The sequence below is a fragment of the Cervus elaphus genome, chromosome 5 (genome assembly GCF_910594005.1).
Source record: "Cervus elaphus chromosome 5, mCerEla1.1, whole genome shotgun sequence".
NCBI lineage: Eukaryota > Metazoa > Chordata > Mammalia > Artiodactyla > Cervidae > Cervus > Cervus elaphus.
In genome coordinates this window covers 9672983-9742487 of record NC_057819.1, presented here as the reverse complement: position 1 = coordinate 9742487, position 69505 = coordinate 9672983, and the positions used below count along the sequence as shown (strand labels likewise).

General features: G+C 50.0%; 3 protein-coding genes across 6 annotated transcripts; 1 reads left to right on the top strand and 2 right to left on the bottom strand.

Moving 5' to 3' along the window:
• The first annotated feature begins 17659 nt into the window (after positions 1-17659).
• On the top strand, positions 17660-37872 carry HNF1A (HNF1 homeobox A). 2 transcript variants are annotated; one of them, XM_043901594.1, is made up of 10 exons: positions 17662-20823; positions 28495-28694; positions 30458-30644; positions 31430-31671; positions 32536-32687; positions 32800-33001; positions 33671-33862; positions 34916-35037; positions 35122-35266; positions 36607-37872. In XM_043901594.1, exons 1-10 carry the CDS (start codon positions 20492-20494, stop codon positions 36732-36734), a joined length of 1902 nt encoding a protein of 633 aa, XP_043757529.1. In that variant the 5' UTR covers positions 17662-20491; the 3' UTR covers positions 36735-37872. The 2 variants fall into 2 exon arrangements, with proteins under 2 accessions (XP_043757528.1, XP_043757529.1); XM_043901593.1 differs by having other exon boundaries at positions 17660-20823; positions 34916-35266.
• C5H12orf43 (chromosome 5 C12orf43 homolog) lies at positions 37814-48011 on the bottom strand. Of its 2 annotated transcripts, none has more exons than XM_043901595.1 (6): positions 47843-48011; positions 44201-44243; positions 43911-44009; positions 40181-40254; positions 39538-39628; positions 37814-39101 (listed from the first exon to the last, which is right to left on the bottom strand). In XM_043901595.1, exons 1-6 carry the CDS (start codon positions 47967-47969, stop codon positions 38762-38764), a joined length of 774 nt encoding a protein of 257 aa, XP_043757530.1. In that variant the 5' UTR covers positions 47970-48011; the 3' UTR covers positions 37814-38761. The 2 variants fall into 2 exon arrangements, with proteins under 2 accessions (XP_043757530.1, XP_043757532.1); XM_043901597.1 differs by having other exon boundaries at positions 37814-39098; positions 47843-48004.
• Positions 48012-49761: 1750 nt separating this feature from the next.
• OASL (2'-5'-oligoadenylate synthetase like) lies at positions 49762-68639 on the bottom strand. 2 transcript variants are annotated; one of them, XM_043900828.1, is made up of 6 exons: positions 68266-68639; positions 61500-61797; positions 60486-60661; positions 57212-57453; positions 53645-53777; positions 49762-50767 (listed from the first exon to the last, which is right to left on the bottom strand). In XM_043900828.1, the coding sequence occupies exons 1-6, from the start codon at positions 68455-68457 to the stop codon at positions 50288-50290; spliced, it is 1521 nt and encodes a 506-aa protein (XP_043756763.1). In that variant the 5' UTR covers positions 68458-68639; the 3' UTR covers positions 49762-50287. The 2 variants fall into 2 exon arrangements, with proteins under 2 accessions (XP_043756763.1, XP_043756764.1); XM_043900829.1 differs by lacking the exon at positions 49762-50767 and adding an exon at positions 52838-53086.
• Positions 68640-69505: the final 866 nt, after the last annotated feature.

The following is a 69505-nucleotide window of genomic DNA, read 5'->3' as shown; positions in this document are numbered from 1 at the left end:
GCTGGCATCTGAAATAAAGCAAACTTTCCTTTCCACCAGCCTGGCCTGTTTATTGGCTTTTGAGAGACGAGCAGCTGGACCCCTTAATATTTTCACTATTAATCATCATCGTCATCATTTTCTTGATTCATTCTTTCATTTTAAAACTGTCAACAATTAGGAAGTAGGAACGCATTTCAATTTTAAAGGTATTATTGACATTCAGTAAACTATTTCGTGCATGAACTACAATTAACACTGACTGAACGAAAGCATTCCACCTTGACATTTACCTGCTGTTTCACTATTTTAAATTTTAAACACAAATAAAAACTCCAGGTGACCATATAGATTGACAGAAATGAAGTAGGCTAGGTTCTCTTTCTTCATCTTGGCAATCACCGTACTATTTTTTTTTTTAAATCTACTGTTTAAACGAGGGAGATGTAGTACCAAAGGGGTTGGAAGTGATAAACCATGCCCTGTGATTTCGTATTATTACAAACTTTCTTTTGAAACCAAGATGGCTAAGACGAACTGTGTCAGGGATCAGCTGTATAATTGAGAAGTCTCTGAATTAGCTCCCTACATGGGGGGCTGCCCTGGTAGCTTATTGGTAGAGAACCCACCTGCCAAGGCAAGAGACAGGAGAGATGTGGGTTCACTCCCTGAGTTGGGAAGATCCCCTGGAGGGGCATATGGCAACCTACTTCAGTTTTCTTGCCTGGAGAATCCCATGGACAGAGGACCCTGGCAGGCTACAGTTCACGGGGTCACAGAGAGTCGGACACAACTGAAGTGACTTAGCACAGAGACTACAATGTTTGTTAAAAGAGGAGTTATTTAAAAGTGCTTGTTTTTAATTTATATTATTTGTGTCATAGTTTAGCTTTTATTTTGTCTATTTTTTCTTTTTTTGCCATGTCACGGGGCTTGTGGAATCTTAGTTCCCCAACCAGAGATTGAACCCAGGCCCTCAGCAGTGACAGCACAGAGTCCTAACCACTGGGCCACCAGAGAATTCCTATATCATCATTTCTATTATTAAAATTCAACAGTTAACCACAGAGATTGTTTAGAACCCAAAACCAACTCAGGGGAGAGAATCTTGCCTGTGACCTTATTTAGAATTGCTATTATATATATATTTTTTTTTACATTTTTTTTCTTTTATTATTTTTCCCCACTTTTTTCGAGAAATGATTAGAATTGCTATTGCATTTTGATCATTAAAAATTGCTGTTACACTTTCACAATGAAGGACTTTTAGCCTGCTTTATCACAGTTTTAAAGTTGTCTACACCAAATGCTCCCCTTTGTTGCCCACAACTCCCACTGCCCCCGCCACTGGTACATCACACGGACACGAACCTGGAAGAGATGCATGTGGAATAGGTGGCTGTGTGTGGCCTTGCAGCAGTGACTTCTCTGAACCTCAATATCCTCATTACTAAAAACTGAGAATTTAATAACATCCCTTCTAGAGGAAGGCTGTGAGGTCAAATGACATGGTATGTGTGTAGTGTTTTTCTTTTCTCCTGTCCATTGGATTTATCCTTTTCCTCTGGGGTGGGGGTCGGGGGCTTGGTCCTAAGAGGAGACTTTAGTCTTGCTGTCTCCTTACTGCAGATGGGGACTCCTGAGTCCACACTGTCCCTGGCATCTAGCTGTACACAGCGGGCGCTGCAATGCCCACTGAAGAGGGTATTCTTCCCCTCCCCCACCCTCAAACGGCCCCACTATCTTCCTTCAAAGTCATTCCCACGCCTAGACCTTGAGAGCAGTTCCAGAAAACCTTTACCTATGGCAGGGGTTCCTGGATCAGAATCCTCGGAGAGCTCGTGAAAATCCAGCCGGCTGGGTCCCACCCCGAGGGTTTGTGATTGGGCAGGTGTGAGATGAGGCTGAAGATCTGCATTTCTAACAAGTTTTCAGATGGTATGCATGTTGCTGGTCTTAGGACCACACTAAGAACAGCTGACCCAACTTTGTCACATAATTCCATCTCGCTTTGCTAGCGACGGATTCAGGGTCGGGCCTGAACAGGTGGACCAATGAGATGCAAGGAGGGGCGTGGTCAGAGCTAAGGGGTGTGAGCAGCTCCTCCCTCTCCACCCCTCCTCCCTCCCCGCTACCCTCTGGGAAACCAAGGTGCCTCGGTGAGTAGCGGCAGCCGCTTTGACCATCTGGGCAGTTGACCTTCAGGGAAGCTGATGCTGTGGACTGCTGAGAGGGAAGATGAAGAGAATCTGGGATCCTGATGATATCAAACCCTCTCAGCTTTGGGATGATGGTGATGATGACTGGAATCTGGAACATCACTTAAGCATTCTGAAATCAACTTAACTCCTGACCCAAGACTTCCACGTGTTAGGGCGGGCAGTATGTACGCTTAGACTGTGGCTCAGCAGTAGAGTCCGCCTGCCAATGCAGGAGCCACAGGAGACGCGGGTTCCATCCTTGCATCAGGAAAATCCCTTGGAGGAGGGCATGGCAACCCACTCCAGTATTCTTGCCTGGGGAAACCCATGGACAGAGGAGCCTGGTGGGCTACAGTCCATGGGATCGCAAAGAGTCGGACACAACCGAAGCGACCTAGCACGCACACATGCATGCTTACTGGTAACTCAGGGCTTCCTATCTCTGGTCTTGTATGGGGGTAGTGGGATTCCTATCCAGGCAAAACAGTTTGGGGGAAGCCTTCTGGCCTTAGCTCAGATCACGGCCCTCCTTGTGTCTCATTGGTCCACGTGTGCAGGCCAGACTCGCTAGCGAAGGGAAATGGAATTATGTGACAAGGTTGGGTCAGCTGCTCTCTGGTCTACACTGGTGACCCTCACGTGCCCTTTGATTCGTCCGGTGGAACCCCTGAACACTGGCAACATCTCTATCTCTGTGCCAAGTGTTGGCTCAGGGGTCTTTGTTGAGACTGGCTGCTTGTAGTTCAGATGCAGCCTCCCCGGTTGCTTGGGACCCCCAAGCCTGTCTCCATTCCCAGGACATCTTTCACTGCTTCAGCCTCTAGCCCTCCAACGGTTCTTCCAACCCCTTCCCTCTCCTCCCATTCCAATCCCCTGCATCCTAAGTCTTTAGAGCCGGTGTCATCCTCTCTTCTCTGTGGGTGGGCGTGACCCTGGGGTTGTGCGAAATGGCAGCCTGGCGAGGCTCCCTTTCTCTCTGAACCGCCTACTTCTGTCTCCGAACTTTTCACAACTCATGAAACATCACCCGTCTCTGTAAAAATGTCAAAGTCCCTGGCGAAGCCCCTTTTTTGTAAATTGCTAAGTACACAGTTCGCGGAGTCTGCTGACTGTTAAAAGTCTTTCTTCTCTGAGTTTCTGCTGACTCGCAGAGGGGGACAGAGGGACTCTGGTCCTCAGCGTTTGCTGACTCCTCTGGGGGCAGGAGCAGGGAGGAGGGGGTTGGCTGGAACAGTGGGGGTTCTCCTGTCAGGTGTGACTGCTTTTCTCTTGATGTATTTAAAATCAAACATGTCTCAAACCACAAAGATTAATTTCCCTTTGAAAATATCCCTCCCCCTCACCTTCTGCGCGGGACACTCATATTTCCTCCTGGTTACAGATTTTGATTTGATTTCAGTAATCCTGACCTTATAATTCTAAGGGGACATCGCCCCCTCCCTCTCTGCTGGATCACATTACAGAGACTTTCCACATCAATGGCTCACAGTGAAGGGGCCGAGTTTAAAAGGCTTCTCCGTGTGTGTGTGTGTGTGTGTGTGTGTGTGTGTGTGTGTTTTCCTGGCTACCAGGGGGCAATCTTGTTTGACCAGACCACACTTATTAAGCGCTTAGCACTGTGTTCGCTGCACAGAAAGTGCTCAATAAATGGAGAGGCTATGGTTATCCTTTGTAGCTAGTTAAATACCTAATATACATTCTCCTCTTTTTTTTCTTTAGTAATAGAATCCTGGTCTCATTGCCTACAATAAAGATACTTTTCAGCCTCTCTCACACCAAGGTGTGGTCGTGTGATTTTGTGTTTTGTTCAGTGAATCATAGGCAGCAGTACTGCAAGAGACTTTTTTTTTTGTTTGGCCACATCACTCATTCGGCTTGTAGAATCTTAGTTCCCCAACCAGGGATTGAACCTGGGCCACAGAAGTGAAAGCTGCTAAACACTGGACCACCAGGGAATTCCCTGCCTGAGACTTTTAGAAGCCTCAACCTTTAATGTGATTTAATTAAAGGTTATTGTTAACCTTAATTAATTCATTCAATTCTAAAACTAACCACCCAGGATCCATGCAGACCCAACAGGTTAGGGGTTTTATATCACAAGACAGCCTCCACACCAGATGCCAGTCACAAATATTGGATTCATAAGTATTGGGGCATCCATGGTTCTACTCGACTTGGCTTCAAAACCAGGGGCTTCCCTGACCGCCTCCTCAGATTGAAGGACCTGTTGCAAGAGCTCACAGAGCTCAAAGAAACACTTTGCACACTACTGCGAGTGTTTGTACACGCTCAGTCGTGTCCGGCTCTTTGTGACCCCATCACTGTAGCCCTCCAGGCTCCTCTGTCCATGGGATTTCCCGGGCAAGCATACTGGAGTGGGTTCCCATTTCCTCCTCCAGGGGATCTTCTCCACCCAGGGATCAAACCCACATCTCTTGCATCTCCTGCACCGGCAGGCGGATTCTTTACCAGGAGCACTGCCTTACCTGTTTATTATTGTTACTGTTTTGGCTGCACCACGGGGCACGGGGGATCTTAGTTCCCCGATCATGGATCAAACCTGCTCCCTCTGCAGTGGAAGCACATGGAGTCTTAACCACTGGACCACCAAGAAAGTCCCAATTACTGGCTTATTATAAAGGATATCTGGGCTTCCCAAGTGGCACTAGTGGTAAAGAATGCACCTGATAATGCAGGAGACACAAGAGACACAGGTTCGATCCCTGGGTCAGGAAGATCCTCTGAAGTAGGAAATGTCAACCCACTCCAGTATTCTTGCCTGGAAAATTCCATGGATAGAAGAGCCCAGTGGGTTACAGCCCATGGGGCTGCAAAGAATCGGACATGACTAAGCATGTACAGCTCGCATAAAGGATATTATAAAGGACACAAGTGTCCCACCCTCCAGGCTCATGAAAATATCCCCAAGCACAAACAAAGTCAACCCTTTCATTTAGGATTTTCATGGAGATTTCCTTATATAAGCATGACTGAGTCACCCATTCAGGTGATTACCTCAATCTCTAATCCCACTCCCAGAGGTCAGGGGTGGGGATGGGGCTGAAATGTTTAACCCTCTAACCAGGCCGGGGTCTTTCCAGTCCAGATGAAGACCTCCCCCCACCCGCCACCCCCGCACCGGAAGTTCCCAGTCATCAATCATCCCTTTACATACAGAAAGACACTCAGTCACTTTGGAGGTACAAAGGTCTCAGAAGCTCTACGTCAGGAATGAGGACTAAAATCAAACAGTGTAAAAAAGATGTTCTGATCACCCCATTACTCAGTTTTACAAGGGTTTACAAGCTCTGTGCCAGGAACCTGGGATGGAGGCCAAACATAGATGTCTTATGACACCACCAGATCTCCGCGAGCATGCCTACAGCACGGGGGTGGTCTCTGAATGCCTCCACCCGGCTCGGTGCCCCTCGGAGTCCCCCGGTCTCTGCCTGGTGGTTGATTTCAGCGCGTGGAGCGGCCAGCAGGAGATCGGAGGGCAGGGACTTCCCTGGTGGTCCACTGGCTGAGACTCCCAGCTCCTAATGCAGGGGGCTCGAGGTCGAGCCCTGGTCAGAGATCCGTCCTGCGGCAACTAAAAAACCTGCCCGCCACAGCTAAGAACTGGCACACCCAAATAAATAAATATTAAAAAAAAAAAAAAAAGACTGGAGGGCAGGACTGGATCAAGGCGGAGGTGGAGGTATTTATTGCCCCTCCCCGCCTCTGGGCTTTGAGTCACTGGTTCTCCCAGGACAGCCCTTCCCATGGCACTGGTAGCCATTCCCAGCCCCCTCACCCAGCCAGGCCCAGACCTGCCAACAGCTCCCCACTGTTACCTGCTCCAGCCCCACCCCCGGACACGCCATCCCTAAGTCTGCCTACATCTGCTCCCACTTTGCTAAAGATCCCGGGCAGGAAAGCCTGTTTGCATCATCTCACTGGATCCGGAAGATCCCCTGGAGGAGGAAATGGCAACCTGCTCCAGCATTCTTGCCTGGAGAACCCCATGGACAGAGGATTGTCCCTGGGGGGTTGCAAAGAGTGGGACACAATTGAAGTGACTGAGCACGCATGCACGCACTTGAAAAAGTGCCAGTGGGGCCAGGACCCTGACCACCTCGCTCCGGGTGTAAAACTGGAAGCTGCACAAAAGCGAACTCTTCGTCCCACCCTGTCCTCCGGACTCTGGGCTCCCCTTCCCAGGAATCAGTATTCCCAGGCTCCGTTGCATCTCTCCATCCAGAAATGTGACCGCGAGCTTTCTGTCGGCTTGTTCGGGATTATCAGTAACTTGTGAGTCAAGCCAGGCCCGTGAGTGGACGTGACCCCAACGCCAGGTCTGGAGGACTCTGGTTCAGTGTGATTTCCCTCTTGCCCTTCTGTGTCCTCACGAAGGCCTTGCTTCCAGCGGGCGGAGTCCAGAAACCACGGCTCTCTGGAATTAACCAGGTCCTATGTTGAGGATGCAACTAACGGACATTAGTCCAAGGCAGGTGGGCCAACAGGAATTGGCTTTAGCAAGACCTTCCTGGCAATTCAGGTGTCTAAGAGTCAATCCAGGACAACTCATTAGCATGAGGAATCCTGGCTGGCAGCCTGCATTTGGCCCCTCAACTCATTTTTGGACTCCCTCACCTGAGTGGTCTACTTTTCCCCAAAGAAACCAAGAGCAGATATTTTTTTTTTGGCTACCCCAGGTCTTACAGGATTTCAATTGTGGCAGGAGCATGTGGGATTTAGCTCCCTGACCAGGGACCGAACCTGGACCCCTGCATTGGAAGCCAGGAATCAACTACTACACCACCAGAGAAGTCCCAATTATTAGGATTTCTTAAAGATGTTGTAGTTTTGTTCCCATGGGATCAGTTCCTCCTGGGGCTTGGAGCCACATTTCTTGAATTCAAATTCCAGTTCTGCCACTTCCTAGCTGGGAAACAGTGGGCCAGTTGCTTAACCTCTTAGTTTCAGTTTTCTTATCTGTGAAATAGGGAGAGAAACAGAACTTACCTCATAGGGTTGTTTTGAGGGTTAAAGGAGCAAATAAGGGACTTGCCTGGCTGTCCAGTGGTTTGAGACTCTGTGATTCCAAGGCAGGGGGCACAGGTTCTATCTCTGGTGGTAGAACTAGACCCCACATTGTCGTTCAGTCGCTAAGACGTGTCCAACTCTTTGCGACCCCACGGACTGCAGCATGCCAGGCTCCCCTGTCCCTCACCATCCCCTGGAGTTTGCTCAAACTTATGTCCGTTGAGTCAATGATGCCATACAACCATCTCATCCTCTATCACCCCCTTCTCTTGCCCTCAATCTTGCCCAGCGTCAGGGTCTTTTCCAATGAGTCGGCTCTTTGCATTAGATGGCCAAATATCAGAGCTTCAGCTTCAGCATCAGTCCTTCCAATGAATATTCAGGCTTGATTTCCCCTGAATCAACCAGTGTTGATTAACTGGTTTGATTTCCTTGCTGTTTAAGCAACTCTCCAGATCCCACATACCGCATGGCAAAAAAAAAAAAAAAGGAGAAGATAAATGTATATCATTTGAATGTTATGTAAAGTAGGGCTTGGCTGGTAGTAGGTGCTCAAAAATTAGCTAATTTTAGAAGGATGACAACTGACATCTAACCAAATGCCTGCTTGCTGTATAAATACAATTCCCGTTTATCTCACTGAATTCTCATAGCAGTCTCTCAGGTCCACATCGTCCCTACTTGACAAATGAGGAAACAAGTTTAAAGATTATGGGAACGTTCAGATCAACAATTAGTACAAGGCAAAGCTTGTAATAGCCCTCATAGTCAACAAAAGAGTACAAAATGCAGTACTTGAATGCAATTTCAAAAACAACAGAATGATCTCTGTTTGTTTCCAAGGCAAGCCATTCAATATCACAGTAATCCAAGTCTATGCCCCAACCACTAATGCCAAAGAAGCTGAAGTTGAACGATTCTATGAAGACCTACAAGACCTTCTAGAAATAACACCAAAAAAAGATGTCCTTTTCATTATAGGGGACTGGAATGTAAAAGTAGGAAGTCAAGAGATACCTGGAATAACAGGCAAGTTTGGCCTTGGGAGTACAAAATGAAGCAGGGCAAAGGCTAACAGAGTTTTGCCAACAGAATGCACTGGTCATAACAAACACCCTCTTCTGAAAACACAAGAGATGACTTTACATAGGGACATCTTCAGAGGGTCAATACTGAAATCAGACTGATTATATTATTTGCAGCCAAGGATGGAGAAGATCTATACAGTCAGCAAAAGCAAGACAAGGAGCTGACTGTGGCTCAAATCATGAACTCCTTATTGCAGAATTCAGACCTAAATTGAAGAAAGTAGGGAAGACCACTAGACCATTCACGTATGACCTAAATCAAATCCCTTATGATTATATAGTGGAAGTGACAAATAGATTCAAGGGATTAGATCTGATAGAGTGCCTGAAGAACTATGGATAGAGGTTCATGACATTGTACAGGAGGCAGTGATTAAAACCATCCCAAGTATAAGAAATGCAAAATGGTTGTCTGAGGAGGCTTTGCAAATAGCTGAGAAAAGAAGAGAAGCCAAAGGCAAAGGAGAAAAGGAGAGATATCCATCTGAATTCAGAGTTCTGAAAAACAGCAAAGAGAGATGGGAAAGCCTTCCTCAGTGATCAATGCAAAGAAATAGAGGAAAACAAAATGGAAAGGCTAGAGATCTCTTCAAGAAAATTAGAGATACCAAGGGAACATTTCATGCAAAGATGGGCACAATTAAGGACAGAAATGATATGGACCTAACAGAAGTAGAAGATATTAAGAAGAGGTGGCAAGAATACACAAAAAACTATACAAAAAAGATCTTAATGACCCAGATAACCATGAAGGTGTGCTCACTCACCTAGAGTCAGACATCCTGGAATGCAAAGTCAAGTGGGACTTAGGAAGCATCCCTAGGAACGAAGCTAGTGGAGGTGATGGAATTCCAGTTGAGCTATTGCAAATCCTAAAAGATGATGCTGTGAAAGTGCTGCACTTAATATGCCAGCAAATTTGGAAAATTCAGCAGTGACCACAGGACTGGAAAAGGTCAGTTTTCATTCCAATCAAGGGCAATGACAAAAAATGTTCAATCTACTGCACAATTGCCCTTATCCCACATGCTAGCAAAGTGATGCTCAAAATTCTCCAAGTGAGACACCAACAGTACGTGAACTGAGAACTTCCAGATATTCAAGCTGGATTTAGAAAAGGTAGAGGAACCAGAGATCAAATTGCCAACATCAGTTGGATCATAGAAAAAGCAAGAGAATTACAGAAAAACATCTACTTCTGCTTCATTGAGTATTCTAAAGCCTTTGACTGTGTGGATCACGACAAACTGTGGAAAATTCTTAAACAGATGGGAATACCAGACCACCTGACCTGCCTCCTGAGAAATCTGTATGCAGGTTAAGAAGCAACAGTTAAAACTGGACATGGAACAACCGACTAGCTCCAGATTGGGAAAGGAGTACATCAAGGCTGTATATTGTCACCCTGCTTATTTAACTTATATGCAGAGTACATCATGCAAAATGCCAGGCTGGATGAAGCACAAGCTGGAATCAAGATTGCCAGCAGAAATATCAATAACCTCAGATATGCAGATGACACCACCCTAATGGCAGAAAGCGAAGAGGAACTAAAGAACCCTTGATGAAAGTGAAAGGGGAGCATGAAAAGGCTGGTTTAAAGCTCAACATTCAAAAAACAAAGATCATGGCATCCAGTCCCATCCATTCATGGCAAAGAGATGTGGAAACAATGGAAACAGTGACAGACTTTCTTTTCTTGGGCTCCAAAATCACTGCAGATGGTGAGTGCAACCATGAAATTGAAAGATGCTTGCTCCTTGGAAGAAAAGCCATGACACACCTAGACAGCATATTAAAAAGCAGAGACATTACTTTACCAACAAAGGTCTCTATAGTCAAAGTTAAGGTTTTTCCATGTATGGATGTGAGAGTTGGATCATAAAATTGAGCTGCAGAAGAATCGATGCTTTTGAACTGTGGTGTTGAAGAAGACGTTGAGAGTCCCTTGGACCGCAAGGAGATCAAACCAGTCCATCCTAAAGGAAATCAATCTTGAATAATCATTAGAAGAACTGGTGCTGAAGCTGAAGCTCCAATACTTTGGCCACCTAATGCTAAGAACTGACTCATTGGAAAAGACTCTGATACTGGGAAAGATTGAAGGTGGGAGGAGACCAGGATGACAGAGGATGAGATGGTTGGATGGCATCACTGACTGATGGACATGAGTTTGAGCAAGCTCTGGGAGCTGGTGATGAACAAGGAAGCCTGGCATGCTTCAGTCCACAGGGTCACAGTGAGTTGGACACGACTGAGCAACTGAACTGAACTGAAAGCTTGTAATGGCCTGCCCTCCGGGCAACGCCATCACGTAGCCCTGGAGCTGAAGTGTGACAACCTGGCTAAAGAATTTGTTTCCTCATTTTGATTCACACCACTGCAGGTCTCTCTGGGCTCTTTGCTTGTCAGAATCATGGTTAGTTACCTTGTAAACACCTGGAGGGCTATATGAAGAAAATGAAAGTGGCTCAGTCCTGTCCCACTCTTTGCAGAATTCTCCAGGCCAGAATACTGGAGTGGGTAGCCATTCCTTTCTCCAGGGTATCTTCCCAAGCCAGGGATTGAACCTGGGTCTCCCTCATTGCAGGCGGATTCTTTACCGTCTGAGCCATCAGGGAAGACCAAGAATACTGGAGTGGGTAGCCTATTCCTTCTCGGGCAGATCTTCTGGATCCAGGACTCAAACCGCGATTTCCTGCATTGCAGGCGATTCTTCACCGGCTGAGCTACCAGGGGAAGTCCAGGAGGACTGTGCGGCAGTTTTTCGGCACTTGTTTGATCCAGAGAAAATTTCCTGAGGTGTTTGTTCAAAGGAGGGGTTCCCTGGCAGTCTTGCTAGCAAGTGTGATTCAGGAACAATGTGGGCGGGACCTTGGATTTCGGGGTCTTTTTTTTTTGTCCCCATGACCCGGAGTTCCAAAGACAAGACAGGGTTGGGAACTTCTGCTGTGTGGAATTAGAGCGCCCTCTGCTGTCGATGAAGAGGATGACAGTAAAACGGACGGAGGCATTGCGAGGTTGTCGGGCCCCTTTCTCTGCCTCGATTTTTGTTCTACCCTTCAGGGTCACTATGTGCCTAGATCAGAGCTGGGCAGGGGCAAAGGCGGGTAAAAGGAAGGTCAAGGTTCTCCTTGTTCTCGCAAAATTTACAATCTAATTGAACTGATAAGACATCTTCAGGAAATCATGAGAAGCTCATTCAGAAGCAATGGACAGGGCTCCATCCGGCAAGTATCTCTTGAGCCTGCGCTGTGTTTGGAGCTTCACGAATGTAGGTATCAGTACTTGGGAGTCCTGGGCGCCCAGGAATAGACATACCATGGTTCTTATAGCTGTAGCTTATAGCTTGGTGGGGGTCCAGGGACAGACACCTAAGATGGGAGACTGAACTCTGAGCATCACGTGAACCTGGGATGGGGTTTAAGGGAGGACGTAGCACCCAAATAAAAGTGACTTTATTGTTTTTCTATTTTATATCTATGAAAATAAATATACATGCTAAACTATTCAAATAATACAGAAAAGGATAAACAAGAAAGTAAAGATCACCTGAAATCTAACCACCTAGCAATATTTGCAAATGCACCTTTGAAGTCCATCTTTCCACATGACTCACTGTGGTTTAGGGACTTCCCTGTAACTCAAATGGTAAAGAATCTGCCTGCGATGCAGGAGACCAGGGTTTGATCCCTGGGTTGGGAAGTTCTTTTGGCGAAGGGAATGGCAATCCACTCCAGTATTCTTGCCTGGAGAATTCCATGAACAGAGAAGCCTGGTGGGCTACAGTCCGTGGGTTTGCAGAGTCGGACAAGCAGACACACACACACACGCACACACACACACACAGTGGTTTATACTGATGCACGTCTGTACACTCAGTCACTCTGTTATACACGCAGCGTTTTATTCAGGCTTCTTTTCTTGTTTTATTAAGATCTTTATTGACATATAATTCATATATATAACTCATCCACTTAAAATGTCAGTTCAGGGACTTCCCTGGCCATCCAGTGGTTAAGACTCCATGCTTCCAATGCGAGGGGCATGGGTTCGACCCCTGGTCGGGGAACTGAGATCCCCCATGTCCTACAGCCAAACAAATAAAGTCAGTTTAATGGTTTTAGTATATAACCAGAATTCTGCAACTATCTTCATAATCTAATTTTTTCCCAATTTTTAAAACTGAGATTTAGTTGACTTATAACATTGTATTAGTTCAAGGTGCAATGTGACGACTTGATTTCTGTCCATATATATTGTGCAATGACTATTACAGTAAGTTTAGTTAACATCTATTACTTTATATAGTTACAAATTCTTCTTCCTTTCTTTCAACATTTAATTTTCTTTCCTCCCACTACTGTTTTTGGTTTTCTTTATGCATACCTCTGTGTCAAAGACGTTGACAGCTTAGATTATATCCTTTCTCATCTTTCCCAAACACACACATGCAACCCCATTTATTACTGATTTGCAGAGAAACACGATTCGGTTTTCTACCCTTTGATGCAAGGAGCAGGCACACTTTGGGCTTCATCCCAGATCTATTAAGTCAAACCCTTTGATTGTGGAGTCAGGAATCTGAGCTTCTAACCCCCAACCCCAGGCTTTCTGTGGCTGCTGGTTCCGCTCCCTCGAGTTACGGGAGGCTGCTAGTGAAGGCTCGTGCTGCTGTGGGCAGCAGGAGTCAGGAGGAGACTCGGGAGGATCCTGAAGACAGGGTCACAGGTGAGGGTCTCCAGGGAAACAGTGTGTGGGAAAAGCCGCGGATGGGAGGCAGTGTCAGGTTTGCTGTGGAGAGGACAAATTCTGTGATTGGATAGAGAGTGGGGTTGAGGTATTGATGGCCTTGGATGCCAGAATCAGGGCTTAAGAATCAAATAAAGTAGGGAGCAGGAACTCTGATGTGGAGGACTTTTGCAAACGAAGGAGAAGGGGGAGGCAGAGGATGAGATGGTTAGACAGCATCACCGACTCAATGGACATGAATTTGAGCAAACTCTGGGAGATGGTGATGGACAGGAGAGCCTGGCGTACCGCAATCCATGGGGGTCGCAAAGAGTCAGACGCGACTGAACGACTGAACAAGCAACAAACAATGGGAGTGGAACGGCCACTCATTACCGTGGGGAGCGCCTGTAGTGTGTCAGGCACAGAGCTTTCTGAGAAACAGTCATCAGTCCTCCTAACAGCGGGCGGGGCAGATAGCATTTTCATTCTCACTTTACAGAAGAAGGCAACTGAGGCACAGAGAAGTTAAGTAAGTTGCCCAAGGTCACACAGCTGGTAAGTGGCCGTTGTTGCTGTTCTTGAGTCGCCCAGTCATGTCCGACTGTAAGTAAGTGGCAGAGCCAGGCTCAAACCCAGGCAGTTGGACTTGAGTCTCTGCTTTTAGTTATTTAGTTATTTATTTGGCTGTGCAGAGTCTTAGCTGCAGCACAGAAGATCTTCAGTCTTCATTGCGGCATACAGGATCTTTAGTTGGGACATGGGAACTCGGAATTGCAGCATGTGGGGTCTAGTTCCCTGACCAGGCATCAACGCTGGGCCCCCTTGCATTGGGCGCGTGGGCTGTTAGTCAGTGGACTACCAGGGAGGTCCCTAACCACTGTGTCTTATTTCCCTCAGCACCTTTAGTCTCTTCATCTGTAAAAAGCAGCACAAAGAGGACAAGGCCAATGGGCAGTGACACTTACCCAGAACAACAGACAATGAAGACACCAACCAAAATAATAGTAACAAGTATTTAGCAAGTGTGAACTACCTCAAAGGCAGGGTGGCGTGGAATAGTGGTCAAGGGCTTGGGTTCTGACATCAGGGAGATCTGGGTTCAAAGTTAGCTCTGCCAAGCACTAGATGGGCAGTATATAGCCTTCTAGAGCCTCAGTTTGCTCATCTGTAAAATGGGGCTAAAAGTACCTACCTCATGAGGCTGCTGAGAGGTTAAGTGAAAAAAGCATGAAAATTGCATATAGCAGCGACTGTTCAATAAAGGTTAAAGGGCAGTGGGGCTGGGAGGAAGAACAGTCTGAGAATGAAAACAGATGCGTTCTGAGGTGGGGTTGGTGGGGGTGGTAATTAAATTCCAAGAGAGCCCTGAGATTGGATGACAGGGCACCCCTCTTGTGCTGCTTCCTAAGTTGAAGCCTATGTCTTGCCAGAATGTTGCAAACATCTGCTCACGCAGTAGGTGAGAACGGTGATAAAGTTCACAACTACATTTTACTGAACACCCTCTGTTCAAGATCATCTCTTAGGTCTGCAGTTCCCAAACTGGGCCTCCAGGTGCCCCTGGGCACCACAGAATATTTTAGAGGATTTTTGAAAGAAACACACAGCGACATCTGTCGGCCAGCGTTCAAAGTACCAGGTCAGGGTAATTTGCAATTTGAATGTTAGATGTCATAACTCTGTGAAGCTGGGTTTATGGCAGTTGTTATGATTTTTTTAAAAAAAGTTTCACGTAAAAATTATTGTGGGACAAGAAATGAAGGGGCTCATGGTCAATATAATTCCCAGGTTTGAGCAGTTGTATAGAGCCCAATAAATCCACTTATTTCATTAGTACATACTCAGGATTATTTAAGAAGAAACAGTACGTGAACCAAGAACTTCCAGGTGTTCAAGCTGGATTTAGAAAAAGCAGAAGAACCAGAGATCAAATTGCCAACATCCGTTGGATCATAGAAAAGGCAAGAGAGTTCCAGAAAAATATCTACTTCTGTTTTATTGACTATGCCAAAGCCTTTGATTGTGTGGATCACAACAAACTGTGGAAAATTCTTAAACAGATGGGAATACCAGACCACCTGACCTGCCTCCTGAGAAATCTGTATGCAGGTTAAGAAGCAACAGTTAGAACTCGACATAGAACAACTGACTAGTTCCAAATTGGGAACGGGGTACATCAAGGCTGTATATTGTCACCCTGTTTATTTAACTTATATGCAGGTAAATCATGTGAAATGCCGGGCTGGATGAAGCACAAGCTGGAATCAAGATTGCAGGGAGAAATATCAGTAACCTCAGACAGGAAGAAGTCATCCCCCTTATGGCAGAAATCGAAGAAGAACTAAAGAACCTCTTGATGACAGTGAAAGAGGAGAGTAAAAAAGTTGGTTTAAAGCTCAACATTCAATAAACAAAGACCATGGCATCTGGTCCCATCACTTCATGGCAAATAGATGGGAAAACAGTGGAAACAGTGACAGACTTTCTTTTCTTGGGCTCCAAAATCACTGCAGACGGTGAGTGCAACCATGAAATCGAAAGATGCTTGCTCCTTGGAAGAAAAGCTATGACCAACCTAGACAGCATATTATAAAGCAAAGACATTACTTTGCCAACAAAGGTCAGTCTAGTCAAAGCTATGATTTTTTCAGTAATCATGTATGGATGTGAGAGTTGGACTATAAAGAAAGCTGAGCACAGAAGAATTGATGCTTTTGAACTGTGGTGTTGGAGAAGACTCTTGAGAGTCCCTTGGACTGCAAGGAGATCCAACCAGTCCATCCTAAAGGAGATCAGTCCTGGGTGTTCATTGGAAGGACTGATGTTGAAGCTGAAACGCCAATACTTTGGTCACCTGATGCGAAGAACTGACTCATTTGAAAAGACCCTGGTGCTGGGAAAGATTGAAGGTGGGAGGAGAAGGGGACGACAGAGGATGAGATGGTTGGGTGGCATCACTGACTCAGTGGACATGACTTTGAGAAAGCTCTGGGAGTTGGTGATGGACAGCGAAGCCTGGTGTGCTGCAGTCCATGGGGGTCACAAAGAGTTGGACATGACTGAGAGCAACTGCATTGAACTGAAGAAGCTAAAATATTATTTTTCTTTTAATTTACATGCATACTCAAGGGCTTCTTCCCTGGTAAAGAATCTTCCGTGGCTTAGCTGGTAAAGAATCTGCCTGCAATGTGGGAGACCTGGGTTCAATCCCTGGTTTGGGAAGATCCCCTGGAGGAGGGAAAGGCTACCCACTCCAATATTCTGGCCTGGAGAATTCCATGGATTGTAAAGTCCATGGGGTTGCTAAGAGTCAGACACGACTGAGTGACTTTCACTTCACTCAAGTGGCAACTAAGTTGACGTAAATACTTAACTGTTTTGACCTCACTTACTTACTAAACATAACTGTTGGGTTTTTGTTTTTGTTTTTGTTTTTTTGCAGGGAAGTGGGGAGGCCATTAAAAAGGAAGTAGGGGTTGCCATTAAAAAAAAAATTACTGAGACATTGAGGGTGCCTAGAACCAAGAAAGTTTGGAATACTTGCATTAGGTATAAAAAGTTGGAGATCTATACCTCTGTTTTATACATAAGTCAATAAAGGCAAAATCGTCGCCTGAGGCCACCCATTGGGGTTAGGGTGTGTGCGGGGGGTCCGTGAAATTCACACTAGGTCCCATGTGATTTTCAAGAAGGCAAAATGCCTCTCCCACCTCTTTGTCCATTCAGATGTGTCCCCTGATTGTGAAGAAGGGCAGATTGGGGCCTGGATTCATCCCTTTCTGCTTGCCAAGCGTCGCTATCTGACACCCTTCTCATTGAAGAGCAGGAGCCCTACTCATGGGGCCCAGGACAATAGCCTTTGTGTGCAGTGGGAGCTGAAGTTGGGCCCTGGGGGGGGGGCCTCTCTCCTTAGACACCCTGGAGGATCTCCCCACTCCCCTTGGTCCCCCTCCCAACTAAATCCACCTTCCGTCCCTGAGTCACTGGCTCAGGCACCTGGCTGCTGGGGCCCCAGAAGTTAAGGAGTTTAAAAGTCATGCCATGGTACTTCCCTGGTGGTCCAGTGGCGAAGACTGTGCTTCCTCTGAAGGGGGCGCAGGTTCGATCCCTGGTGAAGGAACTAAGATCCCTGGTGGAGGAATATGCCTCTTGGTGTGGCAAAAAAAAATGTCTTGCTGGGCATCCAGGTCTCACCCAATCCGGCTCCACCTTCTAGGTGAGAGTCTCCGAGGGGCAGCTGCAGGTGGCAAGCAGCTTCCTGGAGGGGGTAACCAGGGGGAGAACCACGAGGTGACAGCCCGCGGCATCCTCCCAGAACTTCGGCTGGACTTGAGGATTCTGCCGCCAGCGGTGAGCTGCCTGACCCCAAAGCTACTTATGCTAGAGATAAAGGGAAGCGCTGGAAGAAATGTGTGGGGGGGTCCCACTTTCCCGAGGGGCAATTGCCAGCACCATCCTGTGCATCGAGACTGCCAGGCTCTAGGGGGACTCTGAGCAAGCTGTTCCACCCCTCTGAGCCTCTGTTTTCTCCTCCGCAGGATGGGAACAACAGTACCTGCTTCGTAGAGTGGTTCTGAGCATTTCATACATTACTAAAGCTTAGTGCAGAGCTAAGTATACGTGGTTGGTGTGCAATGAAATGTATTCATTCCATGAATATTTATTGATTGCCTACTAAGTGGATGGGGCAACAGTCTAAGCACTGGGAGTGAACAAGACAGACAAAAGCCCAGCCCTGGGAGGAGTGAGGCGGACATCCTAGCAGAGGCAGACAGACCGTAAAATACAAACATCATCCCGACTCAATGGACATGAATTTGAGCAAACTCTGGGAGATGGTGAAGGACAGGAAAGCCTGGCGTGCTGCGGTCCATGGGGTCGCGAAGAGTGGGATACGCCTGAATAACAACAGCAACGTAAGTAAATTACAGAGTGGTACAGTCCAATAAAGATAGGATGTGAGCCATAAATGTGATTTAAACGTTTCCAGTGGTACCATTATAACAGTAAAAAGAAATGAGTGAAATTAAGGTTTCTAATTTTTAATGTAAAATGTTCAAAAATGTAGTTTTAAGATTAAAAACTTTTGGGACTTCCCCAGCAGTCCAGTGGTTAAGGCTCCTTGCTTCCAATGCAGGGGGCATGAGTTCAATCCCTGGTTGGGGAACTAGGGGTCCCATAGGCCACTGGAGTGTGGCCAAAATTTTTTTTTTAAATACACACACACACACACAAAAATTAAAAACTTTCACCTAAAATATTGTTGTTTCGGCCAGAGGCATCAGCTACATTTCAGGTGCTCAATGGCCACATGGACTTGATGGTTGCTGGATGCGTCAAGTGAGCGCAAAAATGAAGACTTGGCCAGCACCCTTTTCCCTCTGCTGGCCTGGCCTGGTCTGCCTCGAGAGCCTCCTGGCCACATGCCACCTTCTCCCTTCCACTGTTGGCAAGCATGACCCAGGTTCCACAGACCCCTGAGAGGTGCCCCAGCCTGGGGGAGCCTCAGGACCACCCTGCCCACTCCAGGCAACGGTGTGCACCCCTCGTTCTGGGGGCTTACGGCCACCCCAGGGAACAGACAGCAGGAAGTTTTGTCCAGGCTCTTACTGGAAAAGGGAAGAGGTGGGTCAGGGGGTGTGAGGATGAGTTTTTGTCCAGCGCTGGGATCATTGGGAAGTGAGGGAGGGCTGGAACCTGCCGCTATTTAAAATTTGATATTTTTTGTTCATCAGATTTTTGGCATTAATTAAGAAATATATTTTATTCATATATTATAAAGTTTGTCCATTTAAAGTGCAAAATTCAGCGGTTTTTAGTAAAGTCACAGAGTTGTGTAACATCACTCAATCAATATTAGAACATTTCCATCGTTCCCAAAGAAACCTTGCTCCCACCAAGTAGCCATTCCCTGTCCCCACCCCCATCCCTCCAAACCCTGGTGGCCATGAATCCACTTTCTGACCCATATAGACTTGCCTATTCCGGATGTTCCCTATACGTGGGGTCGTACAAATAGATGGCCTTTTGTGTCTGGCTTCTTTTCACTTAGCATAATGTCTTCCAGACTGACACCTATTGTAGTATGAATCAGGACTTTACTCCTTTTTGCTGTGTATGCTCAGTCGTGTCCAACTCTTGGCGACCCCACGGACTGTAGCCCACCAGGCTCCTCTGTGCATGGGATTCTCCAGGCAAGAATACTGGAGGGGGTTGCCATTTCCTTCTCCAGGGGATCTTCCCAACTCAGGGATCGAACCCAGGTCTCCTGTGTCTCCTGCGTGGCAGATGGATGCTGAGCCATCAGAGAAGCCCTCACTCCTTTTTATGGTCAAATAATATGCCATTGTATGGATGGACCAGATTTTTTTTCTATGCATTCTTTCCATGATGCATATTTATGTTTTTTTTATTTTTTGGCTATGGTGAATTATTCTGCTGTGAACATTCATGTGCAGGCTTTTGTGTGGACATTTCTTTTAAATTATTTTAAGGTTTGCATTAATTTAGAATTTTTAATATCCTTATATAAACTATTATTTTACCTAGATTTACTGAGTTCTTCCATCATCCCCTTGAAATTTGCGCCTGAGTCAAGAACTTGAGTAGTCTCACCCTGCTTCCACCCTGCAGGTCCTGTCCCTGCTAGCTGTGTGACTTTGGGTGAGTTGCTTACCCTCACAGAACCTCAATTTCCTCCTCTGTAAAATGGGCATAATCCCTGTGCCCACTCACAGCTGTTAGGGGGCTTCACGGAGGTAATGAAGTGAGTTACAGACCCGGTCCACAGCAGACGTGAGCCAACGCGTTTTTCCTCCTGGGAAGGCCTGGTGCCCGGGCTGGCTGTGGGGAGCGTCCCCAGATGGATGTGACCATCCCCTGCCCATGAGGAGAGTTGGCCCAACAGCCTGGAAATCCTTGCTGCTTCTGTTCCCAAGGGGAACCTGCGTTTTGGTTCTCTGGCTCCAGCCTGACCCACTACGAGGTCCTGAGGGGGTGGGATTGGATGCTGGTCACCCGGAGGACTCCCCGGTTCCCAGCTCCTTGCGCCCCAGCTGTGTGGGTCCCCCATCGCCGCCTCCCCCACCTCCACTCTGCCCATTCCCGTGGAAGGCCGCGGCTCTACCACTCTCTGCTCTGCCATGAGGCCTGCACCGCGCAGGGTGAAGTCCAAAGTTCAGTCCCTTCGCTAAGCACACGGATAAATATGAACCTTGGAGAATTTCCCCAGCTCCAATGTAAACAGAGCGGGCAGGGGCCCTGATTCACTGGCCACTGGGGCCAGGGTTGGGGGTTGGGGGTGCCCACAGGGCTTGGCTAGTGGGGTTTGGGGGGGCAGCGGGTACAAGGAGCCTGGCTGGGGCCTGCCTGCGGGCCGGCCAGCACGGAGCCAGCCCACGCGGTCGGGGGAGGCGGCCGGCTCGGTGGCCCTGGGCCGCGTGGCCCGGCGCTACTGGAGCCATGGTTTCTAAACTGAGCCAGCTGCAGACGGAGCTCCTGGCGGCCCTGCTCGAGTCAGGCCTGAGCAAAGAGGCGCTGATCCAGGCGCTGGGTGAGCCTGGGCCCTACCTGCTGGCTGGAGATGGCCCCCTGGACAAGGGGGAGTCCTGCGGCAGTGGCGGTGGCCGAGGGGAGCTGGCCGAGCTGCCCAATGGGCTGGGGGAGGCCAGGGGCTCGGAGGACGAGACGGATGACGATGGGGACGACTTCACACCACCCATCCTCAAGGAGCTGGAGAGCCTCAGCCCGGAGGAGGCGGCCCACCAGAAGGCCGTGGTGGAGACCCTGCTGCAGTAAGGACCCCTCCCTTGTCCCCCGCCCCCAAGGAGCCCCGAGAGAGGGACTCACCCTCGGCTTCTGCCCAGCCCTTCCCAGTCCAGAGTCCCATGGGCTATAGCCTGGTTGTCGTGACGGGGACAGGGTCCGTTAGAGCTTGGAGGTGGTAGGAGGGGGGTTCTGGCTTGGAGGTTGGAGTCTCCAGCGCCCGATCTGGCCCTCTGCAGGGTCCCGTCCCCATGAGCCAAGGCTTCCAGCCCAGAGCTTGGGAAGTGGGGCATGCCCCACAGGGGAAGCCCAAGATGGGAGCAAGCAGAGAATCCACAATTTGAATACCCGGGGAGAGAACCGGGGAAGGGCTGGTGGTGGGAATTTTTAGCTATCAGGCGCATTTCTAGTCCCCCAATCCTAACTTCCCTGCTAAACATCAGGGCACACCCCTGGCTGGGGTTTTGGGGGGTCCCCTTGGTCTCCCCAGAACTCGAGCTTTCAGCCGGGAGAACCCAGGTCTTTCTTACCTGCTGGAAATGGAGCCTCAGGAGGGGAGCTGCTCCCCTTTCCAGCACAGCCTCAGGCCCCCCCATCACCAGCAGGTACAGCTAGAAGCCTCCCGCTCTGTACCCCCACCCACGGGGTGGCTTTACCCATCTCCCGGAGGACGGGGTGGGTCTGAGCCCTCTGCTCCCCTCTCCTCAGCAGAGCTGAGCTGGTTACTAATTACCCACGAGTTTTATTATTTCTCTTTTGTTTTATAAATTTATAAATGGCAAAAGGCTCTGATAAGGCCTGTGATCATTAACTTGTAGGGCTGGTGGCCTGGGGAGGCCTGAGCCAACTCTGACTTCCCCCCTAGGCGGGGGTGGGGGAGGTTGGAGGTGAGGGAAGGGGAGCCTGGGGGCTGCAGGGACAGCCCCCCCCTCCGAGGCTCTGTAACCTGCCTCCTAACAGCCCGGGGAGGGGTGCCGGGCTAAGGTTTCACAGGTGTCATTTTGGGCAATGTTGAGATAAACTCTGGAGGAAGCTACATACAGATAAGGATGAGGAAAGGAAACTGGGGCTCAGAGAGGGGAAGGAGCTGGACTAAGGCCACCCAGCTGGGGCTCCACGTCCCTCTTTTGGGTGCCCTCCATCGCCAGGACCGGGGTCAGAGCTGGGGGCGACTGGGGGTGACTGGGGGGGAGGGATGGGTTGCTGAGGAAGAGTTCCCAAAGACTATCTCTTTTCTGTCCAAGGTCCGGATCCCAGCCTGGGGTGGGGGAGGGCGGGATCCATCCCTCAGGGAGCCCTCAGGGCCTGCCAGGCCTTCTGAGGGCCGGGGAGGGGGCAGGGGAGCAGCCAGGGCCCCCTGAGTTGGTAGGCAGGAGGAGGGCAAAGGGCCCTGCTGGGCTGCAGGGGAGGGGCATAGAGTCAGGCATCACCAGACCCAGGGAGAGGGCAACCGGACAGGGTGGGGCTGGGCCAGAACTGCTCAGGGCCCCAGATGGGCCTGGGGGCTTTCAGGGGGGTGTAGGGGGCAAGTGGGGTAGCAAAGGCCTTACCTGGCTGGGTGGGGCCTCTTGACCAGTAGCCCCTTCAGTAGGATGGTGGGTGGACGGGAAGGCTTGATCCACAGCACGCGAGCGGGAAGCAGGGGTCAAAGTGCTCCCTGGGGACCAGCAGAGACCTGGAGGCGGAGGGAGAGAGGGGAGACAAGAAGGAAGAGATGGGGGGTGGGGGGCGCATCTCGGGAGATGGAGACAGAGACCTGGAGAAGCAGAGTGGCGCAGAGGGGCCCGGAGGGGCCCGGGTCTGACATGCAGCTGGAAGAAGGGGCTGGGGAGAGAGCGAGGTGCCCCAAGCTGCGAGGAAGCTGGAGTGCTTGCCTCCCGCCCCGATTGGGTTTTCTTTAATGCTAACAGCATGCTATTTACTTTCCATTTAAATTTGAGATGTTGCTATAAATTATCAACCAGCTCCTTGTTCCTGCGGAGTTTATAACTAACTACCTGGGTTACTTATTGTTCAGGTAACAAAAGGGATCTGAAAACGCCCTGAGGGGGGAAAGTGGGGCCTTGGGCCTCAGGACACAGGCTGCAGAGGGGTGGGGGACCCCCATGACCGCCCTGGGTGGTGGGGGAAGTTGAGGCTGGAAAGGATGGCGAAGGGGTAGGACTTCCCCAGGAAGCCAGGTGTGACCCAGTGTTACCTTGGACATGTCTCTTCTCATCCTGCCTTGGTCTCCCTGACCTGGACAATGAGTAAAATTCACACTCCCCGCCCACCCTGGTTCCCTGACCTCTTCCTCAGGTACCTCTCCCCCTGCTACCACTGTCCTCCACTTAACACTACACTGACTTCACTGATTCCCACCTCAGGACCTTTGCACGTGCTGTACCTTCTCCCTGGAACCTTCTTTCCAGATCTTCCCATGACCAATTCTTTCCCCCTTTTGCTCCAATATCACCCCGTCGGGGAGGCCCTCCCTGATCACCCCATCTAAAGGTAGGTCCCAGCATCATCACTCTCTCTTCCCCTATTTTTTGTTGACTTTCTCCTGAAATGTATCATTACTTATGATCATCTTATTGATCTGTTTTCTGTCTCGGGCCATGACTACCAAAGCCCTTCCAGAGCTGTGTTCACCACTCAGACCCCTGATCTCCAGCCCAGTAGCTGATACTCTTCATGAATGAATGAGTGACAACTAGGTTTCTCTGAGCCCTGGGGACATCTGCTGCTATGGCCAAGGGAGGAGCCTGTCTCAGGGCTTCTTCCTGAGCGTCCTCCTAGGCCCTCCTATCCCTGAGCGGCTCAAACTCGAGGGTCTCTGATCCTCTCCATCGGGCAGCACCAAGGCCCGGAGACGCGGGAAGACAGAGGCTGAGGTGGGACAATCTGACACCCCTGACTGAGGCCAGCCTGCCTGGACTTGACCCCCAGCTCGGCTGGGGCAGGCCGTTTCAGTTTTCTGAGCCACAGTGTTCTCTGCAAGGCAGAGCTGATCATAACGCTTACCCACAGGGTTAAACAGCATGTAAGTGCAACAAACGACTGCTATTATCAGTGGTCCCATTTTACAGATGAGCAAACCATGGCTCAGAGAGGCAAAGTGACCTGCCCGAGGTAGTCTTACAAAGTAGTAAGGCTGGGGCTTGGACCCAAGTCCTCCACACTTGACATAGCACCTTGAGGCCGCATGCCCGTCTTTGACACGTTCATCCCCCTCCTCACCCTCCCCCATCAGTCTCACTGTTAACCACTGACTGACTTCCATGCAGTGCTCTATGGCTCATGCGTACTTGCAGGCTCAGTCACCAAGTCATGTCCGACTCTGAGATCCTACGGGCTGTAGTCCGCCAGCCTCCTCTGTCCATGAGATTTCCCAGGCAAGAATACTGGAGTGAGTTGCCATTTCCTCCTCCAGAGGATCTTCCCGACCCAGGGATCGAACCTGTGTCTTCTGCATTGGCAGGCAGGTTCCCTACCACTGAGCCACCTGGGAAGTCCCCTAGGGCTTATGAAGGGCTTACAGATGCATAAAACTCATTTTCTCCTCCTGATAACCTATGAAATATTATTAGGCCCCTATCACGGTTGAGGAAACTGAGGCACATGGAGGCTAAGCAACTTCTCAGAGCCACCTGGAGGATGAGTGGTAGAGCTGGGGTTCACGCTGAGAACTCGGCTCCCCTCCAGATAAATGGCCCTTCAGGCTGGTCTCCCAGCTCTGCAACCTTGGACCCACCAAAATCCCATGGGCCCGTGAGCAAGAGGCCCAAAGTCTCAAACCTCTGAGGGACTCCAGAACCGGCAGCAGGTGGGAGGAGGGAGATATGGGCAGATCTCCACCTGAGTCCTCTTCCGTCTGCCGTGGGGCTGGGAGGCCCCAGGGCTAGGTTGTGGATGGTGATGATGGAGGTGGTGGTGGTAACAATACCATTCCACTTACTGAGCACTTACTGTGTGCCTGACCCTGACCTCATCATCAAACTCTAGGGATGAGTTTCACCCCTCCTAGAAACTCAGCCAGTTCTCCCAACAAACAACTGGGAGGCAGGAGTGATCTGTCATCCTGTTACAGGGCAGATGAGAGGCATGTACATGACGGGTGTGAGATCACAGTGGTGGGATTCGAACCGGGGATTGGTTTGACTCAAACCCATCAGAGTGAAAGCAGGAGATGCCTGGAGACCTGGCCTCCTAATTCTGCCTTGGGGAAAATGTCATGAAAAGAGCCACGTTCTTGGAGACTGTGTGTGTGTGTGTGTGTGTTTTGTGGAGGTGGAGAAAGCAGAAAACAGAGAGAAAGAGAAAGTGTGTGAAACAATGACAGGCAGACAGAGACACATAGGGTCAGATGGACAGGGAGAGACAGCAGATCTTTAGTTTGAGCCCAAAGAGGCGCTGCTGAAGGAAGACAGGGAGGGAGGGAGGGAGGACCTCTCTCTCAGGAGGGGGATGACTGCAGTTGGGGGAGGAGGGAGGCCATGGGCAGCCCAGACCTGGAATCAGATAAACATGTTTGCCGTGGAGCGCAAGGCTGGACTTTGTCCTGCCCTTCCCTCCCAGGACTGACTGGCATCTGGGGAGCTGGTGGAGGGGGGTGGGTGGTGGGGAGGAGAGGCTTCTAAGGGCCCCTGAAAGCAGGGAGACAGGGCTCAGGCAGATGTCAGGGGTTCAGGCAAAGCCAAATAGTCCTGAGTCCCAGTGAGGTCCCCTCGGACAAGTATGCACCTCTCTGAGCCTCAGTTTTCTCACCTGTGAAATGAGCGGACAAGTAGCACCTACCTCCTAGGGTTAAGCTTTAAATGACCAGCCCTTAGCACAGTGCCCGGCTCCTTGTGAATACTCAAAAATGTGCATTCTCCCGGCTACCGTGTTTACACGAAGGGGACTTTGCTGAACTGACTGCTGATTGTTTTAACTGCGTCTGTCCCTATCTTCCCTTCCTGTATGGGAACTGCTGATAAAAAAGGAGAAAGTCAGAGGGCCAATGAGGATGAAAGTCTCTGTGCCCTTGCGTCTCAGAAAGTCACCATCAGGGGGGCAGGTGAGACTGGTTCTTGGAGGAAAAAGGGCCAGGGGAGAAGGTAGTGCGGGGCGGGCTTTAGAGTGCTGGGGGCGGGGTTAATTTGCTTTTAGATTTTTTTTTTTTCACAATTCAGTTTTAAACATGATCTATGTAGTATATTATCAATATATGATATTGCTATCTATGATACATGATCCTGTATCATATAATTTACAAAGCGCGGAGGAGTAACAGAGAAAAGCCCCCCCGCCCCGCCCTGTCCCTAGCATCCAAGCAGTGTCTCCAGTTCATTCTGTATCCTTCTGGTATTTTACGTGAACACAAGCAAATATGTAGAAATCTTCTTTTATCCCACTTAAAAAATTTTTTTTTAATTTGCCTGTACCGGGTCTTACCTGCGGCATGCAAGAGCTTTTTTGCCTCATGCGGGCTCTTAGCAGAGGCACATAGGATCTAGTTCCCTGACCTGGGCCCCCTGCCTAGGGAGCAGTGTCTTAACCACTGGACCACCAGGGAAGTCCCTGTCCCACTTTAAATTTTATCTTCGTTTATTTTTTTTAATATATAGTTTTGTTTATTTTTTGACTGTGCTGGGTCTTTGTGGCTGTGTGGACTTTTCTCTAGTTGCAACGAGTGGGGGCTCCTCTCTAGTTGCAGTGGGCTTATAGTGGTGGCTGCTCTTGTTGGGGAGCATGGGCTCCAGGGCACATGGGCTTTAGTAGCTGGGGCACCGGGGCTCGGGAGTTGCGGCCCCGGGGCTCTGGAGCACAGGCTCAGTAGTTGTGGCGGATGGGCTCGATTGCCCTGAGGCATGTGGGACCTTCCAGGACCAGGGATCGAACCTGTTTCTCCTGTATTGGCAGGTGGATCCTTTACCACTGGACCATCAGGGAAGGCCCCACACAGCAGATGTACCAGATAAATTGTCCCAGCTGGGCTTATGCAGCGCTTTCTCAGTGGGTTTCTATGGCTGCACTGGAGGGAGGCACCACGAAGGGGTTGATCAGTGTCCTTTTGCTGGACATTTATTAGGTTGTTTCCAATCTTTGGCAACATGTCACCTCCTGCACACGCCGTTCATCACACGTGCCAGTACTGGAAGCCTCTGATTTCTAAAAGCAAACCGCTGTGACCAGGCAGTGGGAACACAGGCTTGGGATCGCACAGACCTGGGTTCAAATCCCTGTTCTGCCTCTCTCAGCACGGTTGTATCTGACACCTGATGTAACAGAAACTCAAGAGAGGATGAAGGGAAGAGAGGAAGGCTGAGACAGAGCAGGAGAGGGAGAGAGAAGAATTTATATCGTACAGGCAGCCTGACCCTTTCTGTTCCTCACAGTGAGCAGAGGACAGGAGGCTGAGCCACAGTGGCCTCAGGTCCCTTGAATCCCTCCAGTGACAGAACTATGTACATTTTTTCTTACAAGAAGTTCTTGGGATGCCAGCCCATAACCCTGCGACTCTGTTGAAAAACTCGCCATCTGTCTCAGGGCTGTGCGGAGACTGGCCACGCCACAGTCTAGGGTTTAGTGCAGATTTTCAGAAGGCATTCTGACACTATGTAATTTTTGCCAGATAAGTTGACTTAGAACTAAATCCCTTGAGCTGGGGTGGGACTCTGCTGGGCTGACCCCATGACCTTGGGCAAGAGATACATGTGACGCAGTGCTTTGAGCCTCAGTGACCCTGGCTGTCAAGTGGGAGAATCATGTTTCTTGCCTTCTTGGCAGATTCAATTTTTTCCAGTAGATCACTCTCATCTATACATCCACCCACCCACCCACCTATCCATCCACACTTTCAACTGCTCATCTGTCTATCTAACTTACCATCTATTCATCCATCCATCTACCATCTACCCATCAACCATCATATTGCTTCATCCATCAGCCATCCTCTCACTTGCCATCCACCATCATCAATCCATTGATCATCCATTACCTATCCATCCATCCATCCATCCATGCTTTTATCCACTTATCCACCCATCTACCCTACCATCTGTCCATCCATATACCCACCTATCTGTCCGTTTATCTACCATCTACCCATCAACCATCCCATTTATCCATCCATCCATCCTTTCACCCACCACCCACCATCAATCCATTGGCCATCCCATTACCTATCCATGCATCCATCCATACATCCCTCCATATACACATACACTCATTCATTCATGCAGCCACCAAGGGCATAGTCTATGTCAGGCCTATGTTGGGTGCTGAGAACCAGACAGTTCCTGCCCTCCAGGTGTTTACAGTCTCTCAGTGGATAAGACACAGTCACAAATAACATTTCTAGGTAGAATGAGGAGGGGTCTTTAACGGAGGCACAAAGGTTAGGATCCTCCCCATGGACCTGTGTAGCTTCCAGGGGGAGCCTGTTTAAGTCCACGTGTGTGTCCGTGTGTCCCTGTGTGTTTCTAAACCTTTATCTGTCCCTGTGTGTGTGCAGGGCTGGTTGGGGCCTGTGTCTACACGTCTGCCACGTGTATGTGTCTGCGAGTCTCTGCCCCATGCCCTTGTGTCCTGACTTGAGCGCCCATACCTCCCCGTCCCTGAGTCGGGCCACAGGCCCCTGGGCTCCACACCGGCCTCCATCCGCCATCCCCGCCTCCTGGGTGGACAGGGCTCCCAGCACCCGCCCATGGCTCAGCAGACCATCCTTCCCCCAGGGAGGACCCGTGGCGCGTGGCCAAGATGGTCAAGTCCTACCTGCAGCAGCACAACATCCCGCAGCGGGAGGTGGTCGACACCACCGGCCTCAACCAGTCGCACCTGTCCCAGCACCTCAACAAGGGCACGCCCATGAAGACGCAGAAGCGAGCCGCCCTCTACACCTGGTACGTCCGCAAGCAGCGAGAGGTGGCCCAGCGTAAGTAATGACCGGCACCAGCCCCGTCTTCCCGGCAGGGCCTGGGACTCCCTGCAGCTCGAGGGCGGGGGCTGGAAGTCTCGCCCCCTCCCCACTCCTCGGATAGGCAGAGGGACAAAGTCGAGGAGCAGGTGGGGTGGGGGTGGGGGTTGGGATTCAACCAGCGTGTATCACCTGTTCTGCCGGAGGCGCTCTGGGGGAGGGGAAGAGGGTTGATCCTGGGCATCGAGAGATGGATGAATGGGGTCCCTGCGTTCTAAGAGCGTCCCGTGCGGAGGGGAAGCCGGAGGACAAATCCGCATGATTCGGTGAGACAAGAATTAAAATGTGGTAACGCCAATGAGAGCCAGCGTTTCTGGAACACGCACCATGTGCCAGGCCCAGCAGAGAACACCACAGGGAACGTTTCCAAGTGTTAAGCTTGCAGAGGAGCAGCTCCTCTTCCTCAGGGAGGCAGGGGCATCAGGAGGGGTCACACAAGGAGCATGACCTCTCGACTCAGTCTTGAAGTGTCAGTTGAATTTCGACCCCTGAAGATGCAGGGAAGGGTGTTCCAGGCAGAAGGAACAGCAGCGGTGAAGGCTCAGAGGCGAGGTGCACGCTCAGGGAACCCTCTGCTGCAAACCTGGGGACAGCTAGGAGCGTTCTCATTCAGCTCATGGTGGGTTTTACCACCTGAACTTCATACCCCACAGAATCCCTGGTGCACTTCCACACTTTTGAGCCTAAGTGTAAAAAAGATGTTTTTTTGATGTTTCTTTTATAACTATCCAGTTTTTTTTTTTTAAGGCAATACTCATACTTAGTTTAAAAAAAACAGAAGAAAGATTTTACAATAAAAATTAGGTGTCTTCTCCTAAAGCAGCCACAGGCATTCCTAGTCTCATACAGATCCTTCCAGAGGTATTATATGCATATACTAATGCTGTTGAGTCACTCAGTCGTGTCCGACTTTTGCGACCCCATGGACTGTAGCCCTCCAGGCTCCTCTGTCCATGGGGCTTCCCAGGCAAGAATATGGTGAACACTGAGCCACCAAGGATGACCCCTGTGCATACATGGGCCATATACTATATATATATATATTTCCCCTGCTGTTTGAAGGGAAGCTAGCTATTCTGTTATTTGGAGATGCCATTAACTGCCATATACTATATATATATATATGTACACATATATATTTCCCCTGCTGTTTGAAGGGCAGCTAGCTATCCTGTTATTTGGAGGTGCCATTAACTGGCCTCCTACCAAAGAATCAGCTGAGAAAGTGGCTGGGTCTCTTCTCTCCTGGCTAATACTTGTACTTTAAGCTTGATTTTCAAGTCTAGAATGTTGAAAATAACTCTTGAATCTACTCAGGAGATACAAGTTCAGGTTTCTGTCTACTGTGTGGCCCTGGAAAAATATTTAACCTCCCTGACCCTCAGTTACATCATCTGTAAAATGGGATGGCATATGTGTCAAATGTGAATAAAAGGTGATGCTTACCTGGAGCCTTGTATTGAGGACTGTGAGATTATATCTTGGCCCAGGAGAAAAGTGTGCAGGGGTTGATTAGTGATGTCTGCCTTGGACACAGGTGAGGCAAGGAGTGACATGTGGGCTGTGTGTTTGTCATCACTGGATTAGGCGATTTCGGGGTTTGAGCTGTAAGCTCCTCTGGCTCAGCACCTTAGGAATGAGAAACAAGCAGAGGCATGCTCAGGCTGATTCGGGAAGGTAGGACTGGCCAGTGTCCTGCTCATGGCTCTCTGTGCCCACAGAGTTCACCCACGCTGGCCAGGGTGGGCTGATTGAAGAGCCTGCGGGAGATGAGCTACCAACCAAGAAAGGGCGCAGAAACCGTTTCAAATGGGGCCCAGCATCCCAGCAGATCCTGTTCCAGGCCTACGAGAGGCAGAAGAACCCCAGCAAGGAGGAGCGGGAGGCACTGGTGGAAGAGTGCAACAGGTAGAATGGTTGGCAGTCAGCAGGGCTGGTTGGGTCTGGGCTGGGGAGAGGCTGGGGAAGCTAAGGAGGGCTCTGGATCCTGAGGGAGTCTCCTCTGGTTTTGAGAGCTCCTGCTGTTGGCCCAGGAGTTCTCAGCTCTGAAACCTAGCTCTATTTCTGGCACTCACCCTCCACCCAGGGGTCCCCAACCTCCAAATCTAATGCCTGATGATGTGATGTGGAGCTGATGTAATAGTAATAGAAACAAGTGTTAGTCACTCAGTTGTGTCCGACTTTTTGTGACCCCATGGACTATAGCCTGCCAGGCTCCTCTGTCCATGGAATTCTCCAGGCAAGAACACTGGAATGGTAGCCATTCCCTTCTATAGGGGATCTTCCTGACCTAGGGATTGAACCTGGGTCTCCTGCATTGCAGGCAGAGGGAAGCCCCAGCAGAAACAGAGTGCACAATAAATGCATTTAAATCACCCCAAAACCATTCCCCGCTCCCCAGCCCATGGAAAAATTGTCTTCCATTAAACTGGTTCCTGGTGCCAAAATGGTTAGGAACTGCTGCCCCGCCTACCCAAGCGCCCCTGAGTGGGGCTGCTCGTCTCACTCACTCGCCACTTACTGTGCTCACTCTATATGAAGAGACTTAAGAGAGGCTAAGCCGTTTGCTCAAGATCGCAGAGCAGATTGGGCTCAGAAGCCAGGTCTGTCAGCTGCAGCAGACGCTCAGGAAGAGCCCTGGTTCTCAGAGCCCTCCCCCAGCCCCAGGAGGCTCACTGTGCCCATCTCTGCAGGGCGGAGTGCATCCAGAGAGGGGTGTCGCCGTCGCAGGCCCAGGGGCTGGGCTCCAACCTCGTCACAGAGGTGCGTGTCTACAACTGGTTTGCCAATCGCCGCAAGGAGGAAGCCTTTAGGCACAAGCTGGCCATGGACACGTACAGCGGGCCGCCACCGGGGCCAGGTCCCAGCCCCGTGCTGCCTGCCCACAGCTCCCCTGGCCTGCCCCCGCCCGCCCTCTCACCCAGTAAGGTCCACGGTGAGTGCCATGTGGGCAGGGGGACTGGGTAGTGGGCAAAGCAAGTATGGGGGTAAGTGGAAGAGCTGGGGAGCACCGCCCCAGGGGCAGCAGCCCCGCAAACCACTTAGTATCTTATTACGGCTCCAACGCTATTCACACTGCCCTATCCACCCCACCCCTCTCCACTCCTCTGACCACTCAGCTCCACCCACTGCCCTCTCTTCTGTCCACTGCATTCACTCCAACCCCACTGGATTTTGGTTACTGCAATTCATTCCTGATCAAGCCAACTCAATTCCTTTCAGCTCAGTTCAATTCAACTCAATCCAGTTCAACTCACTATAATCTGAGTTTCATTTAAATTTATACAGTTTGGTCCAGTCCCATTCCCAACTGATCAGTTTAACTAAATGTATTTCAAGGAAATTCAGTTAATCTCGTATCGCTCAGTTCAATTTCAGTCCAATGCGATGTGATCCCGTTTGACTCAATCAATCTCAGCTCATTTTGGGTGTGATTCAGCTTGATCAGTTTCATTCAACTAATTCCGATTCATTCTATTCAAGCTTGCCTCAGTTTAATTTCATTAGCCTCAGTTCATTTTGGCTCTGTTGTCTTTCATTGAGCACCAACTGCATGTCCAGTGCAGCCCTGGGCAGTGGGGGCCACAGAGCTAATAAAACACAAAGCTTGTGTTCAAGGGGTTGAACAAGCAGCCAGCACAGGGGCTGGCAGGAAGTGGATACTCCAGCAGAATCTGCTGGCTGCATAGAGAAAGATGGTGTGAGTGGCCCGAGCAAGCCAATACAGTTTGGGGTGTTGGGGGCTGTGGACACGGGCAGGGAAGTGGGGCGCTGAAGCTGGACACTGCTCCCATTCCAGGCGTGCGCTATGGACAGCCTGCCACCAGTGAGGGGGCGGAAGTGCCCTCCAGCAGCGGCGGTCCCTTGGTGACGGTGTCTGCACCCCTGCATCAAGTGTCTCCCACCGGCCTGGAGCCCAGTCACAGTCTGCTGAGCACAGAGGCCAAGCTGGTGAGTGTCCCCCCGCCCTCCCCCCATCTCCCTTTGGCTGGGAGAGTCTGGGGCAGTCCCCAGGGAGGCAGGGTGGGGCCCCGCCCTGACTCAGTCTGGCTTCCCCTCCAAGGTCTCAGCCACTGGGGGCCCCCTGCCCCCGGTCAGCACCCTGACAGCACTGCACAGCTTGGAGCAGACATCCCCAGGCCTCAGCCAGCAGCCTCAGAATCTCATCATGGCCTCGCTTCCCGGGGTCATGGCCATTGGGCCTGGAGAGCCTACCTCCCTGGGCCCCACGTTCACCAACACGGGAGCCTCCACCCTGGTCATTGGTAAGCTGGTGGGGCTGGAGGTCTGTCTAGGTGAGGGGCTCACGGGGGTTCCTGCTGAATCCAGGAATGGGGAGAGCCACTGGGACTCATTCATTCATAGATTTATTGAGTGCCTGCCCCATGCTCCGCCAGTGATACACAAGTGAACCAAAGAGCCCCAGAACTCAGTCACCCAAGTGGGGGAGGCAGACGATAAACGTAAAACATAAGTTACACAGTACCTGAGATGGTGAAACAGCTACTGGAAAACAGGGCAGCGTAAGGGGGAACTGACATTTTCTAGGTTTTAGTTTTTTTTTTTAAAGCTCAGAAAGACTATTCACAGAACTATTATGCAGAAGCTCAATATATGACAGATAAGGAGTTGCGGGGGAAGGGGTACCGAGAGTTAGGCCCCAGGGCCTTTGCATTGCCGTGGAACCCCAGGGCACCAGGGAACCCTCTTTGACACACTCCCTGCCCTTATAGTGGGCTAGCAGCTCAGAGAGGGGGAGTCATTTGCCAGAACCTTAACGCAGTGCAAGGCTTTTTCTGGATTACCTCGTCCCCTCCTCCAACCCACGGGATCTGGGAGGGAGGGAAGGTGCCCCTGGGGGTCTGGGCTGGGCCTGGGGACGCCGAGGAGGTGGCCAGAGGCCTGGCCGACCCCTGCCCCTCCCACCACTCCAGGCCTGACCTCCACGCAGGCACAGAGCGTGCCGGTCATCAACAGCATGGGCAGCAGCCTGACCACCCTGCAGCCCGTCCAGTTCTCGCAGCCGCTGCACCCTTCCTACCAGCAGCCACTCATGCCCTCTGTGCAAAGCCACGTGGCCCAGAGCCCCTTCATGGCCACCATGGCCCAGCTGCAGAGCCCCCACGGTGAGCACCCCTTGGCCCCCTGCTGGGGGGTGGGGTGGTGGGAACCCAGGGGAAGGGGCGGCGTGGCAGGTGCTGTGGTCTGTGTGTGTGTCTGATACTCAGAGAAGTGTGAGTGCTTCTGTGACGGGGACTGCGGGGGTGCTCAGATGCACGTCTGTGGGCTGAATACATTTCAGGGTGTGAATCCATGTGGTCATGTGTACACACCCACGTGTGCCCTTGGGGCCATGGGTACGGTACCTCTCAGCTTTTAGAAAGGTGATATGCTACATACACCATGAGGACATACAACACTCCCAGCAAGGCTTGGTCCAACACCCCTTCATCAAACACCACGGTTTCTGCAGCCAAAGGGAGAATTCCATGAAGCAGGGTTAATAGGCTCAGGACCGACTTCGCCACCAGATGAGCTCTAGTACCAACCTGATAACACCTGTTGGTTTTCAGACTTTTCTGGAAATTGGACTCTTGGATGAGGGATTTGTGGACCTGAACCTCTGTGTGCGTGTGGTGGAGGGCACCATTTATGTGTGTATGTGGGTGGCTGTGTTTTTATCTGAGTCCATGTGAGCATAGGTGATTTGTGTCGCTTTTCTGCTGGTGTCTGTGTGTTTTGCGGGGGCTGGGGCTGCAGATGAAATGCTGGGTTACACTGTAGAGGGCGTCCTGGAGGTGGGGGATAAGATGCGGCCCCCTCACCTGGGCGCCGACCCTTCCCTCCGGGACCGGTACCGAGCACCCCGTCAGCACCTGCATCTCTGGGCCCCTTCCACACCTGCACTCTCCAGGTGACCGTGGGGGTGGGCTTGGGCTCCCCGCCTCCCCCAGGCTCCTCCCCACAAGACAGGCAGAACGGGCCCCTGCGGTTGGGGACAGCGCCCATCTCTTCTATCTGGAGCCCCCCGTTTTTAGAAATCAGCCCTGAGTCGCGGGCCACTGCCCTACTGGGGGGCTCACCAGGCCCACACCCCTGCCTTGAGGCCCCTCGTGGGAGGAGCCCAGCCGGACCCAGGTGCCATGTCTGTGCCCTCCTCTCTCCTCCCTCCTGGCCAGCCCTCTACAGTCACAAGCCCGAGGTGGCCCAGTACACCCACACGGGCCTGCTTCCGCAGACCATGCTCATCACCGACACCACCAACTTGAGCGCCCTGGCCAGCCTCACGCCCACCAAGCAGGTAAGGCCCGGGCCGGCCCCGCCCGCCCACGGGCCCTGCCCCAGTGCCCATCTCGGGGGGGCTCAGGAGCTGCTCTTCCGCCAGGTCTTTACCTCAGATGCTGAGGCCTCCAGCGAGTCCGGGCTTCACACGCCGGTGTCTCAGGCCACCACCATCCACATTCCTGGCCAGGACCCTGCTGGCATCCAGCAGCTGCAGCCCACCCATCGGCTCAGCGCCAGCCCCACCGGTGAGCCCCCTTGCCCCGCACCACCCCTTCTCACTGTCCCCACAGCTGAGGAGGGAGGTGGACGTGGCGGGTGGGGGGGAGGGGTGGACATGCGAGGGGGTACCGGTGCTCCCCTAAAGTGAGACGAGAGGGGTGTGAAACCACAGGAAGCGGGCCTGTCTCACTGGAACATCTGTTAACTCGGTTGAGGAAGAAGCTAACCCGAAGTAGGGTGGAATCAGGAGGCGTGGGAAAGGCTTGCTGGGGGCGCCAGAAGTGACTCGTGGACGTGCTGCTCTGGCTCAGCATTTAGCGTTTTTTGAATCTGTTGCCAACAGTTTAAAAATTAAGAGCTTTCACACATTTCTGGCTTCTCCTGGGAAGTCAGAAGGACTCATGTTCCCCCGTAGCAACCACAAAGCCTGCCACGTCCCACCCGAACCCTGCATTTCCATCCCCCGAGAACCTGAGTCTGCAGCCCGCAACGCCACGGTGATGAGCAGGCACTGTGGAGTCAGGCTGCTGGGCTCTGAGACCCGGGGTGGCCACTTGCTAAGTGTGAGTCTTGGGGTCCTCCATCCAGTCCTGGAGGCTGCAGGGACAGTCCCTGAGGGCTCCGCGGTCCAGGCTCTGTGCTCGACCCATGAGGTGGGCGGCAGCATCCCTGTTTTCCAGATGAGAAAGCACTCGAGGAGGAGAGGGGCTTGGAGGTGGTGGGGCCAGGACCCAGACCCGGGTCCAACCATGTCCATTCAGTAACCGTGTGAATCCGTCAGGGTTCTCCTGAGACACAGAACCAATAGGGATACACACACACGTTTAAGAAATTGGTTCATACAACCGTGGGCTCTGCAAGTCTGAACGCTGCAGGGCAGGAAGCCCCGCTGCAGTCTCCTTCTCTGGGAAGCCTCAGCTTTTGCGCTAAAGGCTTCCACTGATTGGATGAGGCCCACCCACACTGTCAAGGGACATCTCCTCTACTTAACATCAACTGGTGTAGGTGTTAACCACATCTGCAAAATACACGGCGATATCTGGACTGGGCTTTGGATCATGACTGGGTACTAAAAAGCAAAGCTGATGCATGAAACGAACCACGACACCGGTTCACCAGGGCTCCTCTGACATACTCGCTAAACTGGGCTGGGCTGTGGGGGCCACATCCTGGGGGCCCTGGAGCCTGGCTGGGTTAATAAGGCCTGAGAGCTGAGGTGTGACTTTGGGGTTCTAATAACCTGCTGAAACTCAGGAGGTGGTGGGGGTGCTCCTCTCCCACCCCAAACACCCTCAGGGACGGTGGTGGTGGGGCGTGGGGCCGGGCCGGGCGTGGCGGGCACCAGCCACCTCCTCTGCCTCCACAGTGTCCTCCAGCAGCCTGGTGTTGTACCAGAGCTCCGACTCCACCAATGGCCATGGCCACCTGCTGCCGTCCAACCACGGTGTCATCGAGACCTTCATCTCCACGCAGATGGCCTCTTCTTCCCAGTAACCATGGCCTCCCAGGGGCCCTGGAGCCTCCACAGTCTGCTGGAGGGGTGACCAGGACATCTGAAGCTGCAAACCTTTACTGCTCACTGGCCACCTGCTCATCCCTGGAAAACTGTGCCACAGTCCCTGTCCCCATCCTGCCAGCTTCAGAAACGGGGGCTTCTGAGAAGGGTTGCTTCAGTGCACAAGTGGGGGCCATGGAGAGCTGGGGAGCAGAGCCTGTTCCTGGTGGGACACTGGGAGGGACTGTCCCTGCTGTCCAGGGTAAATCCTGTCGCTTGGAACACAACCACCCCGAGGCTGGGAGCCCTTGCACCCCGCAGGGAACTGCCAGCCGCACTTCTCAGGACAGCAGCCCGTGCAGCTGGCAGAGGTCATAGGTCATTGTGGCCCCAACTCTGTCACCTATGCCCCAATCAGGCCACTCCACCCAGCCCCCCTGCTATTAACCGCACGCCTCTTTGGACCTACCTGTCCCCCACTCACCTGAGCCTCACCTGAGTGGCTCCTCTGGGCTGGGGCCTGGGGAAACGCAGGCCTCTCCAGCTTTCCTCATCCGGAGCCAAACCTCTCCCCGACCTGTGACCTCCGGTTTTCTTCCACGTTTGTCCCCCCTGAGCACCACACCTTCTGAGGCCAGCCTGGCATCCTGCCTCTGGAAAGCCTCCACCCCTGCAGGCCTAGGCGTCGCCCCTGCCCCTGGCGGGAGCCTGGTGCCAAGCTGAGGCCTTGGGATGGCAGACCCTTCCCGGCTCAGTGAAGCTGCTGAGCTAAGAAAGCAGCAAGGCCGGGGAAGCCAGAGCTGAGGGGCCCAGAGGGAGAAGAGAGGCAAGATCAGTGGAGGGGTTGCGCCTGGGAGCTAGGGCCAGCTGGCTGAGGGGAGGGGTTCCCAGCCGCCCCCCCCCAACCCCAAGGAGGCTGAGGTCCTGAGCAACAAGGCAGCCGTATCAGCCCAGGGCTCACGTGCCCTCATCTCCCCCCGGGGGCTGCTGCAGATAACCCAGCCCTCGTAGACCACCTCCATCCTGGACTGAGGACGGGGCGAGGGGAGAACCAGCATCAGTGCAGCCTGCAGTCAGCTGAGAGCGAGCCTGTACATCTATTTAACTTTTAGTAAAGTAAACATGGACTGTGTCGAACATCCTGCTTGTCGTGTAGGTGGGGTTGGGCAGGAGGAAGGGGGCTCAGGGCCTGAGGAGGGGTGGGGCCGGCACACACACTCTCACATCCCACCTCTGTCTTCCTGGCTCCACCGAATCTCTGAGGCCAGGCCACAGAGCCAGAATGCCACCTTCACCATGAACTTCTGCTCCTTCTTGCAGAACATGTGGGTCCAGGAGTCCCAGGCCATGAGTGCTGTGACACTTCCTGCAGTCTTGAAGTTGGGGTGTGGGAACACTTCCTGGGGTGTAGGCAGGAGGACCCCACCTGCATGATGCTCATCAAGTTCAGCACTGACTCAGGGGCAGCATCCAGGTCCCTCCGTTACATTTCTGTTCCCTCGACAATTTATTTTCCATAATCTGGCTGGCTCAGAGACACGATCACGCATGGCATATTCACATTGTGGAGACAGAAAATTCTGAAAAACCAGGTGTGGGGACAGAGTAGATCTCACTCTTTCTTTTCTAGACAGTGTTTTATGAAGTCTGTGTGGAGGGAGACACACAAGGGGCTCTGGGGCCTCAGGGCCCCACCCCACTTATTTTCTTCAGGTTGTCTCCTGCACCAGGCTGAGGCGGTGGGAGCTCTTGGCCTTCAGCCTTGAGTAACTGAGAATCTCCTTCTTCCTGGGGTCACAGAATGTTTTGGTATCACAGGTCTGCTGTGGCCCAGGGGGAGCACAGGAGGGCAGGCCCTGCTCACCCTATGACTACTTCTTCGCCCCGACCCTTGGGCTGGCCCCAGTCACGGGCAGAGCCTGGACTCACCAGCCAAGTTCTTGCATTGGAAAGGGACTCGGGGCTCGGACAGGCCTAGTCCCTGTGGGAAGCCTGAACTGGTGGGCTCCCAGCCCGCACACTGGACTCAGTTTGAGGGCGCGGCAGCAGCGCTCTTTGTTGGCGGGGACGAGGAGGCCTCATTGGCCTTCTTTGCCTTTTTCTTCCGCTTCTTCTTTTTGGTCCCAAGGGGTGCCTGGTCTCCGTTGAGCTGGGCAGACTCCTTTTCCCGCCTCCCGAATGCGGCCTTGCTGCTAGTGGTAGCGGCCACAACAGCGCTGTCCTCCTTCTTGGCTTTCTTTTTCAACTTTCTTTTCTTCTTTTTCTCCACGGGGACAGGGCCGTGGATGGCGGACTCTTGGAGGATGTCGGACACGGACACAGCCGCCTCCCGGCAGCGCTGTAACTCCTCGTCGTCATCATCGCTGCTGTCGGGGAGGGCGGGGAAAGTATTAGTTGGACTTGGGACAGGGGTATGTGGAGAACTCAGGTTTGGCCGGGGGGCAGATCTGGGTTCCCACACAGGCTTCTCTCCTTCCAGGCTGCGTGACCTCGTTTCATGACTTAACCTCTCTGACCCTCAGGGTCTTGACCTATCAAGTGGGGATCTTAACAGAGCCCAGGCCTCACAAGGATGTCCCAGGAGTGTGGTGTCGGGCACGAGATGGGTGCTCCGAGGGCAGTCAACATCCAGCCCCCAGTGGAAACTCTCCCCCTCCCACTGAGCTACTATGTCTCCAGCTACCTGGCGGGACTCCTCCTGGGTCCAGGCCTGATTGGGGTCCGAGTGGCTATCTGTGGCTGGAGGTAGGGGGGGGATCTGGCCAAAATGAGGGAACCTGAGGAGAGGACGTGTTATCTCACCTGGAGCTGGAAGGCAACCGTTTCCGGCGGGGCTGGGGAGCAGCTTCCTTCTCGGGGCCTCCAGGGATGGATGTGAAGAAAAGGCGGAAGCCTGCAACCCACGGGGACGGAGTCGGCACAGCCAGGGGCCCCCAGGTGCCGAGGCTGCCCCACCTCTGCCCTCATAGAGCTCCTGGTCCAGAGGGCATCACTCCTGTCTAACAGAGAGCAGAGCCTCGCAGGATGAGAGGCAGCACACTTCTGCCTGCTGCAGCGAGGACACCAGATGCTTGAGGGGTTTCTGGCCACCAAGTCAAGCCAGCAAGTCTCCCAGAAGCTTCTGGGAGTCAGCAGCTGAGCTGCCTGCCTACGGCAGCTTGCAGAGTGGTGAGTGAGTTGGGCAGGGGACAGAGACTTGTGTGTGAGAGGCTGTGGGGTGCAGCAGGCAGGCGCTCCTGCTCAGGGTCACCTCGAGCCAGTGGCCGCATTCCCGGCCCCAGCTCCCCTCATGGGTCCCCCTATGAACAGGGTCACCATAACATCTGCCTCAGACAGGGCCTGCAGGCATGAAGGAAGATAATATGCCAAAAGGGCATTTCGTAGCTCCAGACTCACAAGAGGGGCTTAATAAAGGAAAGCTGTTATCAACAGTCAAGCTGCTCACCATCATCCTCCAGGGCGCCTCTCTGCACCTCGGCCTTTCTTGGCTCCTTCATGATTTCTGAGATGGTAATGGAGCTACAGGAAGAGACAGTGGATTTAGGATGAGATTTGGGGTAACAACAACGAAAACTCTTTTTAATTAAAACTTCTTTTTGTTGTTGCTAAGTGGAGGGGACAGAGTAATGCAATGTTACGCGCAGAGGCAGAGGGCCCCCAGGCTGATGGGAACACGCCTACTCACAGCCATAACGTGGTAAAGAGTCCGATTCATCTCAAACGACGGTGACTCACTGGTTCAAACCCTACTTTATCCCACAAAGTTCTGAAGAAGTTTTGAAGATACTCACAATACAACAGAATGCAACTTCAAATAAGGCAAAGAGAAAAGAGAGCATGAGGGACAGAAAGAGCCAGAAGTGTGGCCAGGAAGCCTGACAGACTTGCCAGACAGAGGGCACACGTTTCGTTCTGAACTTCCTGGCAGCAAGCATGAAGAGGGAAATATGACCGGTTGAGGAAAGAACGTTTCAGAGGTTCAGCTCCTAGAACGGGCAGACCTGCTTTTTGGTTTTTGCTTTTTTTTTTTTAATTTTTAAAAAGCTTGAGTTAATACATATTGACACTCAGTGCCAAGAAATAATATGGGGAGACCCCATGTATTCCCCACCTGGTTTCTCCCTCGGGTAACACTGTGTGTAACTAACATCCATGATCACAACTGAGAAACTGACTTTGTTACAATCTACTGACCTTTCTCAGACTTCAGACCTGGGTTTTAAGTTCTGATTTTTGTCACTTACTAACAAGGGATTTCATCTCTCTGAACCTGTGTTACCTGTCTGAACACTAGGAGTGATGAGACTCCCGGCCTCCTAGAGCTGTTACAAGGTTCAAATGAGAAAGTGGATTCCAATCCCCGAGCATGGAGACCGGCTGCGAACCAGTAAACGACAGCTATAACGATGATGACAATGATTACTGCCGTAAGATAAGCAATCAGTGGAATTCCCTGGTGGCTCAGTGGTGAAGACCGAGCCTGCCAATGCAGGTTCAATCCCTGGCCCGGGAAGATCCCACATGCCATGGGGCAACTAAACCCACGAGCCACAACTACTGAGCCTGTGCAGGGCCCGCGAGCTGCAACTACCGAGGCCAGGTGAAGCCCGTGAGCCTAGAGCCTGTGGTCGTAACAAGTGAAGCCACCGCAGTGAGAACCCCTCGTACCTCAGTGAAGAGCAGCCCCCGCTCACCACAACTAGAGAAAGCCTGAGCAAAGCAATGAAGACCTGGCTCAGCCAAAAAAATCAGATCAGCAACAAGCCCCACAGGACCCCTTTCTCTAGCACAGACCAAGAGGGGAGAGCTGCCGAGACCAGGAGGCAGGTCTCGGGGAGTGCTGGCGAGGCAGTCACCTAGCAACTGCAGAGACCAACGCTCTTAGCAACGTCCTTGCAGCAACAGAATGATGTACTGGGCACTTCTCCTAACTGCCTTGCATAGGTGCCAGAGGCCTCATCCTGCACGGGACATGGTCTGGGGAGAGGGAACAGAGACGATGCCAACAGGGTCCTGACCCTGACAGGGGTATCTAACCCGGTAGTTCAATGTCAGTCAGCAGGGACATTAGGTCATGTCTGGAGACACAGCTGGTTGTCACGGCTGGTGGAACAATGTTACTAGGATCTCGTGGGTAGAGGCACAGTACGCTGCTAACCCTCCTACAGCGCATAGTACAGCCCTGCACAACCATGAACAATCTGGGCCAAAATGTCCATGGTGCCAAGATAAGAAACATCGATCTAACACAAGGGACCAACTGGGGTGTCATTTCTTTGTGATTGAATCAGCTATGTCAGTCATGTCTGACTCTGTGCGACCCTATGGACTGTAGCCCATCAGGCTCCTCTGTCCATGGGATTTTCCAGGCAAGAATACTGGAGTTGGTTGCCATTTCCTTCTCCAGGGGATCTTCCCAATCCAGGGATCGAACTCATGTCTCTTATGTCTCCTGCATCAGCAGATGGGGTCTTTACTGCTAGCACCACCTGGGAAGCCCTTAAAACACAAGATACTGGCCCAGGACAGCTGTGTGTACTGTGTGCATGCTAACTCATTTCTTTGGAGAGAAATAACTACAGGAACACTGCAGGAATTATCCTGATGGTGGGTGACCAACACCCTGGTGGATTTCCACCTGGGGAAACGTTCGTCGTGGATCAGGGCAATGCCAGGTGGCCCTGGTTATCCTGAAGCCGAACGGTCACTGAGAAAAACCACTCCCTCGGATTGAGATGCCAACTGACCCTCCTAAATGCATTAAGCACATTCCCAGGTTGGGGACTGGCACTAAGGCCGTGGGAGTGCAGGCAGCTGAGGGCTGGCCCAAAGCTCTGTCTGGGATTAGCAGCAGCTGTGCACTTTGGGAGGGCTCATCTGTCCTTTTTGATGGTTACTTCAAATTGAAGGACCATGGCCCAAACATCCTGAGTCTCCCTTTCAAAACCTGCTAGGACTTTGTCAAGTGAGGATGGATCTAGCCCAGCCTGCCCCGGGCCGAGTCCTATGCCACGCCATTGGTCATCCATGGAACAGAGGCACTGTGGCCAAACATGCTTGGAAAATGCCGGGCTAAACAAAGTTACACAGGTCTCTGTACTGTAGGACTTCTTAGAGCCTTGAACACACTACTAAGAATCTAAATCTCCCAGGGCAGGGCTTCCCTGCTGGCTCAGTGGTAAAGAATCCACCTGCCAAGGCAGGAGACATGAATTCGATCCCTGATCCAGGAAGATTCCACATGCCACAGAGCAACTAAGCCCATGCACCACAAAACTACTGAGCCTGTGCTCTAGAGCCTGGGAGCCACAACTACTGAGCCCACATGCTCTAGAGCCCTTGCTCTGTAACAAGAGAAGCCACTGCAATGAGAAGCCTGTGTACTTAGAGAATAGCCCACACAGCAACGAAGACCCAGCATGGCCAAAAACAAATAAACAAAATTATAAAGATTAAGTAACCTCCCAAGGCACAGTGGGTATGCGGAGTACAGCATTTCTCCACCTTCTCTTTGCCGCTGGAACCCTGGTGCCCAGAACCACACTCTGGACTTGAGTTCCTGGGCACCTACTTTAGGAATGCTGATCTGGATCTTTTTTTTTTTAAAGTATTTCTTTGGCTGTGCTAGATCTTACTTGTGACACACGTGATCTTTTCTTCAGTTGTGCCATGTGGGAGCTAGTTCCCTGACCAGGGATTGAACCTGGACCTCCTGCACTGGGAGTGTGGAGTCTTAGCCGCTGGACCACCAGGGAAGTCCTACCAACCTGGATCTTCACAGATTATATTCTCGCAGCGCCTGTCATACAGTAAGCACTCAAGAAACAGGAATTCCGCCGGTCCCTTGCCCTCTTGTGGTGGGAATAAGCTCTTGCATCTCGGGGTCCCCTCTTCCTCTTGGGGCAGCAGGAGAGCACAGCGGTTAAGAGCTGGGCCCTTGGAGTTGAGCCCACTCTGCTCCCTCCTCCGTGACTGCAGGCACATGCTTTTTCTCACAGTTGGGAGCCTTTTCCCACAGCTGGAGAACAAAGACAACGACAGGACCTGCACGGCAGGGTGATGCCTTATGCTTACCATGGCGCCGACTTACATCTGCTGAGCTCCCAGGCCTCGGAGGCCATTACTCCTGAAATGAATGAATGAGGGCAAGAAAAGAGAATGTAGGTGTTTGTTACCTGTCCAGCAGGGCTCCCAGTTTCTTGGCTATGTGGGCTCGGAATTCGGGGGTGGTCTGAAGTTCGTTGCCGTCTTGTTCGTGCTCATCCACCTTGTGCCTGCAACACATACGAAAGGACCTCACCACCTGTCAGTTCAGAGGCTGCCCCCGAGAGAGTGGGGAAGACACGTGTCTTGCTCACCCTGACATACCAGGGTCTGGCAGGGAGTGCATGGGGTGTGGGTGGGGGCAGGTGGCAGGGGCCAACATCAATAAACAGATGAAACTTGAACCCAAAGTGCCCAGTACCTGAGGCTTGGCTGGTTGGCTGGCAACTTAGCATTTGTAGCACCTGTGGAAAGAATGAACACTGAGGTATTTACAGAGGAAACAACTATACCATCTGTTGTGTGTTAGGCACTATTTTATGTGATTTACGCCTGTAACTTGTTGAATCTTTCCAACAACCTGATGGGACTAACGGGAGTGGGGGTGGAGGTGGAGCAGTCACCATCCCCCAGTACAGAAGAGGAAACTGAGGCAAGGAGATGTAAAATACCTTGTTGTTGCTCAGTTGCTAAGTCGTGTCTGTTTGCGACCCCATGGACTGTAGCCTGACAGGCTCCTCTGTCCATGGGCTTTCCCAAGCAAGAATGTTGCCATTTCCTTCTCCAGGGGATCTTCCTGACCCAGGGGTCGAACCCGTGCCTCCCGCATTGGCAGTTGGATTCCTTACTGCTGAGGCCCTGGGGACGCCCTGTTAAATAGCTTATCCAAACAGCTAACAAGCGACAAGAATTAGGATGAGGATCCAGGCTATCTGGCTCCAGAGCCCCCTCTTCATCACCATGCTGAATGAGCATGTCTAAGTGTACTTTGATTCCAGCATTTATTGAGTGCCCACTGTGTGCTTAGCTGTGTGCTAAGTGCTCTGGAAGAGAGAAGCGAAGGGGGCTCAGTTATGCTGATCACTGGACTGGGAGTCTGGCTGGGGTCTCAGCCTCCTCACTCCTTAGAGGCATCTTTCCAGCAAGTTCACTCATTTAAGAATTATTTTGCTGAGCAGGGTATAGGCCCTGGGGATACCATGGTGAACAGACACCAGCCCTTGTGAAGTTCGCATCATGCAACCTCTCACTCAATAAATATTTGTGAAGCAAGTATGAGCCACAGTTGACTCTAGGTACTGGGGTTGGAGGGATGAAAGGAAAAAAGGCAGGATAAGTAAAGAAGCAATTGTAGAAAAAAGGAAAGCATTACATATGAAGGGAATCACAGAAAGTATGACAATGGTGGAGAGAAGGCATGTAACCCAGTCCTCCTGAAGAGATGGTGTCTCAGCTGTATTAAGGGATAAATGGGAGCCAGACAGGAGGGGAAAATGAGTACATGACGAGAGACCAACCACATAACTGCTGCTCTTTACTAGGCCTTTAATGTGCGCTAAGGACTGCAGATACATCATCTCCACTCCTTACAAGGGTGGGTACTATCTTTACCCCCACATTACAGATGAGGAAATTTAAATACAGTGAGACTTAAATACCCTGTCCAAATTCTTCCTGCTAGTGAGTGGTGGCAGGACTTTATTTTTGGCGGCTCCAAAGTCACTACAGATGGTGACTGCAGCCATGAAATTAAAAGATGCTTGCTCCTTGGAAGAAAAGCTATGACCAACTTAGACAGCATATTAAAAAGCAGAGACACTACTTTGCCAACAAAGGTCCCTCTAGTCAAAGCTATGGTTTTTCCAGTAGTCATGTATGGATGTGAGAGTTGGATTATAAAGAAAGCTGAGCGCTGAAGAACTGATGCTTTTGAAGTATGGTGTTGGAGAAGACTCTTAAAAGTCCCTTGGACTGCATGGAATTCCAACCAGTTCATCCTAAAGGAAATCAGTCCTGAATATTCATTGGAAGGACTGATGCTGAAGCTGAAAATCCAACACTTTGGCCACCTGATGTGAAGAGCCAACTCACTGGAAAAGACCCTGATGCTGGGAAAGATTGAAGGCAGGAAGAGAAGGGGATGACAGAGGATGAGATGGTTGGATGGCATCACTGACTTGATGGACATGAGTTTGAGTAGGTTCTGGGAGTTGGTGACAGACAGAGAAGCCTGGTGTGCTGCAGTCCATGGGGTTGCAAAGAGCTGGACACTGAGTGACTGAACTGAACTGAGTGAGTGGTGGAGATGGAAAGGCATTTCTGCATATAGAAAATAAAAAGAAAACGGCAGAATTATGGTGACCACAGATGAGAGGACATAGTATGGTGTGGAGCCTAGCTGTGGAACGTGTGGCAGGAAAGCAAACAGGGACAGGCAGCCTGGGAATGGATTACCAAAGGGTTTGTAAGTCCTTTTATTTACTTATTATTTCAACTCTTACACAAAGTATTTATTTACTCAGGTCTGCTGGGTGTTAGTTTCGGCACTCTGGATCCTTAGCTGTGGCCTATGAACTTCTTAGTTGCAACATGCAGTCCAGTGCCCTGACCAGGTATCCAACAAAGGCCCCCTGCGTTGGGAGCATGGAGTCTTAGCCACTGGATCACCAGGGAAGTCCCGAGGGCTTGTGAGTCCTTTTAAACAAAAGCAGGAGTTAACCTTGCTTTGCCATGGCCTGCTCTGGCAGCATGGATCCTTCTCAGAATAATCTCTTAGGTGCAAAAATACAATACATGGGATTACAAAGAAAACCAGTGATAGTGAAATTCAGTTATCATTAAGAGCAAAAATCAAAATTTGGGATACTTTAATACATGTGCTTCTTCATTAATGTATCAAATGAGATGTACTGATGGGCCTAAAAATTACTGTAGTTTTTAAATAACTAATTAATTAATTTCTGGCTGCGCTGGGTTTCCATTGCTGCCTGATGGCTGTATCAGTCTAGTCACAGCAACTGGGGGCTACTCTCTGGTTTCCATGCTCTGCTTTCTTATTGCAGAAACCGGCTTCTCTTGTTGCAGAGCACTGACTCCAGAGCTTACCAGCTCTGTGGTTGTAGCGCTCAGGACTTAGTTGCCCTGTGGCGTGGTGGATCTCCCCGGACCAGGGATGAAACCCGTGTGCCCTGCATGGGCAGGTGAATTCTTAACCTCTGGACCACAAGGGAAGTCCGAAATTACTTTAATTTTAAAGCAGGGAGGAGTGGAAACGATTTTTTCCCCCAGCATTTTATTGTGAATAAAATATTTTTGATATATCTGAAAGACTAAAGGGATTTGCAAGTCTGAGACTTCTGTTAAGACAAAGAAACAGGTATTGCCAAAACTACGACGGTTGTTCACACGCATGATGGAAAGAGAGGTTAAACTTCAGAGACCAGCGAAAGTGAGATGAAATATTTTTCCCATTCAGATTCACAGGCCCTCTGCATTCTATCCACCGATGGGTGCCCTTATGTTAAGGGGTCTGGGATTTATTCCCAGGGCACTAGGGAGTCACTGAAGGACAGGAAAGATAGTGAAGGATGGGGAAGCCTGGCGTGCTGCAATCCGTGGGGTCGCAGAGTCTGACATGACTGAGCGACTGAACAACAAAGGGAGTCACGGTCAAGGAGGTGTGGGACACAGCTCGCTGGCAGCCCCCGAGAGTGAGAAAGCGTTGGAGCCAAGGAAAGGCTGGATGCAAGAATCCAGCTGTCGCAGTCATCTCCGAGGAGTGGCGGGCCGCCCAGGGTGCAACAATTAGGATGGACCCTAGCAGGCAGAGTCAAGAGATACTCTGGTGCCTTGGTTTCCCTGACTGGGATAATGGAACTACCCGTCCCGCTGCCCTTGTCCGTATTTTGACTCTGAATCCTACTCTGAACCCCACCCAGGCCGTGGAGCCTCCTCAGGGAAAGAAGTCGAATCCCGGTGACACCCTCTTCACCGTCCATCCTCTCAGGCCGCAGGGGAAGACCACTACGCTCTTCGGCCAGACTCCCCGAATATAGTCCCCTACCGATACTTGGCTTCTCCGAACCCCTCGGGCGCTGCTCCAAGCCCCAAGCCGGCATCGCTGCCTCGCGGCACCGTTCCAACTCCTCTTCATCGCTGCTGCTGCTGCTGCTGCTCTCCAAATCGCTCATGGCGCCACTGGGTGCCGCCACCTTGAAGCACCGCAAAGGATTGTGGGGAGAGCCTCCAGGAGCGGTCGTCCTCCAATCCCAACAAGGAGCTGAAAAGCGCAGGGCATTGTGGGGATTGTAGTTCTTAGACTCAGGCCAGCATTGGTCCTAAATTGTCCTGAAGGGTTTCCTGAAACGTGAGAGCTGGAAGGGCTAAGAGATCAACAGATCTATCCTTGATGAGGAAAATAAGACCTATAGACAGGAAGGAATTGCCTAGGGTCACACAAGGGGTTAATGACAGTCAGGATCGGTTCCCATGTTTTGGTCCAATGCACTTTGATTATTATCCACGTATTCTACAAATTCGGAAGTCTGTTTGGGCATCAGAAGTACCTTAGGGACCTTTGTGTCTGTGGCGGGGTGGGGTCGGGGGCAAGGGGCTTCCCAGGTGGTGCTAATGGTAAAGAACCTACCTTCTCTTTACCACATTTACCTCATACCAAATTTACCACATTTGCAGGAGATGTAAGAGACGCAGGTTCAATCCCTGGGTCAGGAAGATCCCTTGGAGAAGGGCCTGGCAACCCATTCCAGTATTCTTCCCTGGAGAATTCCATGGGCAGAGGAGCCTGGCGGGCTACAGTCCATAGAGTGACACACGACTGAAGCGACTTAGCAAGCATGCACTCACGTCTGTGGTAAAAGTCACATAATATTTTGTCGTCGTTTAGTTGCTAAGTCGTGTCTGACTTTTGCAACTCCATAGACTGTAAACTGCCTGGTCCTCTGTCCATGGAAGTCCCCAGGCAAGAATACTGGAGAGAGTTGCCATTTTCTTCTCCAGGGGATCTCTCCAACTCAGGGAACAAACTTGCTCCTCCTGCATTGCAGGTTGATTCTTTACTGCTGAGACACCAGGGAAGCCCACATAATATAAAACATACTATTTTAACCATGCTTAACTGTACGCTTCACATTGTTGTGTAGGGGACTTTTTAAAATGCAGATTGTTGAGTCTCACTGAAAACTAGGCAAATCAGAGTCTCTGAGAGGTGGGACTCAGGAATCTGTATTCCTTTCAATATCCTAGGGCTTTGTTACTACTCTCAGTATAATCCGCGAACAAGCAGCATCGGCAAACTCCAGAGCCTGTTAGAAATTCATAGTCTTGGTTTCAGCCTAGACCTGAATCAGAACCTGCATTTAAACAGGATCTGCAGGTGATACGGACTTCCCTGGTGGCTTAGCAGTAAAGAACCCTCCTGCCAATGCAGGAGACACGGGTTTGATCCCTGGGTCAGGAAGATCCCCAGGAGAAGGAAATGGGAACCCATTCCAGTATTCTTGCCTGGGAAATCCCATGGACAGAGAAGCCTGGTGGCTACAGTCCATGGGGTTGCAAATAGTTGTACTTGACTTAGCGAGTCAACAACAACAACAACAATAGGCTATTACAGAGTATTGAGTCGAGTTCCCCGCGCTCTCCAGCAGGTTCTTATTAGTTATCTGTTTTATATGTAGTGTGTAAATGTCAGTCTCAACCTCCCAATTTATCCCTCCCCTTTCCCCCTTCGCCCCGGGGAACCATAAGTTTGTTTTCTACATCCATGACTCTATTTCTGTTTTGTAAATAAGTTGAGGGGATTTTTAAAACTGCATCATCTTCCATCTCCCAGACTTCCCTTATCTCTATCTCATTTTCCACACACAGTCCTTACTTTCCAGAGTTGAGATGCTCATATGCTGAGGCTATAACTCCCAGGACAGCCTTAGCACCTATGGAAATAAATGAAGACCACCCAAAAGAGAACAAATGAAGATTATTTATTCCCAACTCGCTATAGCCAGGGAGTTAGCCACCATCCCTTGCCTTTGGCAGAGACACCAAGGCAAGGAGGGTGGTGAGACAGCTTTATAGTGGCATAAAGAGAAGGCTTCAGGTATACTCTGATTGAGGTTGTTTGCATGGGAAGCTGGAGGTGGGCTACTTAGAAGCAGAGCATCCTATATGATTGGTCAGCGACCTTGTTTGGCTTTCTTTCATCAGTCCTAAATTGGAAGGGAGGGAATAGAGAATCTAGTAGTTGTTGACCAAATCCCGCTGGTTTCCAGTTAATTGATACTATGGTTTGGCTTCCAGGCTGGTGGCTACGGAGCTTGAGGGTCAGAATACTGTTGTCGAATATGCTCTGGCCATTGTTGGTTTGCATATCTAGTCTCATATCCCTCATCATCTGTCTACTGGCAAGGTTAGGTGAAATTGATGAGACCTAGATTAAACGGCAAAAACGCACCGGGAGAGGTCTCAGAGGAAACTAACTGGGTGGAAACGGAACCTATCCAACTGTCTTTATGGAGAGGATGAGGGTGGTGCTGTCTCGGACACCATAGCAGCTCAAACTGCACTCGTCCTGCAGGGCTTGGCCTTGGAGCTCTAGCTGTTGCTTCTTTCTGAGCAGCCCCTCCCTCCCTTCAATCTGACGCTTCAGGTCAAGGACTAAGCTGCTGCCGTAAATGGCATAGGTGTGGCTCCCACCGCTGTGACTCTTCACGAAGACCTGCATCTGGGGAGGGAAGGTCTGCAGCAGAGAGACGCGAGTGTCAGAGAAGATACTGTAATCTGCCAAGGAGGAGCTGTTCCTGAGGACCTGTCGCTCCCCACCAGGCTCCTGGAAGGACAGACGCTGTGGGGCCGAGGACTCCAGCTTACACTGGATCTTCTCTTTAAACTCCTGTATGGACTCATAAGGGTTCACCTGGATGGTGAAATCCACATGACCCCACTGTTCCACTGTCACCTTGACGTCTCGTGCAAACTGGAAGGGAGAGGAGAGAGAGGGGTTAAGTCCACCTTCTGGTGTCTGAGGACAAACGTGCCCTTCAGGGATTTCCCTGGTGGTCCAGTGGTTAAGACTTCACCTTCCAGCACTGGGAGTGTGGATTTGATCCCTGGTTGGGGAACTAAGATCCCACATGCCTCAGTGATAGAAAAACTGAAAACATAAAACAGAAACAACAGTTGTAACGAATTCAATAAAGACTAAAAAAGTAGTCCACATTAAAAAAAAAATCTTAAAAAAAAATTCTATTGTGTGGACGGACGTTAAAAAAAAAAAAAAACATGCCTTTCACCTGTCCTTGTCTTCACAACAGCAGCAGCTGCAAACATTTTGTTTGGTTGCTAAGTCATGTCTGACTCTTTGCGACCCCATGGATTGAAGCCCACCGGGCTCCTCCATCCATGGGATTTTCCAGGCAAGAACACTGGAGTAGGTTGCCATTTCATTCTCCAGGGGATCTTCCGGACCCAGGGATTGAACCCAAGTCTCTTGCATTGGCGGGTGAATTCTTTACCGCTGAGCTACCAGGGAAGCCCATTGAGGGGGTACTTCCCTTCCAGGGCCTGGACTGGGTGCCATTCATACTTTCCTTAATGCATTCTATTCTCACAGCAGCCCAATGAGGTTGATTCTGTGATTAGCCCATTTTACAGATGAGGAAATCGTGGTTGAGCAGGATGATGTCATTTATCAACCATCACAAAAGTAGTGAAGAGCAGAGCAGTTATTTGAACTGAGGTCAGTCAGACTCCCAGGTCTGTTTTTCACCATCGGAGGCCACACTCAAGGGCCTGGGAGCCCCAGATGGTTGAAGAGCAACATCTGCAAGGCGCTGGGAGAGGGGACTGCTGTGTAGACCTCCAGCTGATCCTTTCAAGAAGGGATATAGGTTCAGCACTGCCAAGTCTGGTTTTTCAAGATAAAAATCTTTGCATGATTTAATTTTTTTTATTTTTAAAGATTATTTTATATTTTGGCTGTGATGGATCTTTATTGCTGCTTGCAGACTTTCTCTAGTTGCAGCGAGCGGGGACTACTCTTCATTGCCATATGCAGATGTCTTATTCTGGGGGCTTCTCTTGTTGTGGAGCACAGGCTCTAGGCACAGGCTTCAACATTTGCAGCACTGGGGCTCAATATTTGCAGCTCACAGGCTCTAGAGTGCTGGCTCAGTAGTTGTAGCACCTGGGCTTAGGTGCTCCATGGCATGTGGGATCTTCCGGGACCAGGGATCAAACCAATATTCTTTGCATTGCAAGGTGAATTCTTAACCATTGGACCACCAGGGAAACCCCATGATAGCTTTTTATAATCAGGAAGAATCCAAAGGCACATACTTTTCAGCCCATTGGTGGCCCTTTTACAGCTGGTGGGCCCCCAGTTTGTAGTCTCTGCTCCTCATTAGGGAGACTCGATTCTGCTTCTGCTTTCTGCTATAAGTACCTCAGTCTTTTGCACACAACGTTAGTCCTTTGCCCCTTACCCCCTACCCTGACCCTCTACCTGGACAGAGGGTACCCTCTACCCTTTTTTTCTGAATGCCTACATCCTCCCCTGGCTTTTAGGGCCCACCTCAAGCCCTAACTTCTTCAAGAAACCTTCTTTGGTGACTTAAGTGACATTTATTTTCCGATTCCACGGCCCCCAAAAGATCTGGGTATGAATTCTGACTCTGTTGCTTCTTAGCAGTGTGACTTTGGTTAATTAACGCTACCTCTCTAAGCCTCAGTTTTCTCATCTGTAAAATGGGGATAATAATGCTAACGATGATAATAATAATAACTTGACCTTTCTGCGTTACAGACTTGTCCCTGAACAAGTGCTTTGCCAGCCGTAAAGCACGATGCCAATAAAATAGATTCCTTTGCTCTTTACCTGCACCATGGGTTTGGCATTTTTTGTTTTCTGAGTAGTTTCTCTGGTAATTCCATTTCTCAGTTTTGTGCAAGTTTGTCTCATGGACTTGCTTTCTAAGCAAAATCTTTCTAGCAAAATTTCTTAAGGGTAGGGGCTGTGTCTTATTTCTGTGCTAGTGTTGCCCCTGGTCACCCCCCATCAGCCCCAAGCCTGGTACTGGCACAAAACAGCTGATTAGGGACTTCCCTGGTGATACACTGGACAGGGATCTGCTTGTCAGTGAAGGGGACACAGCTCTGATCCCTGGTCCTGGAGGATTCTATGTGCCGTGGAACAACTGAAGCTCATGCGCCACAACTACTGAAACTGGTGCACCGTACAGCCGGTGCTCTGCAACAAACAATAGCACCCCCACGCCACAACTACATCAACGAAGACCTAGAGCAACCGAAAAAATAAAAATAAATACATTACATATAAAGGAAACCAGCCAGCTGATTAAATTGACTTGCCTGGACTCAGCTTATGCGAAGAATGATTGAGCCCAAAGAGTCCCAATGACTCTTTGGTGAATTATGAGAAGAGGAAAAAACAGGAAAACAAGAATTTGAAGATAAGGAATCTGAAGCTCAGACAGCTGAATAATTTCCCCAAATTCACAGAGCTGGTGGGTGGTGTAGCCAGGCCCCAAAGTGATGCTTAAGCCATATTGGCTCCCTCAACACAGAAGTAAATAAGTGAATTGTTGTTGTTTAGTCTCCAAGTCCTGTCGGACTCTTTTGCAACCCCATGGACTGTAACCCACCAGACTTCTCTGTCCATGGGATTTCCCAGACAAGAATACTGGAGTGGGTTGCCATTTCCTTCTCCAGGGGATCTTGTGGGCCCAGGGATCAAACCCATGTCTCCTGCACTGGCAAGTGGATTCTTTTCCACTGAGCCACCAGTATCTCATTCCGAACTTCTAGCCTCTGGCAGCCAGAGAGGAGACATTACCTTCAGTTTCCAGTTGGGGATGTCATAGCAACAGTACTGTTTCAGGCAACAGCGGGCACTCTGAGCCACTATATCCCATCTGTAGCCTGTTGCCACGTTGTAGGTGGGGTCAGCCGGATCCAAGATGATGGGCCTGCAACACAGAGAGAGGGAGCCCAGGTTCTTTCTTGCTTGGAAGCCTGAAAGCCAGAAAGAAATCTTCTTGGCAAGCATCTGAGCATCTGCTATGTTCAGAGCCCAGGGTCGTCAGTCCAAGAGGGTCCACAAATATTGCCAGAGAGTAACAGAATGACGAGGGCTTCCCAGGTGGCTCAGTGATAAGGAATCCGCCTGCCAATGCAGGAGACTCAGCAGACCTGGATTCGATCTCTGGGTCAGGAAGATCCCCTGGAGGAGGAAATGGCAGCCCACTCCAATATTCTTACTTGGGAAATCAGCTGGACAGAGGAGCCTAGGGGGCTACAGTCTGTGGGGTCACAGACAGTCAGACTCGCCTGAGCGACTGAGCAGCAGCAGCAACAGAATGAAGAGGATTCTGTGTCTAAGAATTCTTAGGACTTCCCTGGTGGTCCAGTGGCTAAGACTGCACTCTCAGTGCAGGGGGCCTGGGTTCGATCCTCAGTCAGGGAACTAGATCTTGCATGCTGCAGGTAAAGATCCCGCAGGTAGCAACTACGATCGAAGATCCTGACTAAATGCCACAACTAAGCCTCAGTGTGGTCAAAATAAATAAATAAATACTTAAAGTAAATTTCTCTTGGGGAGAGTGTTTTAGGTGTTTGTAAGGAATCTTTGAGGTGTACAGAGGTTGGGACACCCAAAGCCATGATGGAAAAAGAATAGCGGTCCCTCAGGCAGACCACACCAGCGTGTGGGCCTCTTAAGTTCAGAGCTTTCGCTTTGCTGAACAGGCTACATAAATGAGTTCAAACCTAGAGCTTCTGAATTGCTTTGGACGATAACAGTACCGCTGGTACCATTTACTGATGTTTCCTGAGGCACGGGGTCAATCTTAAGTAACCTATTTTAATCCCTGCAACAATTCTCTAAGGTATGATGATGACGGTGGTGGTGATGATGATGATGATAATTTCTCCCCACTTTACAGATGAGAAAACTAAGGCACAGACCTCCCTAGGTTCTCCCAACCTGAAGATGGGATTCTGATCCATATCCTCTGCCTCAACAGAGGGGAGGTTGAGCTCCCTCCAAGCGTCTCTCCTCTAGGTAACTGTTGAATAGATATTTTAAAGAATATTGGCTTGAAGGGGTCTAATAAATGACTGGGGTTGCATGGGGTGACCACAGGTCTTGGATATCAAGCCCATGATGAAGACCTGGCCCGTGTGTAGTTTTCTGTTTTTGTTTTATTTGGCTGAACTGGGTCTTAGTTGTGGTGTGCCAGGTTTTCATTGCGGCACGTAGGATCTTGGCTGCAGTACATGGGATCCTTTTAGTTGTGACTTGTGGGATCTAGTTCCCTGACCAGGGATCAAACCCAGGCTCCCTGCATCGGGAGCATGGAGCATTAACTACTGGGCCACCAGGGAAGTCCCAAGACCTGGCCCTTGTACTCCAGGAGCTTTTGACTTAGGCGGGAGCTGAGATTTTGTCTAAGTGACAGACTGTGTTAGCAGGCTAGTGACATGAACTGGACACTTTAAGCTCCATGCTTTCAACCCCCAGCATCCCTGGCTCCCTGAAATGGTCCTGCCTGACGGAGTCAGGGAGCAGTGCCACTCTGTCCTGTGGATTCGACTCACCTGATCCAAGTGACCGACCAGGTGAGCTGGCATGTAGAGCCTCTGCCTAGTAATGAAATTAGTTCCCTCTGGAGTTTGGACCAGAAGTGATGGATGCTCCTCATCACCTTGCAGTAAGAGGGGAGCAGGGCAGGTATGGAGACGGAAACAGAGGCAGTGAGGGGGAGGGAGCACATGGGCCATGAGAGGGAATGACAGAGAAGGGGAGTCTGTACTAGTTTGCCTCAGGTCCCAGTGGTTTTCCCAGGTCAATATTCTAAGCATCAATACAATAAATTGTCTTTTCATAAGGAGACCTGGTTACTCTTTCTTGTTAAAAAAAAAAAAAAAAAGACCTGACACTCTCATGAGGGAACAATAAATATTCTTAACGATATTGCTTACAATGAACTAAAGCTTCTAGTATAAAGAGTTGTCTCAGGTTGGGTTCTCCCAGAAGCAGAACCTAAGATGAGGATTTGAGTGCAAGTCATTTATTTGGAAGGAGGTGCCAGGAAGCACCACAGAGCAAGTGGGAAAGTGAGACAGGGATGGGAAGGATGCCAATAAAGGATATGTATCAAGGTGATTACCTCTGTGAGCAGCTGGGGGTTGGACTCTGAGAACTTGTAGAACACATGACCCAGAAAGAGTCCCTCCATCTGAGATGGGAGGGAGCTGAGGTATTCACACACCAGCCTCCACCAGTCACTAAGGGAAGCTGAAAACCCACAGGCAAAGGGACACAGGTGCTGACAGTTGGAGGTTGAACCAACTTTCCCTGAAATGATAAAGGCCCAGGGGATACGAATGGGTATAAGCAGCATGTATTACAATGCTGAACATTTAGCTGGCATCTATCATAGGATAGATACAGTGGCCCTTTACGTATATTTTCTCTGACTATTCTAAGAGTCCTGCATGGCTGGTGGCAATTACTCCTGTTTTGGGCTTCCCTGGTGGCTCATCAGGAGAGAATCTGCCTGCCAATGGTGGAGATGGGTTCGATCCTGGTATGGGAAGATCTGCTGAGAAGGAAATGGCAAAACACTCCTGTATTCTTGCCTTGGAAATCTAATGGACAGAGGAGCCTGGTGAGCTATAGTTCATGGGGTCACGGAAGAGTTGGACAACAACAACAACTCCTGTTTTCAGATGAGGAATAACGGCTCACAGAGATGAGAAAATAGCAGAACTGGGATTTAACTTGGGTCTCCATGGTTCTTTTTAGTTTCTCATGCTGGGAAAAAGCACTGAAATTGTCTTCTGAGGGCAAGAGGATTAACATAGAGTGGAGTGATAGCTCGAGGAATAAGGAAAAGGCTTATAGCCCCTAAGGCCCTGGCGATTTGAAGGGCAATCAGCTCGAGATGTCAACTGTGTCAGGGTGAGATATCCGCTTTTCTACTTAATAAAGTCCACCCAGGCTTCCCTGGTGGTCCAGTGGTTAAGAATCCGCCTCGCAATGCAGGGGACACAGGGTCGATCCCTGGTCCAGGAAAATTCTACATGCAATGAAGCCCACAGTAGCCACAACTACTAAAGCCTGTGCACCCTAGAGCCAGTACTCCTCAACTAAGAGAAGCCACTGCAGTGAGAAGCCTTCGAACCACAGCTAGAGGGTAGTCCCCACTCGCTGCAAGTAGGAAAAGCCCATGTGCAACAAAACTTGCCACAGCCAAACAGTAAAATAAATAAATCTTTAAATATGTATATTATATATAGTGATTTTATATATAAAATAAAGCCCACCCAGGAAACTCAATACCACCTTCCCCTTAATTCTCTTTCTCTGAGATGTGGCTGGCATGCGGCAATCCAGTACCTCTTTTCTTTGAGCTGGTTTCTGACAAAGTCCTCAATGATCGGGTTCTGCAACGTGTAGTACTTGGTCCAGTAGATGCAGAGGCGCTGATACTCTATGAGCAGCTGCAGCACTGTGACCAGGCCTTTGTCCAACCTGAAACGCTCACTCTCCTTAGTACCCGTTTCCCAGGCATAGATGGTCAGTAGCTCAAGGGCATACATTGGGGGCAGCTCCGCCCTAGGACACTGGGCTTTCACATACTGTTGAAAGACATGGGAAGAGAGAGAGAGAGTGATCCTAGGATTCCTTAGAAGGATGACATTGGACCCGAAACTGAAAAAAATCCAAGTTCTTGTCCCAGTTTTGTTATCTACCGGCTGCATATTCTTGGCCAAGTCACTTTTCCTCTCTGGCCTTAACTGGGTTTCCCCATCTTAAAATTAAGCAACTGGGTGAGTCCAGTGGGTTTCAAACTGTACTTGACATAACTTCCAGAATGGAATGATGAAGAAGTATCCCAAGGAGTGAGCAGGGACTTTCCTGGTGGTCCAGTGGCTGAGATGCCATGCTCCCAGGTTCCATCCCTGGTCAGGAAACCTAGATCCCACAAGCCACAACTAGAGATCATGCCACAGTGAAGGCAGAAGATCCCGCATGCTGCAACTAAGACCTGGTGCAGCCAAACAAATAAATACTTAAAAGACAAAAAAGGGAGTCAGCAGATTGGGCTCTGTCACCAGCACCCCAACCAAAATAACCCAAAATAACTCTATTTTAATCTATTTGGGCTTCCAGGAGATTTCTTTTAAAGAAAAATCTTAGCTAAAGAGAAAAAAAATGTGTTTGTGTATGTGTTGGGGGACTATGTTATTGTTGCTGTTTAGTTGCTAAGTTGGGTCTGACTCTTTTCGACCCCGTGGACTGTAGCCTGCCAGGCTCCTCTAGGACTAGATAATAGCTGAGAATCTATAGTGAACGTTGGGGTTGCTTCTCTAACAGGCGTGTGTTTCTTCCCCATTGTTTAGTGGCCATGCTGTTTGGATGTGATTGACCTAATCCTCATCTCCAGGGTTGGCCCTGACTGGACAGGATCACTAGGATAAACCTATTCCCCCTTGCCAAATAGTTGGTTCAAGAGATGCCTTGTGACCTAAGCTGGCTCAATTTGAGTCAAATCTAGTCCTTTTGTTCTGTGGTTGAGAGAAGAGAAGTCCAAGTGAATGTGAGGGCAGGAACAAATGTGGCCATTTTGCCACCATGAGGGAAACCAGCTTGGGGACCAAGTTGACATATAATATTGAGACAAGCTGCTCCAGGTGGCGCTAGTGGTAAAGAACCTGCCTGCCAATGCAGGAGACATAAGAGATGCTGGTCCCATCCCTCGGCTGGGAAGATCCCCCGGAGGAGGAAATGGCAACCCACTCTAGTATTCTTGCTTGGAGAATCCCATGGACAGAGGAGCCTAGCGGGCTACAGTCCATGGGGTTGCAAAGACTCAGATATGACTGAAGCAACTTAGCACACACGCACACACAAGAGAATTACAGAGAAACAGAGCTGCAGCCTTCACCAAACAGTGCCTGAAGCTGTTTCCACTGTTGTAGGTTTTCACACATGAGCTGATAATCCTCTTTATTGGTTAAGCCAGTTAGAGTTGGTTTTTCTGTTACTCAGAGTTAAAAAACAAAATGAAAAAAATTAGAGTCAATTACCCAGGTTAATGTTCTATTTTTGAGGGCCGTATGGGGCGGGGGGGGGGGGGGAAGCTTTCTTTCTTTATCTCCTACCCTCAGTATTGGAGAAGGAAATGGCAACCCACTGCAGTATTCTTGCCTGGAAAATCCCATGGGTGGAGGAGCCTGGTAAGCAACAGTCCATGGGGTCGCAGAGTCAGACATGACTGAGCAACTTCACTCACTCACTTACCCTCAGTATATGGCTATACATAGTGCAAACTTAAATGATATATTATTCCAACTGACATCTCAAAAATTTTTTTTAAAAATGACTTTGTGCATGAGCATGCACAAACTTGGACATCTCTGAGATCAGTGATATTCTTACAGTTAAGACTTGGTGAAATCAAATAAAACCCAGAGAATCTAACTTACACATTCCTTGGCCCCAGTGAATGAATGGGTAAGCATCAAAAAATACTTTTGAATCATGATAGTAAATGACAACTCCTTGGATGTTACAAAGTTTCTAGATAAAAATGAACTAACAACCTTTTTAGCATCACAGGACTCTAGTTCTGTCTAACCTATAATAAAAACTTTGTGTCCTTGATCCACACGTCTTGTAACACTTGGTTAAATAAAAATTCTCAAATAAAAGAAAACATCAAATGAATAATACTGAGTCAAGAAGCTTTCAAAAAACCATATGCAGCCAACATCTTGTCTTAGAGGCAGAATCTTTTAGGTTGTTTGTTTTTAGGCTGTGTAGGGGCCGTGGTTCCCTGACCAGGGATGGAACCCAATATCCCTGCAGTGGAAACGTGGAGTCTTAACCACAGGACCGCTGGAGAAGTCCCTTACAGGCAGAGACTTGTACAGAGAAAGGGCTATGGAAGTAAAGCTAGTATGTTTTTCTGTGGACATTGCCAATAAATGTGCATGTCACATTCAGGAAGAAAACACTTTGTACACTTAGTCAAACAAACAAAACAAACAGATCATTCTTTTGAGTTCTAGCTCTTCAAATCCACAAAACTTTGGATCATTTCCTGTTAAAGTGACTGACTGGCCAAAAAAAACAATTTCATTCTTGACTTTGGTGTTGCTAATATCTGAAGACACATCACAACCTTTGTTGAGGTGATAACTATGTAAGAAAACACTATTTTTCCACCATAAACGTACTAACTATAAACAAACTTTCATAGTATCTTGATTTTTAATCTTTAAATACTATTTTTTTCTTTTTTGGTTAAACCGGTCTTTCTAAACTCTGACTCTTAACCAATGTTTTGAAAATAAGACATCATTTTTCTTCTTTCTTTCTCATTTTTTGTTTGCTTCTGAGTCTTCCTTTCATAAGCTGAGATGACTCTGCTCATCTGGGTATTTGGAAATACCCTTGGTACCATGCAGACATCCTATGTGAAATCTAAACAGTAGTCATAAAATCTAAACCCTTGTCATAAAATAGGTAACTAACCAAATTCTCTCCTTCCGCATGGCCACTGCCGCTCCTCACAGTCTCCCCCTGCTGATAAGTCTGGTTCCTGCCTTTTCTTCCCCTCTCTCCCCCATCTTCTGTTCTTGCCCCCATCAGGCAGCCTCCTCACCTCCAGGTACCAGTGTTTTACCAGCCGCAGGAGGCTCTTCAACTTGGTTGGCTTGTATTTCACGAAGTTTCTCTGCAGCTCGCTGAAGGATGGGGAGAAATGTCCAAGAATAGGGCAGGCCTCAATCAGTCTCACATAGACCTCTGGGGAGGGCTGAAAGTTGGGAACAGAAGATCCTGAGGAGGCAAAGGAGAGACAGTGAGGGCTTAGAAAACCCCAGTTGCTAACAAGTCCTCAAGGCTTTTTGTTGTTTAGTCATTAAGTCATGTCTGACTCCTTGTGACGCCATAGACTGTAGTCCTCCAGGCTCCTCTGTCCATGGAATTTCCCAGGCAAGATTACTGGAGTGGATTGCCATTTCCTCCTCCAGGGGATCTTCCTGATCCCAGGGGTCTAATTCGCGTCTCCTCTATTGGTAGGCGGATTCTTTACCGCTGAGCCAGTGGGGAAGCTCTCAGGGGAAGAGACTGCTAATTCATTTGAGTATCTCTCCAGGGAAGCCTGGAACTACATAGCCTGAGAGACTAAAGGTTTGCCTTCTTGACTGTCCTTCTGGAGTATGAAAAGTGAGTTTTGCAGAAACAAACTCACAGATATAGAGAACAGACCTGTGGTTGCCAAAGGGGGAGACAGATAGGTGGGGTAGGGATAGATTGGAAATTTGGGTTTCGCTGATGCAAACTATTATATATAGCATGGGGAAACAACCACCCCCAGGGTAAGTGTTCCAGAGTCACCCCGGGGGTTGCTCTAATGCTTTCCCTTCCTTGACTCTCCCTTCCTCTCCAATCTTATATTTATCTGCGTGATTCTTTGATAAATCTGTTTGCCCCATTGAACCACAAGGAGAGCCAGAGCTGAGTCAGTCCCAGGCATTTCAGTCGCCCGGCACCCAGCACGGGATGTGGGTTGAATGGGTGCATCCAGGTGTCTGCACGTGGCCACAGAGGAGAGGGGAGGGAGCTGTGGGTCCTCCCCCTGGGGAGGGCAGGCGTGTGAGTCAGGTGGACCTACCCTTACTCAGGACTCTGTAGGCCGGCACGATGGTGACAGTGACTTGCTCTTCCACCTCCCAGGTCCGAATGGTGAAGGCGACAGCAGAGATGACTCCGTGGACCAGCCTCAGGTTCTGGGGCTGGAGGTGTAGCAGATCTGGGCAATCCATGAGCTTTTTATAGAGCATGCTCAGAACATGCTCGTGGTGGCTGTAGTTGCTGGCTTCCTTCTGGAAGCTGCTAAAACTGCTCAGGAACATCACCAGCTCCACCTCCACGAGGTTCCTGAGCGCCGTGCCATTCCCGAAGGATCCCACCTGAGGAACACAGAGTCCCATCACCCCAGGGCCACTTCTGGGACCAGGGAATCCCTGGGGCTCTTTCAGGGATGATCCTGTTCATCGCTACCCGCCTCACCGATGAGTGGGGAGTACCAGATCACCCCTTTACAGGGGAGGAAAGTGGAGAGGTCAAGACGGCAAGCCGCTCACCCAGGGTCACACGGTGGATGTGTCAAATCCAGGCAGCCGGACTCCACAACCCACGTTTCTTATTTACTCTGCTGCATTGCTTCTGAGACTCAGCCTTGTCTGCAGAGTGATCCCCACTCCAAGGAAACCATCATCCTCTATAGGGTGGCAGTTGGAGGATTCTGAGGGGTGCGAGGGGCAAGTCTGAATAATTTTGTGCTCTGTGTGTGTACGCAAAGTCACTTCAGTTGTGTCTGACCCTTTGCGACCCTGTGGACTGTATAACCCGCCCGGCTTCTCTGTCCATGGGATTCTCCAGGCAAGAATACTGGAGTGGGTTGCCATGCCCTCCTCCAGGGGATCAACCTGTGTCTCTTACCATCTCCTGCACTGGCATAATTTTATGTCATTAAAAAAAGGGTGTGGAGACCTAGGGACTTCCCAGTTGGTGCTAGTAGTAAAGAATCTGGCTGCCAATGCAGGAGACATGGGTTCCATCCCTGAGTCAGGAAGATTCCCTGGAGAAGGGAATGGCATCCCACTCCTGTATTCTTGCCTGGAGAATCCTATAGACAGGGGAGCCTGGTGGTCTCCGGTCCATAGTGTCAAGAAGAATAGGACACGACAGAAATGACTTAGCACACATGTGTGCCCTTGGTGATCTGGGTGGGATGAAAGGGATGGGAGGGAGGTTCAGGATGGAGGGGATATGTATCTACATACGGCTGACTCACTCTGTTGTACAGCAGAAACTAACATAACACTGTAAAGCAACTATACCTCTGCAAAAAAAAAAAAAGGTTTTGAATAAAAAGGGGGCACAGGATTTCTTGGTGGATAAAAGCCATGGGCTGGGGAATGGGGCAGCCTGATCTTGGCGTCTCCTCTCGCCCTTGTGCCTCAGTGGTGCGATCTTCTGAACCCTGTCCCTCATCAGTCATCTCAGAGTAACGATAGCACGTGAATCACTGGGTTATTGGGAGGATTCGGTAAGACTGTGTGTCAAGGGCTTGCCGTGGTGCCGATTACACAGAAAGTCAGCCATATAGCTCTCTTCCTTCTCTTTCTCGAGTTGACTTAGATCACCTCTTCTGCCTGAGCTTCAGCTTCCCCATCTGAATTGAAGGAGACTGAGCTGGATGATTTGAAGGGGTCTTTTTTTTTTTTTTTAAGGTTCATTAACTTTTACTAGATGTTAACAGCAAACAGAAGAACAAAAGGGACATAGTGGATATTAAATTTTGGGGTAGCTTCTGTGGCTGGCCACGCAGAGTCCTACACACCTCTCCAGCACCACTCACCTGGAGAAGCTGCTGTGGATGCCAGCTACTGCTTTTCCTCCCTTCCCAAACAGATACAGCTTGGTCTAGAGCTGCACTGCCCCATAAGGAGGAGATGAAGGGGTCTTTTTGATGTTCCAAGATCCTGGACTTGCTCTCCAGTCCTGATCCCTCTGGTATACAAGGCCCCCAACTCTTTGGCCTTCTCTCTTTCTCACTCAAGAGGTGGAATTGCCACAGATGTATCAGACCTCAGGTGGGTTACCTCTGCTTGTGGGTGGAGTCATTGAACATTGACTATGACCCAGCTGCCACCAGCTGGGCCCTCACTGTGTCCTCACCAGCACCACTGAAAGCCTTTTATACACACAGCCTTTTAATCCTCATTCTCACTAATTGAGGCGGCGTGTGTCAGTCTCTCAGTTGTGTCCGAGTCTTTGTGACCCCATGTACTGTTGCCTGCCAGGTTCCTCTGTCCATGAGCCTTTTCAGGCAAGAATACTGGAGCGGGTTGCCATTTTCCATCCCCAGGGGATCGTCTCAACCCAGGGATCAAACCCACGTCTCCTGCGTCTCCTGCATTGCAGGTGGAGTCTTTACCTGCTGAGCCATCAGGGAAGCGCCCAGTTGAGGTGGAGGGACTAGGGTAATTATCCCCATTGTATAGAAGAAAAACAGGAGGCAGTTGGGGGTTAATTGATTTGCCATGGACTCATAGCCAGGAGCCATGGTCGCAGTCAGACAAAGGGTCAGAACACAGGGTGTGGTTCTTCTGCCTCTTTATTTCCAGTGAACCAAGTCTAGGTGCCAGGCCTTACTTCTGTGGAAGAGAAGTCTGCCATCTTTATTTCCCTCTTCCTTTTTTTTTTTTTTTTGGCCTCGCCATGTGGCTTGCAGGATTTTAGTTCCCCATCCAGGAATCCAGGAATCAAACTCACATTCCTTGCGTTGGAAGCATGGGAATCTTAACCACTGGACCTCCAGGGAAGTCCGCCTCTTCCTTTTCCATTTTTCTTTCTCCACCTGCCTTCAGAGTCAGCATTTCTGCCCCATGTGAGAGCATTGGGGATGGCACTCTGTGTGCCGATGAAAGCCATAACCCCCTCTGAAGGCTGTGCCCTTCTTACCTTTCCCAGTGGGAAGATACAGGCAGAGAGGGAAGAGCATTCTAGAACAGGCTGAATGACTTGCTTCAGTCCAAACATATTCCAACCCAAGGGTAAGCATTCGCTCATATGGATCAGCACAGCTCACCAGATTTTCACAGGAGGGAAGAAGGTTTAAAGCCCAAATAAAGTACTAATTTCTCAATGGCCATTGCTCTTTGGGTGTCTCTATTATTTATTAGTTTCAAGATTGGAGAAGATTGCAGGCAGGATTTGAGGGCTGGGTTAATACCACTTCCTGCCATCAAAATTCATGTTTGAGACATCCTTCCGTCCCACTCACTTGCCCTATGCCATCTGCATTATTCTCAGAGTTGGTGGGGTGGGGTGGGTTTGGTCTGGGAGGATCTGCGTGAGTCATACTGGTGCTCCAGGCCCAGAAGAAACCTCAAGCAAAAGTTGATAACAGTGCTTTTGTTTTTGAACATTGACTAATCATTTAGCATGCACCACTCTATTTGGTTGATGAGGGACAGATGATGATGATGGTGTGGGTGTGTGCTCAGTCGCTCAGTTGTGTCCAACTCCTTGCGACTGCATGGACTATAGCCCACCAGGTTCCTCTGTCCATGGAGATTCTCCAGGCAAGAATACTGGAGTGGGGGCTTTCCCTGATGGCTCAGTGGTAAAGCATCCATCTGCTAATGCAGGAGACACAGGTTCAATTCCTGGTCCAGGAAGATCCCATATGCCACAGAGCAACTAACCCCATGTGCCACAGCTACTGAGCCTGTGCTTTAGAGCCCGGGAGCCACAGCTACCGAGCCCTTGTCCACAACTACCGAAGCTGGTGTGCCCTGGAGCCCGTGCTCTGCAACAAGAGATGACATCACAATGAGAAAACTGTGCATTGCAATGGAAAGTAGCCCCTGATCTCCACAACCAGAGAAAAGCCCCTGCAGCAACGAAGACCCAAAGCACAGCCAAAAATAAATAAATTATTTAAAAAAAAAACCAATACTGGAGTGGGTTGCCATTTCCTCCTCCAGGGGATCTTCCTGACCCAGAGATGGAATAAGAGTCTTCTGTATTGGCAGGCGGATTCTTTACCACTGAGCCACCTGGGAACCCCTGCCCCCACCCCCACTGTGATGCCGGTGAGGTCATCCCGATTACACGTGGGAAGAGTGAGGCTGAGGGCTCGAGAGACAAGATGGTGACTCTAAGGTCACCCAGCTAATGAGGGAAGAAGCCAAGAGTCAAACCCACATCTCGTGTCAAAACGTATGGTTTCTCACTTCTAAATCACATGGCTTCAGGCTCTGGGTGCTAGGGATGAGAGTAGAAAAGTAACATGGGCTTTCGGCTTCTGAATCCTTCCCTGAGTGACTGCTCCTAAAGGCAGAGCTAGAGCACTGAGCTTCGAGTCAGGAGTCCTCGTGCCAGCCTTGCCTGTACCACCAGCTTGCTGTGTGAACGTGGAAAGTGTCCCAGCCTCTCTGCGCCTCAGTTCCCTTAGTGTTTACAGGGAGGATTGGCTGAGAGCTGTCTGCCTCCAGGACCTTTCAGGTTGGGAAGTTGAAGCTGGTGGATTGAATTAAGAACAGGTAGGGTTTCCCTAGTTGTCCAGTGGTTAAGAATCTGGCTTGCTTGTAGGGGACACCGGTTTGATCCCTAGTCCGGGAAGATCCCCTCTGCAGTGGGGCAGCTGAGCCCCTGTGCCGCAGCTGCTGAAGCCCGTGTGCCTGGAGCCTGCGCTCTGCGGCCTGACAGGCCCCTGTGGTTGAGAGGTCCACGCAGCGCAACTAGAGAAAGCCCTGGTGCAATAACAAAACCCCCAGTGCAGCCAAAAATAAAATACATCAATTTCAGAATGTGGAGACTTTTACTTGATGAATGTGGGGGCGCAAGCCACCCATACGGGCAGGTAGCTCCCCCAGCAAGCTCCCCTGACGGGTAATGAAACTCACGGGGCCATCTGGAGGGAAGACACAGTTTCAGCATACCCATACAGAGGAAGTGGAGTCACAGGGTTTATTACTGACACAAACAGATAACTAATGAGAACCTGCTGTCCGGCTCAGGGAAGTCCACTCAGCGCTCTCTGGTGACCTAAGTGTGAAGGAAGTGTAAAACGGAGCGGATATATGTACATGGACGACTGCGTCCCTCTGCTGGACAGCGGAAACTAACACTGTAAAGCGACTATACTCCAATAAAAATTCATTAAAAATTAATTTAAAAAAAACCTTATGACTTACAGATCCCAGAAGCAAGGGGACTCAGTGAACTGGGGAAAGATCAGACCTTCTCCCCAGGTCACAATTCAGCAGGATAGAGCAGGGTAGAAAACACCTAGTACTTACAAGGTGATTGGGGCAGACGTTACTAACTTTTCGCAGGCTTCACTTTGAAGTGGTTATTTTATTTTATTTTTTAATTAAAAAAGTCCATCTTGACTCTATATTAAAAAAAAAAACTTTTTTTTTTTTAAATTTTGTTATTTATTTTGGCTGCATTGCGTGGCTTGTGGAATTTCTCTGACCAGGAATCAAATCTGTGTCCCCTGCAGTGGAAGTTCAGAGTCTTAACCACCCAACCACCGGTGAAGCCCAATAATTGGTTATTTTAAAAGGTTCCACCAGGAGAAGCAAAGCACAAACTTGCACGGTGCCCAAAATTGATCTAAAGGTCCAGACTCTGGACTTTTGGTGTTAGCAGGATCATCATACTGTAAGGTGCTTAGGCAGCAACTCGGAAAAAAAAAATTGTTTTTTTTGTTTTTCCTCATCACACCTCAAAAGTTGTTTTTTCTCATCACATCTTTCTAGTTTTGACCCTCTTGGAGTATTATCCTAGTTAGGACCGGAGGTGACGAGAGGAAGCTGCTGAAAGGGTTTGGGGTAAAAAAAGCTCAGTGGGGGCAGCCTAGAGTGGAGTAAGAATCCCAGCTTCACCACCAGCTGTGTGACCTTCGGTAAGTCCCCTCACCTCCCCGATCTTCCATTTAAAAAAACCAAAAAAAAACACTTTCCATTATCAAAAATTGTAAACATAAAAATAGAAAGAGAAAAGAAAGAACATTTATACCTCCGCCCTGTCAGATTCAACAAGTCTGAACTTCTTGCCATGTTTGCTTCAACTAAGCCACCTTAATGTAATTTACAGGGACTTCCCTGACTGTCTAGTGGTTAAGACATCGCCTTCCGATGCAGGGCATGCAGGTTCAGTCCCTGGTCAGGAACTAAGTCTTGAGACCAAAAAACCAAAACATAAAACAGAAGCAATATTGTAGCAAATTCAAGACTTTAAAAATGGTCCACATCCAAAAATCTTAAAAAATAATAAAATAAATTACAGACACTAAGGACCATTGTCCGAAAATACTTTAGCATTTGTGTCCAACCAAAGAGAACATTTGCCCCCACAACCACAAAACTATTACACTTCAAAACAAATTACCATATATATACATGTATATATATACACATATAAAATCTAATATTCTGGGCATATTGAAATTTCCCCAATTGTTCCCGAATTATATTCTATGGATGGTCCATTCACACCAAGATTCAACCAGAAGCCTTGCGTTGCATGTCGCCATTATGGATCTTAAGTCACTGAGTTTGCACTGTGTTCATCTGTAAACTGGGAAGATGAGTGCATACCTCAGAGGATGTACAAATTAGAGACAGTACCTGTGAAGGGCTTAGGCAAGTGCATCCAAAATGTGCACTACTATTATTAGCTTCCTTACTCAACTTGCTCTGCTCAAGGCAGCAGTGTGTTGGGATGCTGTGTCTTGAGATGTCAGTAGCATAGACTAGGGATAATGAGGCAAGAGGTCCCTAGCATCCTCAGAGACATGGACCCAAGGGTTGGGTTTGGCCCAGCCCTGCCCGGGAAATGGAGGGGACCGGTCTCACCTGGATCACCTTCAGCACCTTCTGGTCCAGCCCATGGTCCCCCTGGAAGTGCTGCTTCCTCAGGAACTTCTGCACGGTCCGCACTGCCTTCACCACGCCTTCTTCCCACTCTTTGATGTTGTGCTGGCACTGAGCCACAAAGGAGTTCAAACTAGAAGCTGGGGTGTTAAACAGCTCCAGGGGTACTGCCATGTCTGTCTTGAGGGTACCACTGGTGGCTAGGCATACAGCTATGCACTGCCTACCTGCTGGCACATTCACCCTTCTTTAAGGACACTCCTCTCCAGTCCCTTGTGGAATAAAAGACCAGAGTGGAGAGGGAACCAGGGGTGTCCAGCTCCTGGGGACCGGAGCTCCTCTTTATTGAGGCTGTGTCCTGCGGCTGGGGCACCCCAGACCCTGAGTGATGACGGGAAGGTCAGGTGCCCCCGTAATGGGTGTGGCTTTCAGTCACCCTTCCTGTGGCACGTTTCCTGTCTCAACTGTTAGTTTTCCTTTTATAAGTTGCAAACTGACATTGGCTTGAGGATGGCCCTGGAAGAGGCAACTCCCCCAGTTGGATGGCATCCACCAATCCCATCCCCCTACGTTGTCATCCAAAACAGGCTGACAAAGAGCAGGGACTCGCTCTAGGTTGAGCTGAAGCATGGGAATTCTAGGGTCCCCTGTACAAACTCTGGAATTCCAGTCTGCCCTTTGCCAGACTCTTAACCTCTCTGACCTTTACATAAATAATCCTTAAAATGGGTTTAGGAATAATGCCTATCCCATAGGGTGTGTGGATTTAGCCTGAGAACATTTAGAAGAGAAAGTATTAAGTAAACGTACATATTAGACTTCCCTGGCGGTCCAGTGGTCAAGACTCTGTGCTTCCAATGCAGACGGCGTGGGTTTGATCCCTAGCTGGGCAACTAGGATTCCACATGCCTCATGGCCAAAAGCAAAAAATAGATGCAAGTATTATTATTCATTTACTATACATCTAGTGAGGCTTCCCAGGTGGCTCAGTGGTAAAGAACCTGCCTGCAAATGCAGGAGACATGGGTTCAATCTCGGAGTTGGGAAGATCCCCTAAAGGAGAAAATGGCAACCCACTCCAGTATTCATGCCTGGGAAATTCCATGGATGGAGGAGCCTGGTGGGCTACAGACCATGGGGATCACAAGAGTCAGACACAACTTAGCGACTAAATCATCTTCCATTCCACACGTGTGGATAGTGAGGGGTGATGGTATTTGGG

Excerpts from the sequence above, each read along its gene's own strand:
- HNF1A (XM_043901593.1), top strand. The coding sequence starts at position 20,492 with ATGGTTTCTAAACTGAGCCAGCTGCAGACGGAGCTCCTGGCGGCCCTG. Across the intron at positions 31,672-32,535 it reads CTCACCCAGTAAGGTCCACG|GCGTGCGCTATGGACAGCCT; the intron begins GTGAGTGCCATG and ends CTCCCATTCCAG. Across the intron at positions 33,863-34,915 it reads CCAGCTGCAGAGCCCCCACG|CCCTCTACAGTCACAAGCCC; the intron begins GTGAGCACCCCT and ends CCTCCTGGCCAG.
- OASL (XM_043900828.1), bottom strand. The coding sequence starts at position 68,457 with ATGGCAGTACCCCTGGAGCTGTTTAACACCCCAGCTTCTAGTTTGAAC. Across the intron at positions 61,798-68,265 it reads AGGTGCTGAAGGTGATCCAG|GTGGGATCCTTCGGGAATGG; the intron begins GTGAGACCGGTC and ends TGTGTTCCTCAG. Across the intron at positions 53,778-57,211 it reads AACCAGCTCAAAGAAAAGAG|GCCCATCATCTTGGATCCGG; the intron begins GTACTGGATTGC and ends TCTGTGTTGCAG.
- C5H12orf43 (XM_043901595.1), bottom strand. The coding sequence starts at position 47,969 with ATGAGCGATTTGGAGAGCAGCAGCAGCAGCAGCAGCGATGAAGAGGAG. Across the intron at positions 44,244-47,842 it reads TTCGGAGAAGCCAAGTATCG|GTGCTACAAATGCTAAGTTG; the intron begins GTAGGGGACTAT and ends TTCTTTCCACAG. Across the intron at positions 39,102-39,537 it reads CGGTTGCCTTCCAGCTCCAG|CAGCGATGATGACGACGAGG; the intron begins GTGAGATAACAC and ends CCTCCCCGACAG.